The 61,666-nt window shown below is 43.9% G+C and overlaps 2 protein-coding genes across 4 annotated transcripts; both read right to left on the bottom strand.

The window, feature by feature from the left end:
* Positions 1-2,004: 2,004 nt before the first annotated feature.
* On the bottom strand, positions 2,005-12,376 carry ubac1 (UBA domain containing 1). Of its 3 annotated transcripts, XM_030060185.1 has the most exons (10): positions 11,934-12,376; positions 11,305-11,425; positions 11,135-11,208; positions 10,867-10,974; positions 10,607-10,709; positions 10,303-10,411; positions 8,779-9,049; positions 7,111-7,197; positions 5,975-6,113; positions 2,005-4,526 (listed from the first exon to the last, which is right to left on the bottom strand). In XM_030060185.1, the coding sequence occupies exons 1-10, from the start codon at positions 12,069-12,071 to the stop codon at positions 4,411-4,413; spliced, it is 1,266 nt and encodes a 421-aa protein (XP_029916045.1). In that variant the 5' UTR covers positions 12,072-12,376; the 3' UTR covers positions 2,005-4,410. The 3 variants fall into 3 exon arrangements, with proteins under 3 accessions (XP_029916045.1, XP_029916044.1, XP_029916043.1); XM_030060184.1 differs by lacking the exon at positions 2,005-4,526 and having other exon boundaries at positions 5,689-6,113; positions 10,867-10,971; XM_030060183.1 differs by lacking the exon at positions 2,005-4,526 and having other exon boundaries at positions 5,692-6,113.
* Positions 12,377-13,412: 1,036 nt separating this feature from the next.
* On the bottom strand, positions 13,413-60,779 carry notch1b (notch receptor 1b). Its single transcript, XM_030060151.1, is given in 35 exon segments — positions 13,413-16,436; positions 16,568-16,665; positions 16,849-16,996; positions 17,408-17,706; positions 18,981-19,146; positions 19,428-19,518; positions 19,852-20,065; positions 21,350-21,498; positions 21,679-22,113; positions 22,418-22,989; positions 23,363-23,475; positions 23,685-23,858; positions 23,861-23,941; positions 25,055-25,187; positions 25,769-25,953; positions 26,554-26,707; positions 26,954-27,155; positions 27,938-28,166; positions 28,292-28,444; positions 29,013-29,132; positions 29,874-29,987; positions 30,738-30,883; positions 31,355-31,547; positions 33,247-33,357; positions 33,448-33,681; positions 33,851-33,964; positions 37,224-37,337; positions 39,053-39,238; positions 39,794-39,949; positions 40,725-40,958; positions 42,782-42,904; positions 45,250-45,588; positions 45,997-46,259; positions 59,607-59,688; positions 60,553-60,779. Coding segments are annotated over 35 exon segments (7,578 nt in total). The 5' UTR covers positions 60,611-60,779; the 3' UTR covers positions 13,413-15,041.
* Between the last annotated feature and the right edge of the window lie 887 nt (positions 60,780-61,666).

Below are 61,666 nucleotides of genomic sequence, written 5' to 3'. Positions count from 1 at the left end.
GGCTATGGATTTTTAAATATTGTTTTTTTTTGTTGTTGTTGTTGTTTTTCATTGTAACCACTTGTCTATAATATTTTATTATAGACCTATTACACTTTTCCCTCTAAATGATAGATTGGTGTTTCTGAGGGTGTGTCAGTGGTTCACTGTGAGGAGCATGCACCATGTGGTGCTGGGACTGGGCTGTGGCAGCCTGGGTTCAGGTCCAGCCTGGGCCCTCTGGTGTGTGTTGTCCCCTTTTTCTGCCTTTCCTGTCTCTCTCTGCTGTGACTGTAAAAATGCAGATTATGTGTCCCATCCTGAGCTTGGCACATAGTCTGGGGAGGCCTCTCCTACTTTGGACTGAGGTGTTGGGTATATCCAGGGCCGTCTCAAGGAATTTGGGGCCCCATGCAAAATCGACTCCAACCCTGGATATATCCAGGGTTGGACGGGATCTGCAGCACGGTGTGAGACCCTCAGAGGATGACGTGCTTGATCATTGGACTGTCATTGTGTTCCTTAGATTTTTGGTGTTGGACTGGTATCAGTCAGGTCCAACGGAGAGTGCACTCATCCAGTGACATCTAGTGATGGTGGCATTGCTCCCTACATTACCAGTATTTTTTTTTTTTTTTTTTTTTCTTAAACTGTGCAACTTAACTGGAACCGTGTTGTTGCCAATGTGTGAACTGGGCTTATCAAGTCTGACTTACATCAAGAACAAGTACAGGGTGCGACTGAAGGCTGTGGACCAGGACCTCTGTTTCTGCCTCTCATCCCATTAGAACAGGGCAGCTGTTGGCCATCAGAGGGATGCAGTGTGTATGTTTTCAATACATTTTAGACTGAGGTGACTTGAGATTTTGCATACTTTCCACATCTTCACTCCAGAGTCCAGAGCCCTGTGGCTGTAGAGGGAGTCCTGACAACTGGGTGGATGGTGGAGTTGCTAAGGGATGCCAGGTCTCAGTCTTTTGCGATAGGACTGTTTGATAGTAATGGACTGCACTGTTTCTATGATGACGCACCATCAAGCGTCTTTATTAGATTGTTACATGTAATATATGTTTGTTCATTTTGTCAATTTAAATAAACATTTTCAAACTATTTAAGTTAACGGTTTTACTTAGATTGGAGTACATCATGTCATTATACTTTTTTTTTTTTTTTTTTTAAATAAGGCACCTTTTTTTTTTTTTTCAGAATTGACCCTACACATTTTGCATTGACAAGTGCATGATCAGCACATTTTTGTTACTTTTCATAATACAGCTGTAAGCCATATGCCAAGGCCTTTGCATGTGTTAGCCACATTGTGTGCTGAGGGCTTATCAGTAATAAGCGATGAGATTGTGAAATGGCCTCTGAGATAAAAATTCCCCTACTACAATTAAAATGGTGCCTAGATAAGTATTCATAATTATTTCTATTACAAAGATCTTTTAATACTGGTGTCTGGGCAACTGAAAGAGTTCCACAAGTACCATCCCAGGGAACATTATCTCTTGTCATTACAGCCACTTGATATCAGTGCTTCATTTGTCTAATTTCTCCTTTGCACCCTGGATATTTGGTGTGATTGTGATACTCCTTGAGATGCAGATAGCTTGAAATTAGATGCAAAACCGGGGTCTACTGTGATCTCCCCTTTTGCGCTTCATGTCATAGTTTTATTGCGTTAAAATGAGAAGAAACAAGAGAATTCAGTTAAATTTGTTGTGTTCTGTGCTCCACTGATTGTGTTACGATGAACATACATAGACACACAAAGTTGCCACTAAAAATACATCCCTGCCATTTATTGAAATTGACTGACATAAGAGAGACACATAAGGAAGGCTTTATCTATCTGATAATATGAGTGGAACCATTCAAACACTTAAGAAATAGTGAGCACATGATCCCGTGACGATGCCTTCAATAAACCCGGCATCACAGTGCTGTAATGGAAGCTGATGTAAGTGAATTTCTCCTGCCAATTTTTTGCTTCACTCTATTTGAAAGAACACAAAACTCCAAGAATACAGCCACAAAAAATAGTTTAATGTTAATAGTGATTTAGATGCCATGTAGCCATGAGGTGGTTTTATTGAACAGTGAGAGATTATGTTGCATAGGTTGTTGGTGTGGGACAGTCCTGCATGAAACGTGAGTGAAACCAGCACAATAATCTGTGACTCATACAAGTCTCTGTTGTCCCTAAGCAATACGTTTAATGTCAATTTTGCTCATTCTGTTCGTTTTGACAAATGTGATAGATCTACTCAGTAAATATAGATTTCCCAGTGTTGAGATGGCTTTGTATGAATGCCAATGAAAAGACTATGAGTTATAGTTATAGTTTTAAGAGAGTCGGTCAGTGTGGCAATGATTAAAATCCATGCCAGTGCAGTGAAGACAGGTGCAGAGATGTGTTCACATCCTTTATAGAAATAACTCCACAGAAATGCTGCACAGCTGTTCATCAGTCTGAGACCTGCCATTCAGAGTGTACATTTTGTAGTGGTTTGTGAATGGTTTGTTTTTTCACATTATACAATTTTTCAACATCATTCATACAGATCAGCTTTGAGGTTCTCTTAAAATCTGATAAATAAGAGCAAGATATTTATTTTGGCTTTAATATAAATAATGTAATAATACATTGTTCAAGCAAATACTTCTTTTTTTAAAAACATTTAAATATTTTCAAATATTGCATTTACCAAACCATATTTTGTGATGCTCTGTTCTTAACGGACACATTAAAGCCATTTTCAAATGTGAGACTAGAAGAGGGTGAGCAGAGGTTTGTCATGGTGACGGCCCTAGAATAACAATCTCAGCCTCCCTGAGCAGAAAGTTAGATCAATACATTTCAAATATTTAATAAAAACACTCCAAAGCTTGGCAAAAAACACACCACCTTCCATATTGTTTCTTTTCAAATCACAAAACAAATGGGACAGGCTAAGCCCACCATTTTGTTACCAGAGGTTCGAAGTAATCAATGCAAAGTGTAATATGTATTACTATAGTCACACTACCCATTGCTACCATTGTTTCACACATATCTAACACTCAAATCAAATACATTTCTTTACAGGTAAACATAATTCCAACTCATAGCTATTGCACAGAAATAATGTGTTTTTCTGGGGTGCATCTTTGACAAGGCAAATTATATAGTTAAATTTTGGTTTCGTTTGACAGCAAAAATGCTCATCGTTTCAAAAAGAGAATGACTAACTAGAAGACCACCATGGGGTTTGTCTCAAGTTCCTTTTGATAATTTGTGTTGCACAACAATACCTTCACCTTAACTGATTCTGCAGGGTAAAGTAAGGAGGCCTTTGCGTTCATTCAAACTGTAAGCTGAACAGCAAACTCCTTTTGATTAGGCTCAGCTTCCTTTAAACACCTCACACTGCAGCAAATGTGAGGCAAAAAACCAAACCTTTCAACCTTACAGGATACTATTTTGTCAGTGCTGCAGTGAGCGATATTCATAAAGGTGAACAAGTGCTGCACGCGCACAAGATGATAATGTGACATTCAAGGGCACACTGAAAATAAACACACAGGCCTAATATATCTTATTCTTGTAAAAACATGACCAAGACACAAACAGACAGCATAGTGTACAGTTTTCCTCTAAGAGGCAAAAAGTTAAATAAATATTCTTCAAGAAGAACAAAGATAAATGCTCTCCTTTTTAAGTCGAGAGGAGCATGGTTTACAGTGAGCAGACAGGCAGGCTCTCGAGGCTGAACGGAGAGAGGTGTAATGTGTCTGAAGCCTACATTTGCTGACATTAACTTAACAAACACACAACAATTATAGTATCAATTATAAGCTGAGCTGTATGTTGTTGTTTTTTTTGGGGGGGTAGGTAGGGGTGTAATGACACGAGTCCTCCAAACATTCACCATTGATGAAATGAAATGTAGCAATTTAAAAGAGACAGACAAGACTGTAATTGATATTTAAATATTGCTAAACATACAAAAAGAGTTTTCTTTGAAGTGTAAACATTAAATTTATGTTTGATGGTCATTTTTTTGTACATGGAGAAATTATATAAAATAAACCATGTCTGTCGTAACTATAAATTGTTGCTAAAATGTAAAAACAGCCTACTAAATTTCATTTTTTATTCTCATTGCTGTAATAATAATAATAATAATAATAATAATAATAATAATAATAATGTTAACATTTATATGTTAAGTGTTTTTTTCCTGCAATGTTATAAATAGTTGTGTAACATCTCTATACACACTCCTCCAGCTCTGTCTTCACAAGGCAAAAACAATACTGATGTCCTTGCCATATCCAAATGCACACATCGCCGCTCATTTTCACATACATATGTTCACACACACACACACACACACAATCATTCACATACACACAGGCTGCCACAGTCACGCAGGTCATCAGGAGGCTCTACGTGCGATTAAGTGTCTGGAAGATTCTGGAAATTTGGAGCATGACGGGGCCGGTTTCAGGGTCATTCATCCACTGGGTGCTGTTCAGAGGGTTCTCTAGCATGTCTTCAAAAGCTGCGCACAAACACAAAACACTTCGGTTAGAAGCCCGTTTTACCACAGCAGTCTTTCAAAAGTCTTAGGAATTACAAATATATTCCTATCTATTCCATGAAGATAGATTCATTTTTTACACAATACATTTATAATTCTTAGCGGCAAAGCGGATGTATTTTGAAGAAAAAAGTCCACCCCTGAATTAGTTCTAGGTGATATATCAATATTATATCCTCACTGTGATTTGACACTAGATATCCTCTGGGATCTTGGATATCATAATATTATGATAGACTGTTCTAGCTGCTCTTTTATTTGCCTCCACATGTTTGGTCATCATATCCACATCTATAATTTTGTCCTGCCTTGAACGTTCTCACACTGTCAGATATCATCGATTGGTGATGTTGAGTGGACTCTTGGAATTGTTTTTTGATCGAGCCACAAAATTTGAATGGAGTATCACAGTCATGGTATTGTTTGCCATGGTCGTGTGGTTAGTACAAAATACAGTGGCAATTGTGGTTAGTTGCTACGGTGATAACACAGGTGTGGCTGCTTGCTAAAAGCAGTAATTGATGTTAATAGTTAACACCAAGTGGTTCAACAATCCTCAGTTCCCCTCAAGCAGCAAGGTAACAGAGATAGAGCACAAGACCCCTCTCCATGCTCCACACTTATCTGCTTTTTTGGGTTGTTGCTGCAAAACCTCCACCAGTGAGTCAGAGACTTGCCACAAGTTGGTTTATAATTATGTTAGCCCACAACCACCAGACAGATAAAAATCGCCGCTGCTCCAACCATCCTGCTGTGTTGATTTGAATAAGAAAGTCTGTTCTTCAGTCAAGTTCTGAGGATTAAGCGCTATGATTTTTGGTAGTTTCCAAGAATGAATTTTAACTACCCCCTGAGGCTGTCTGAGCTGAAGACATGTAGATGGAGAGAGCAGCAATGATACAGCAAGTTTTTGCATTTTGTCAAAAGTAAAAAAAAAAAAAAAAAAAAAGGTCCACAAAGATGCAAGCTGTAGCTGCAATACAATCTGGTCTACCGAAGCGACTGAAATTAAGAAAATGACAAATCAGTATCTGTGCTTCTTCTACAATGGATTGCTCCCTGTATGACTTGCGAACAGCAGTGCAAAATAATGATTCTATAAACAAACTCCCACTCTTTGATTGTGAGCAACGGATACCAAACACTGACATTTATTGTTGAAGTTTTAGATAGCTGAATAAAACTGTGCACTAAAAACATCCCGAAGACATCACATAACATTACTTATCTATAAAGAACACACTAACAACAACATGGGCCAGAAATGAAAGGCACATGGGCAAGAGTGATGTGTGTTGCAGGGTGGATTTTTTTTTTCAATTGTAATTTGATTAGAATATATGCCTGGTTACAAACAATACTACAACTATAATCCTTGATCTCGTTCTGAATCAGATTAGACTGTGTACCGAGCAGCGTCTTGGGATTGGTTAGGCCCAGCTGTACCACTGGGTTCTCCAGAATTGCTTGGAACAGGGGGCTGTCAGTGTCAATGCCTTTGTCCAGGTCCTCTGGAGACGGTTTCCTGTCTCCCAGCAGCCACTCGCACTGCAGGACAGAGACATATGATGAGAAACTGCAAAAACCTCTCTCTTTTATGTGAGACTCTGCTGAGCCCTACAGGGAGGCAGCAGTGCACAGTCAGCTACAAAACAGCACCCAGCAGAGCTGATGCTTAGTGTCAAAAGGTTTGAAGGCTATCAATGGATATGTCTCCAAATATGACTTTTGATTTGGATTATGAGTCTGAAGAAGGAAACACAAACAATGCAGCATTACTGTTCATAAGACAATTAAACTCCTTGCATGTTGCTATGTAACTGTCATCTGACTTTTTTTTTTAAATCAGTTGGCTCGAGTAGCACTGTAACAGATGCAACGTTGCATGTGGGCTGTAAACAGTCAAGCCCTCAGATTTGTTTATGTTGCTAAACAACAAGTTTTAGTTTGAGGACCTACTTTTTAACAGAGCATTAAAATGGGTAATCACAATTTTTTTTCAGCTTTTTATTAGAGAGAAAAACAATATTGTTCCGACAAAATTGTGAAGGTTGTATAACACCAATAGGACAACCAAGGCCTGTGTCTTAATAAATAAAATCACAGCTGTGTTAATCTACAGCAACCAAATCAGGGCCATGATGTGATTTACTATAACAAACAGCCTATCGTGCTCTGTTGCTTAAATGAAACAAGAAATGATAATTAAAATAATTTACATGCAACAGTTATACAATCAAATGTGTCACAGGGAGGGGAAATTAAACCACTGCAAAAAAGCCTGTTGTCTGCCACAACAGAGGATATGATATACTTAGGCAATCTGGAAAGTGATTTGTTCTGGTAAAAATGTTTGGGAAATTACATGCATAAACAATTACACTGTTACATGATTTATGCTCATGAATTTTATGCATGTAGGCTGTAATATGATGAAGCACCAGTTCTGGAAAATCTTTATTACAGAGTCATTACTCAAATCAGATGAAGTGTTTACCAGTTCTGGGGTTCTTGCAACACTACAACTGTGGACCAGCAGACCTACCGCAGCATCCTGTTGGTTGTTATTCACTCTCAGAGCATCGATCACCTCCTTCTCATCGAAGCCCATCTCCATCAATGCGATAACAGCCTGCAGAAACAAATTGGGAAACAAGTAAGTAAACTAGGAAGGTAAAGTAAAGACAAGGATATTTTATCATGTACAGTAACTTGTTTTTGTCTGAATCAGGGCCATGACATTCATGTGCTGCAATTTTCAATCGGCTTTACAGTATGCTTTATAAGCAAAGACATTAAATCTCATAGGTAAGCCGTAGGGGGTTATTACTGAGGCACACGAACTGCTGAATAATTCTAATGTAATCAGTACAGTTCCTTTAAACCGCTCTCAGAAGTAATGGTCCTAATACCTATACAATCATGTGTGCAAAGATTCCTAAATCCATACTAATGCACAGAATAAAGAGATAGAGGAAAGTTAATATATCTAGACCAGAATGGTTTCATAAAGGCTGTCAAGGAACAAACAATGGTAGAGCAATAACTTCACAATCAGTGGGAAAAGACTTGACTTGATGCAGAGAAAGCGTTTAACAGGGTGGACTGAATATATTTAAATTATGCAATGGAACAAAGAGAATTCAATTCAACCTTTATTAGGCGGGCTAATACATTAAACAAAGATCCTATATCTAGTGATAGGTTGAATGAATATTGTTCTGAAGTCTTCAAGCTTACAAAAGGCATTTGGCTAGAAAATCCATACTTGCCTATTCTGTTTGCTTTTCATATCAAACTGTTAGCTGAAAAGATACTGGATGGGGGGAGGGCATGATGCACAAGACAGCGTTGTTAGCAGATGGCATTCTTCCCTTTATATACATATATATATATTTAAAAAATCCATGACTTTTTATTCCTTCCCTCATGCAACTCCTGTGGAGCTATGGAGAAGTCGCTGGGTATGAGTTTAATAAAGGAATGATGTATGGGGATACCTCAGACAGTGGAAACTCAAATGATCAAAACAGAGCTTTATGGCCCTTTTTCATTAGTATCTACTCGGCTCGACTCGGCTCGACTCTACTCGCCTCGACACGGTTTAGGTGGTTTTCCATTACAATTGAGTAGCACTTCGCCGTGGGTGGAGTCGTCATAGCAAGGCGGCGCAACGTCCAGCTCCCTCTGGATTCTTTGGGCCGCCACCAAGCTCAGAAAAGTCTCCACCTCTTTATTTGACCGCGGTAGCGGTTTGCTTGCCATTTTCCGACTTTGACAACTTCACTGACGATCAATGCGCACGGCCGCTGTTGCCGTTTTTTTTTTTTTTTTTTTTAAATGTCGGGTTTTGTTTTCGTGCGGGAGTCGCTCGCGTCACTCCCTGTCCAATCAGTTGCCTGCAAGGCGTTTACGTCACATTTTCAGCTCGACTGAGCTCGCTTGGAACCCCGGCTGAGTAGGTCCCAAAATGGGACCTGCTAGCAGGTACTACCACCTAATGGAAAAGCTCTTAAACCGAGTAGAGTCGAGCCGAGTCGAGCTGAGTAGGTACTAGTGGAAAAGGGGCATTAGATATTTGGGGCGATACATTGGCTCATGCTTCTCTTAACCAAGCTAATGTGGAACTCTGGGATAAGTGCTATAAAAGATTAGAGGTAGATGAAGATGAGCATGCAAAACCCTGTAGCTCCTAATGGATTGAGCCACTTACTCTCGAGTCAGGCCTGAACTCTCGTTTCCTGCGGATCCTCTTGAAGATCTCTGTCAGCTCGTCCTGCCTGGTGCTCTCCTCTGTGCTGGACTGGGAAAGGCTTCGGCGGAGGTGAGGAGCGCCCGAGGCCGAGGCTGAGACAGAGGGGCCTGGGGTGGCGGCGGCCGTGGCCCCTGCCGCCCCAGAAGTGTCCTGGCCAGGCAGAGGTGAGTCCACGGAGGGGTCGTCTACATGCTCGATCAACCACTCCATGGCCTGGGTCACTGACATGCTGCAGGATGAGAGGAAACGACCGAGTGAGGACTGTGTGTATAAAAATACACCAAAGTCAATTGCTAAGGCTAGTTCTCAAACACCACAGCTAATCTGATCCTAATTTTAGGCTGTGGACATATTCCTATTTTGTTTGAGTCATCCTTGTGCTCAGTTGTGAGTGATTTAGTAGTGTGGACTAGGGCTGCACGATATTGGAAAAAAACTCATATCTCAATCTTTTTTTTCTACAACATATATTGGGATATGAAAAGATACAGGAAGTTTCCCCAGACACAGGCACAATTTTCATCATCTGGGTCCTATAAAAGTCCATCCTCTCCTAAGAAAACAAAAGCAAAAACAAAACAAACAAAAAAAACCCCTCCTATTTCTACCACACTTGGTTCAGCTCTGGCCCCCTTCCGGGAATGAGCTTAGGACTCACTTCTGGTTTCACTTTTGTGACTCTGACACCGACATGGACAAGAGGAGAGGTAATTGCGAAAAGACAGAAAAGATATGTATATTAATAAACTTTATAAATAGACGAGTGTGTCACAGTTGTGTTATATACATGTAATCTGCCGTTTCTAATGTTATTTAAATGTATGCTTAATCTGTGGGCTGGAGGATAAACACATGTTGTGCAAGCCAAATACTGGTGGGTCTCCCAGTGCAACTGAGGACAGTAAAACTCTCAAACACAAGCAGCAAACAGATTTATCTATGCGCAAGCAAGATGTAAAGAGAGATAGATCTGGATACTGCCCGTTTTGTGTGTGTGTGTGTGTTGTTTCTTATATTAGGATACAGACCAGCTCTGTGACAGCATTTTTTTTTTTTACTTTTTAACCAGCACCAGGACAAAGTGCCACCGATACTCTAAATACATGCGCTCAAAAGCCGCCTCACATAACTGAACGCCTGTCTCTTTCATCAAGGCGACGTTATCTTCGAAAGTAGCTACAACACAGCCGCTACATGCAGAGTGATCAATTTTTGCTATGTGCTCCGGTGAAGAGATGAACTTGATCAGTTTATCAAACAATGAAAAAGGGAGTGCTCATTTTCAGGTTGTGGTCAGTAACTAGAGGAGTGGAGTTTTCCTTTTGTATGAAGCAGCCAAAAAGTTGTAGCATGATGTGTTTGAGTTCATTTGCTCGCTTTTCTTACTTAATATTGCCTGTCATGCAGTGTGACTATCATACATGTCCACATCACGGTGTCGATGCTGATACAATATGTTGTGTAGCCCTTGTGTAGACTCACTGGTTCAATCGGAGAGCTTTGATTGCTCTGCTCTCGGGGAAACCCATCTCTGTGAGCTGCTGAAGGGCTGTTTCATCCACCCGGTCCTCTTCATCCTCATCCAACATGGCTACCAAATAAAGCACACACACAGAAAGACATCTGCATTGAAACTGTATCTCTTGATCTCTAATGACTGTATATAGGCACAGTGTGCTGCTGCTCATGTTTCAGAAATGTAGCTGTTGCTTTATTAGGAACATGTCAAAATTGCCTAGCATTTCATAAAGACTTTGACCTAATTTTAAGAGCTCTTCATCTTTACCATTAGCCTTTTTGAAGAGTTCAACAGCATCAGGGTTCAAAGCAAGAAGCTTCTGGGCCACTTCAATGAGAGAGACGAGGATTTTTCTAAGCTCCGTCTGAAACTGGCAGAACATAAACACACATACCACAAACGTTTTCTTCAAATTCATCAAATCTGAATTATATATTAAACTACACACAACACACAAAATTGTGTGGAGCGCCTATAGGACATCTTATACACCATGCCAGCTGAAGCTATCCCTCCAAGAAGCTTACGTCTCTGATGTTGTGCTGCGTGACGGTGCGGTCGATGTGACGGGTGGACAGGCTGGCAGTGGCTTTCAGGATAGCATCTTTGTCCGGAGCCTTGTTTTCTTGCTTCTTCTGTCGCAAAAGGGTTATAGAAACATAAGAAAAATACTGGGAATTAGAACAAAAAAATGCATAAAACGCAGCTTTGATCATACAGGTCATGTAGAGGTAGATTAATCTAATTTGATATCTTCAGTTCTATTTTGAGAGGATCAAAAATTGAGCAAGCTACCTTTTCATCTGTAGATATGTCTGCCATCTTTGGAGGGGTTGGTGGTGGTCTTTTCTTTATCAGCAGCAAAACATCTAAAAACATGGGTGAAATACGGCCAGTTCTAGGCCATCAGTGAGCAACTCTTATTTCAAATAATCCCACAACTTTTGAAATCAGGTGTAACATACCTTTATCTTTGAGGTTCTCATCAGCCACTGTTTTAGTGTCAGTGAGGATTCTCTCTGTAGCAGCGTGGATTAGTTTATGGTGGGTGAGAGTTTTGGGGTCTTCTAGACTTCCGTGCACATACTATAAAACAAGGGATCGGTAACGAAGATAAGCTCAGAAACCACACACAATGAACAAAAAGCCTTTACATGGATTCTGAGTAAAGCGATGACAGACTTATTGTGGCAACAGCTTATTGTGGCAGCTCGCTATGCAGTAATTAAAAATAGGGCAAGGCAGCTTTAAAATGGGTTTAATTATATCACAGAAGGTGATGTGAGATGGGCTGTGTAATAATAGGCATGGCCTGAAAAGCAACATGCCTTCCTATCACCTAATGCAAAGCCACAGGGAGCATAAAAGGGACAGCGTCGGACTGCTAGCTAGCTAGTTTGAGAGGGACAGCCAACTTGCTAAATTATAAATAGCAAAGTCTACCCAGTTACTATAAATACGGAACCAGTGACACTGACACTGACAGTTTACACAGAGGGCCTGACAGGCTGCGAGCACCCCTGGCAAAGGAGTGACAGGCAGAAACTGACAAGGCACACACACACACACACACACACACACACTAACAACCTACATGTTTCAAGCACTTCTCCTTCAGTTTCTCAATGGTGGTGTCTTCCGTGACCTCCTCCAGCCACTCCGTCCCCTCCATGGTACAGATGTGTATTTTCAACACTTTCCCGGCGAATATCTTCTCCTCCTGCACGAACATAGCCGCTGCCTCGTCGCGAGTGCTAGTCCACTAATGTTAGCTGCTGTTGCTATGTGCTCCCCGCAAACCGAAGCTAGCGGGCTAACGTTAGCACCGAGCTAACTGCCGACAACTGTGCAACTGCGGGCCAACGATCAGCCGAGGACCATTTTCGGTTTCCTCGACGGGTTTTCGGCGCGACGCCGAGAGAAGTGTGTTTTCCGTGCCGGTCAGGTTGTTTGTTTTCCCCCGTGAAGACAAGCAGCCTCAGCCAGCGAGCTGAGGTCCCTATTTTGACGGTAATGGTTGAACTTTGACCTTCAACGGGTGCGAGGACCGGTGCATTATGGGTGTTGTGGTTCTTTTGGTTAATTTGGCACATTTCACCCGAGACAAGTCTGAAAAAACGGAGTAAAAGTGAAATAAAATCATAGAAAAGCACAATACTAAAATATTTTGATTGCTTGTTCTAAAAGAGCAACGTACACCACATCCCAATAGTGATGATATACTTTTTAGATTTTTCAAAAATGCAAAAATGTAGTTTAAAAAAAGAAAAAAAGAATAAAACAGCACAATACGATTTTATGCTTTTCCCTAAAGCCCATAGAATAGCCTCGCCAGACATACGCGCTTAACACACACACACACACACACACACACACACACACATTTCCATACTATATAGCCTTAAAGTATGTATCAAAATAATTTCCATCTCCACCCCCAACACACACACCGTCAGCCAACCTAAAATAAAATAAATAAAATAAAAAATAAAATAAAAAAAAAGGAAAATAAATAAGTAAATGAAATAAAAACAACCTCCTCTCAAGGAAATAACAGTCGTATCTGACCATGATGGTGTGGATGAAGAATTATTTTTGAAGAACGCTGCATTTCCAAAATTGCATGGAAAAGCTTAAACACTTGCACCACCAGAGGGAGACATACTAAGCAAAATGATAGACTAGAGTAGCACCAACTGTTCCAGCTCGTGCAGTGTAATGAGGGGAAGTGCAATGCAGTGCATGGCATCTATGTATATGAAGGGAAAGATATTCACGTTTCCTCAACATTTATTGTCAACATTTCACCAACATTTCACCATCCATACTCACCTAGAAATATCAGGGAAATTCATGAGGGGAACCCCAAACCAGAAACTGGGGCTTTCCCTGAATCAGGCACTTGCTCTACAGATCTGAAGTTAAGGCTGAAATTTAGACTCAGTATAAGAAATTGATCTTTGAATTTCATTTACATAATATAGAGACAGAGAGGCAGAGAGAGAGAGAGAGAGAGAGAGAGAGAGAGAGATCTGAATAATAGCATAGAGCAGTCACATCTGTGCAGTTCAATTCATGACACTCAGGTGCCCTTTATTATAACAAGAGACATTTTTTTACAGATTGAAAATTGAGGGAAAAATACATTTCTTGTAAATTATAACTTTATAAGAGGAAGGAAATATATTGTGGATATTACAATTTCACTACAGCCTAAGATTTTTTTTTAATTATAACATTTTGAGAACTATACCATGGAGAGTCTCACTCACAAAGCATTAGAACAGACACAACAGAGAATATGGCCAACAAGTTTTCCATTTTAGTAAAGAATTTTTAAAAAAGAAAAAAAAAAAAACATTTAATCATATGCACCAATGGAGGCCTCGGATTTTTGAGTTGCAGAAGTGTAAATAAATATGAATTCATAAAACCTCAACATTTCTGCATTTTTTTTTTGAAAAAAGTCTTACAATACATTGTATGCATATGAAGGTGTGGATCTCTGCTGCAGGGACACAAACTAAAATAAATGTCCTGTTCTGTGTGTAAAAACCGAGAGGCTGTTGACTGTGGTGAGACGATCTGGCATGCGTAAGACATCAGATTTCTGAAACAATATCCTGCTTACGAAGGAAATGCATAACATATTTACAAAAGAATGAACACAGCCATAGGCTCAAACTAACAGAAGGTAAAGGGAAAGTGAATTTTTCCTTTTTCCCTCTGGACAACAAGATACAACGTGACCACTGGGCCAGTTTTTTTCCAATGCCACAGGACCAACACATACTCAGGCCTGTTTTAAATGCCAATCTCCAAGATGGCTGTATACTGTACAACCCCTCACATCCCCATCCCATCGCTACAAATGCGCGTGCACACACACACACACACACACACACACACACACACAGACACACACACACACACACACAATAAAATCTAGTGGCACAAATGAATGTTATTCCATTGATTGAAAAAACATGAATACAACTCAACTGAGTGTAACTAAAAGAATCACGAGAAATTTAAACTGGCATGATTGTGGAAAAAAAACAGCTCTTCATCATACAGGACCTGTGCATGAAATATAGGACACATTTTTTCTGGCAACACTCACAACTTGCTTTTGTTTTTTTGTTTTTTTTAATAAATTCATGACAACATTTCACACACTTAAACTGAAGTAACACTGTAACATAAAATGTGCTCTATAAAAATGCCCTTTAATCACTGTTTCGTTTATACACAAGATTATACAAAAAGAAAAAAAAAACAGCAAAATATAAACAAAGATTGAGAAATCATATGAAAAAGAGGCAAAGACTAAAAATCCTTGAGAAAATAAATACCCAGTGTGTATGCCGTGAGCCAGTTAACTGCAGAAAAGAAGCACTAGAAGAAAATCGGGAGAGCTTTAGTCTCTCTAAGGCCTTTCTCTCCCGTGTGTATAACCCGACACCATGGATCTCCAAAATTTCTGTAAGCAGGCGATGTAAAGTATAAATAAGACATTAATAAATAAAAAAAGAATGAATGAGACACAGGTCATTCTGGCTGTTAGTATAAAAGCATATAAAAAAGTCCTTCTGTCTGCTCTGATTATAGCTTTGCCTTTTTCCGTTTTTTTTTCCACCAAGAGTGCCTTTTTCATAAAAAAATATTCAGCAGTTCATTTGGGTGTAAAGATACAAGCTTCTTATTTGAACTGTTCGGGTATATGTGCAATCTGAGACTGCATGCTGGTCGGTGGACTTGAGATTCCCTCCGACCAATCTGACATGTTGGAGTGCGGAGAGGAGCTTGACCATTGGTCGGGGGAGCCAGGGGAAGGGGTCAGAAAGGGATGGTCAGGCACCTGGAGTTGATGGTTGGGGGTGTTGTCCATAGGGCCTGAGTAGCTGTGCTGGGAGGGCGGGGTGAGGAATTGGGTGCTGGGCATGGACTGGTTGAGGGAGGAGGGCATGACCTGTGTCTCCTGGGGCAGGATGGTGTGGATGGGCATGGTGGAATTCCCCGTGCCCGTCTGGAGCTCCGGGGAACTGAGCTCGCTGAAGTTCTGGCTGCTGGCAGTGTTTGAGTTCTGGTGCTGCAGCTGGATGCTCTGCTGTTGCTGCTGCTGCTGCTGCTGTTGTTGTTGTTGCTGCTGCTGCAGCTGCTGGAGGTTCTGCATCTGCTGCATCTGCTGAGCCTGCTGCTGCATGATGTGGGGCTGCGAACTCAGTCTGGTGCTCTGGATCCCCTGGTAGGTCATCATCTGAGACAGGCTGGTGGTCGGGTGGCCGTTGTGGAGGGAGGTCATCATGCTGTGCTGTCCTCCCTGGTGCAAACCTCCCTGACTGCCTGCAGCCCCTCTCATGTGGTTGAACTGGCCTGGCTGGCTCATGCTGCTATGCATCCTGGAGAGCCAATCACACTGGCCGTTCATGGCCCCCTGGCTATTGGAGCCAGACACGGGCAGATGGCTGAGACGAGGAGGCAGCGGGTCAAACTGCATTCGGGCCAGCTCCTGCTTGTTGGGTATGACCATGTGGTTGACAGCCAGGTGGGGGTCGGACATGCCCTGCATATGATTGAGGGACACTGATGGTGACTGCTGGAAGGGTGACGTCATCATGGGTGGTGATGCCACATCAGAGATATAACCATGGGGGGACTCTAGCGAGTCAACCGGGGACAGAACAGCTGAGCTGTCCAGAAGGCTGCCCGACTTCCCATCCTGGGAATTCTTCTTCTTCACCTTCATGTCTTTGCCATCCTTGCACCCGATGCCCTTGGTGCTGGGCTTACGTGCCTTTTTGCCCTGGCCTTGGCCCTGAGGCTGGGGCTGCTTCATGCTGCCCAGATAGCTGTTGGGCGAGCAAAGAGGTGGTGACAAGGTGGTGCTGAGTGAGCCTCCGTGCATGGGAGGACTTCGTACCAGGTTGTACTCGTCCATCAGCCGCACAATATCGTGGTGCATTCGCTCTTGAGCAATGTCTCTGGGCAGTCGGTCCATGTGGTCAGTGATCTCTCGGTTGGCAAAGTGCTCCAGTAAGACCTTGGCAGTCTCATAGCTTCCTTCCCTGGCAGCCAGGAATAGTGGGGTTTCCTCCTGTAGCAGAGAGACAAACAGACAGGGACCAAATGTTAAGAAATTCACAGGCACACAATGAATGTTGTCTCGGAAAGGTGTTTCACTATTGTTTTATTAGGTGGCGACAGAAAGGGTTTGTTATTATGAACCTTGTTATTCTGCATGTCCTTATTTGCGCCACTCTTCAGAAGCACAATAGCTGCTTCCACATTGTTGACAGCTGCAGCCCAGTGCAACGCTGATTTACCTGTAGAGACAGGAATTTACATGTGAGATACTAAAATCTGTAACACATTATTTTAATGCATATGAGACATTTTTTATGAAACATTTTTATTTGAGTATTATGTTCAGCATTTTTTTTGTAAAGATCCTATTTACTCCTGTGAGCTGAAGAAAATTAGCTTTGCAGCATGCAGACAATCTTTACCGAAATCATCAATTGCATTGACATCAGCGTGGCAGTTAATGAGCTCCTCGACCATGCCCTCCACTGCCAGCCTGGCAGCCAAGATCAGTGGTGTGGTGCCATCATGCATGCGGGCATCCAGGTCTGTGGCACGGTTCCTTATCAAAATCTGTAGAGATAATCAGCATAAAGTCACTCCTTGTCACATGTACAAGATCACACAGACTCATGACCAGGATCCTATGTCTCACAATGTGACTCAATAGGAAGTCTATACTTTCAATACTGGAGCTGAGCAAAAACTATTGTTACAACTGAGTATCACTTTATTATTTTTTGGAGTGCTATATCAATTCTCTAGTTTCTGGTATCAAAACATATGATTTATTCACGTCATTTTTAAATAATGTTATGACATCTTAATTTTAGCACTATATTAAGTAAGTGAATTGTGCTAATGTTGCTTTAATAAACTTGACTGACCCATGTATCATGATATGTATCATGAGGAGTTTGTCAATAGTCAGCTCTATTCAAGATGCCACCTAAATAAAAGAAAAGTCTGGTATCTGGAACCTACCTGGAAGACCCCCTGGGCATCAGCTGCCACAGCAGCATGCAGAGGCGTTCTGCCCATGTTGTCCTGGATGTTGGCATCAGCACTGGCCTCCAGCAGGCGCTTGGCAGCATCAGAGCGGGCGTAGCGGGCAGCCAGGTGAAGGGCAGTTTCACCTGTGCGGTCAGTCTGGTTGTGAAGGTTAGCGCCCTGGTAGATAAAGTCATTGATAACGTTGGCAGAGGCATCCTCCTCTTCCTCACTGTTGCCTGTTTCTAAACCTCCTCCACTGCACGATGCAATCATCAGGGGCGTGAATCCATCTGGAGAGAAAGGGAAGGGGGCAAATGAAGGGAGGATGTTAATGAGGAGCATTGTTGCAGCACTGGTAGGTAACAGAGTGCATGGTCAGCACAGCGCAGGCCGAGCAACTGTTACAGACAGATAGGAGCCTGCACTTCAAAGCATCAGGGAGATCAAAACAAAGCAACAAACAAATCGAATGTGGATTTGATGCTTTTGCCTGGGTTGAATCATCACAGCTCTCGCCTTTCGATAATGGATTCTGATCAAGCCCCGGTATAGGAGAAGCTTCAGAAGGGAAGCGAAGCTAGGGGGATAGAGGCTGGGGCTTGCTAAAGCTAGGCAGCTGGAAAAACGAAGCATTATCATCTATCTGCAAGAGGCAGCTCAGTCAGTCGACTTGGATGGGTTTTCTCCTCTTCAAAAGGATAGCAAGCCCCAGATCTTGCAGATTTGGTCGATTCAAGCGCATCGATCTGCCACAGGGAAAAAAGTGTGCTCTCGAGTTTTTAACCCTGTTACTTTGATTTTTCTTAGATATTCTTCAGGGGATTTGGCACTTACTACAAAATTGTGTTTTTCTATTTGATGCCTTTATTGGTCTTATTAATATGGCATGGAAAACGGAGGCCCATTACTGGTCAAATGATTAATCTGAGCAGGAATCAGTGTTTTCCCCCAGGCGCCTGGCTTCCAGCTGGCTGCTTTGAAGAAGATCCCCTTACCCTGAGGACATGAGGCTTTAGTAACTCCTACATGCACACACTTAAACACACACACACACACACACTAGAAATGTTCACACAAAAAAGGTATGAATCAATCTGCTAGATGTATTACACTAGATAGAGAAATATCTTCAATTTAATCTCTTGAATCTTGAAAACATTTTGCAGCCAAAGATTTTGACAAGGCAGAATCATTTAAGCAATTCAAAATTCTAAATAATTTCTTGTAGAAGTTCATTCCATACCCGTTTCCCTGCACAATCATACTCCACAAGATATTTAAATAACAGTCACTTAACTTAATATTCTGAACTTGACCTCTAGACCTTAGTAGATTAAACACTTGCACAAGTTTTTTTTTTTTTTTTTTTTTTTTAAATTATTATTATTCCCTACTTTTTTTCTTTTAAACATATGGCAACAAATCTCAGGATATTTATTTTTGTTTATGAAGACTACTCAGCCAAGAGGGACACAAATGACCCTGCATGTTGTGTCCATGGCCACTTATAAAGCATGAAAGCATGAAATTTCCCTAATAAGCAGCTACGCATCCAGTAACCCACCTGGTCCTCGGACGTTGACATCCATGCAGTCACTCTCAATCTCGCCCTGGGGCGGTGTGGGAGCGATGGAGGGTATACGCAGGTCGGCAGCATCCAAGTGCTGCTGGGTCCATTGGCGGTGGTCTGTCTGGTCATCCAGCTCCAGTATAGCCTGCTCGTCAAACTGCTACAGGACACGGGACAGGCAGAGGTTAGACACTAGAAAATATCATGGGAGGCTGGCTGAGTTCAAATTAAAACAGAATGGAAAATCTACCTGAGGTTTTGACAATAAATAATTAACTTTATTCTAAGTAGATAAAATTATGATAAGCAATATTGTGAAAAACAGACAGTCCAAAAATAATTTTAGCTCCAAGTTTAAAAAAAAAAAAAAGTGGAGCCTAAATCAGAAAATTTCTAAATCCGTACATTCTCTGACGGCGTGTTATATTTGTGTTTCCTTACCCTGAAGCGCTTGGCGTCTGAAGGCTCGTCGTCTCCCCATTCGTTCTGGGTGTCATCCATGAGAGATATGTCAGATGTGTTCTTCAGTGGCCTGTGGTCAAGCACAAATCCCATTGAAAATCCTTGTACACTGAGGCTTCCATCTCAGCTGAGCCCCTCACCCTTAATGGTGCAGCGATGCCGAAAAACAAAAGCATTGATTGAATCTCCACCCCACCCCTCTGCTGTGCTCCAACAAGTCAATTAATGCGCACCTAAACCTGCTATATCATTGCCATTAATGACTGGGGCAAACTCTGCCTTCCCAAATTTGTCTGATCGCCGGTTACACCCGTTTGGTCGTCCAGGGCAAACCCGTTCACCTGACCAGCAAAGAAACCAGTACGCAGTGGCAAAGAACGCCACCAGTGATTAAACAACTTACTTTAATCCCACTGAATCCTCTCCGACAGGCTCACGTCTCTTCTTCTTGCTGGTCTCACTGGTCTTGAAGCCTTCGGGGAGCCAAAGGCGCCCGTGCTCGTGGCGGCGTTTTCGGGTAGCCACCATTCCCACCCCGCAGAAGGCCAGCAGCGCCACCCCAGCCAGGACCACGTAGATGGGATAGAGTTCCTTGGGAGGCTGGGGGTCCACCTCACCTGGTAGGAAGAAGGACAAGATGGTCATGACCAACCGATGGACAGATGCGGATCGGCGTGGACCGACAAAGGAGAGACCTGAATACCCAGGATCAGCCTGAGTGTCTGAGCAGAGGCAGTCCGTCTCCTCGTCGCCCAGCGGTTGCCACTCCAAGAACCCCCGGTTCGTCCACAGCCTGCCGGCGCCAGAAACCGACTGACGATCCTCACTGTTTGTAAAGCTAGCTTCTTCTATCTATTCCGTAATAATCAGAATTGCTAACCACTTTTCGTCTCCAAAAAAAAAAAAAAAGAAAAAAAGAAAAAAAGAAAAAACGGATGGGGCGTGATAAAAACAGAAAAGAAAAAGGGAAAAAAAAGAACACCACCTCCTCTCTCCCTTTTCAAACCAGGGTGCCAAGAGACAACTTTACCATTTCTTCTTTAAGGGGAAAAAAAAGAAGGGGGGGATTAATGAACTTCAAATTACTGCACGCGCTTTAAGCTGTAAAGACGAAGGATTTATTAGGATTTTCGAGATAACAAAGACTCCCAACTTCTAGCACACTCCCGATCAATTTTTCCCCTTCTCTTTTTTTCCACTAACGATTTTGAAATGATAAACTCCCCCAACCTAAACCCTTAGAGATGCATTAAGTCCTGGTATTACATTCAGCGAGGTGAAGGTTGCAGCAGCCCCTCGCACTGTGGGATGAGGTGTGTGTGCGCGCATGTCTACGTGAGTGTGTACGTGTGCGTTCTTGAGTGCATTCGTGTCTGTGGATGTATATGTGTGTGTGCCTGAGAAAGAGAGAGAGGGAGAGAGAGAGAGAGAGTGTTATATTGTGTGAGAGGGGGGGGTTGGATGAGTTGATTTGCAGCAATTAACCATTTTGGAGCCCGAAGCCAATGGATTTATACACTGAGGGAAGGATTGATTGTTTAGGCCATGAGATTCACAATTGCATTTGTTCACTACTGCATAACAAATACACAATCAAAGAGTGCTAGGGTTAGGATCCGACTACAGGGCAGGGGATACCTTCAGTTTAGATATGTATGGAGGCACACGTACACGTGTCTTATCCACTTTAGTCTGTGTGTGTGTGTGTGTGTGTGTGTGTGTGTGTGTGGACACCAAGATATGGCCTTGACTCTTAGAGCTTTCCACAATAAGATAACTCACTGTGAAAGAAACAATGTTGAGCAGTTTGTAATGCTCCTTATTCGAGGCGCATGATGATGTGTATGTATGTGTATCGACAGTTGCCTCGGCCTGTGCGGCCTATGGAGAGATGCACTCACTGTGAACAGCCTCGATGATGTAGGGTACGTTCAGTTTGCCGCTGGAGGCCAAAGCACCGAGGAAGGCCGCTACATCGGTGGCACTCTGGAAACACTCGGTGGACTGCTGGAGGCACTGGCGGTTGTCTATCTCCAAATACACTATGGATCTGTGAGGGAGAGAGGCAGCAGATTCATGTGTAACGCAAATCAAAGACTGCAGAGAGGAGGGCACGATCCATATTCAATGAATTTTTTTTTTTTTTTTGCACACAGAACTGTGAAAAGTGCAAGGGAAAATCTATTACTTAGCTATGTTTTAAAACACTTCACATAAAACTAAGTCTCACCCTTTGATCTGCATGTGATCCAGCTCCCTTCGCATCCGTCTGCTCCCGCCCGCCACATCGTACAGGCTCCTCCTCACCAAGTTCAGCACATCACTGGGAATCTCTGCCCAGGTGTCCACCGAGCGCTTGATGTTGTGCTTTTTGAGCTCCTGCTCACTGCCATAGTAGGGGTACACCATCATCTTCCCGTGGGCGTCCTTCCTGAACACCACGTTCGTGTGCAGGACCCGGCTCAGCTCACGGAGGAAGCCGAAGGAGTTGTTCAGGAGCTGCTCGGGCAGGATGTGCACCACCACGACCAGACGGCCCACCGCGAGTTTCTCAGGCACGCTGTTGGCGCAGTCCAGGCCGTCCCACTCGCACTCTGCGTTGTTGCAGCCCTGGTCACAGTGGCCATCGGCATAGTGGTCCTTACAGTACTGGTCATACAGAGGGCTGAGGAGGGGCAGACCAAGTTAGGATAATGGAGATTTGGATGTGCTGTTTATTATGTGGATAAATATTTAAAATGAGTATATTCCAGCAACCGATTCCATACCTTAAAATCTACACTTGTATTATTTTGCCCATACTCAGCTGTGGCACTGATTTTAGCAATGTGCACAAACATGACAAATCTAGAGAATCTATCCTCTGTACCTGACCTGAGTGTCTTTGGACTGTGTGAGGAAACCGGAGCTACATTAATCTATTCAAACAGAGGACCCTGGTTTAATTGAGGAGAGTGATGGATACTCACTTGCACTGTCCCTCCAGGTTCTGGCAGTCGAAGCCGTCATAGAGGCATCCAGCATTGTCACACTGCGAGTCACACTTGCCGTTGTTGAAGTAGCGCCAGCACTGCAGGGAAGCTGAGCAGTTCTTCCACGGGTCGTTGAAGTTGAGCGAGCAGTCGCCGCCGTCCCAGCCGCAGGAGTGGTTGTTGCAGGCCACATCGCAGAACTTGTTGCCCTTGCGCTCCTCACACTGCGGGTTCTCGCACTTGACCTCGACCTCGACCGAGTGTGGGATGTCGTGCCCGGGCCCACCCAGGAAGCTGTAATCCAGGATGTGGCAGCGGATGCCGTTGAAGTGGACGGGGCAGACGCAGTGGTAGTACGGCGCCTCGGAGATGTACTCGCAGGTGCCGCCGTTGTAGCACGGGTTGGAGTTGCAGGGGCTGTCGGTGGGATACTGGCATTCGGGCCCAGTGAATGACGGGGTGCACAGACATTTGGGGTTCTTGTGGCCCGAGATGCAGGTGCCTCCATTACGGCAGTGGAGGCTACCGCAGGCCTGGGCGTCGTATTCACATGTGGAGCCAGTAAATCCCTGAGAGAAGCAGAGACATTTAACTGAGCAAATATATTTTTTAAAAAACACACTGGACTTATTATGATATTATTATGATCTAAGCCAGGACAGTTGTTTCTGCATGTTGAAGTAAGAGTTAAAATGTTTAAGGGTAAAATGATATAACCCCACTGGCAGATGGCATTGCAACTACTCAACTTGATTACAGATTTTTCTTGAATCAAGTGTCATGTTGTTCATATTAGTGTGTTGATCTGCCATATTCCCAGTGGGATTATCTTAACCCACTGGCAGATTTTTTTCACTTTCAAGAAACTTGATTTTAACTTGTTAAAATGGAGACCTCTTGGATTGTGTGTGTGTGTGTGTGAGTGTGTTTGTGTGTACTCACTGGAGGACATTTACAGATGAAGCCATGTGGGGTGTTGCTGGCAACAGCACAGGTCCCTCCATTATGACAGGGTTTGCCCTTACAACCATCAAATACTGTGTCACAGCGCTGGCCTATGAAAGAGTAATACACATGAAGGGTAAGTCACAGTATGTTACCTAAAAAATATTATAAAAGATCATAAAAAAAAGATCTGCTTTGGTGATATCGCCCTCCTAACGTTTTAAAAAAATGGCCTAGACAAACACAATCAACAGATCCAGCATACATCTAAATCATTTCCCACACTCTCTCTGAGCCTCCTCGTTTACAGGCACTTTACCAGTGTATCCAGTGCGGCACTCGCAGCGGTAGTTGTTGGTGAGCTGGATGCAGTTGTGTGTGCCCCTCGGATCACAGGGGTTGGACAGACACTCGTTGACGTCGCCTTCGCAGCGCTCGCCCACGTAGCCCGCCGGGCAGATGCAGTGGTAGCCCCCGACCCGATCCACACACTTCCTTTGTTGAAACACTTGGGCTCGTTGGTGACAGGGTCGGTGAACGGGTTGCAGTCGTCTATGTTGATCTCACAGTGCACACCTGCGGGGGGTGCGGAAGTGGCAGAGGGACAGCTAACATCAGTTTTTGATAGTTAGACACTGATTTGATGGGTATTACACTCAAAATACTTTAATGGAAACTTCTGCTTTTGCACAAGTTCAGTATCATCAATCTGCGATTTTGAGGGCATTTCAGAGTTATTTTGCGATGAAGTGCTACATATCACTTTTTTGGTGTACCCACTTTCCCACAACCTGCCTCCCCTACTTGTACTTCCATTTCCTACATTTCCCAGAATGCCTCAACATGCAGTGTTTCAGCTGTGGGGTTTTTACTTGTAAGTGGAAAGACTGATATAAATAGTGTAAAAGCAAAAAAAAAAAAATTCAGTCAATAAAAAGGCAAAGTTGCAACCTGTATTAAACATATCATGATGCAATGCAGCCACAACATATGCTCTTGTGGCTGCGTTGCCTTGTACTATTTTCTATACATACTGGTACTGTTATTGAGAAATTAGCATTCTCTTCTATAATGATTTCTCCCCATATGATTAACTGTGAGTGCAAACGTCTAGAAAGAAGCTTTTCCTCTTTGTTTCAGAAGCAGACACCAACCTGATGTTTATTATTGATGCAGTAGATATAGCCGATAAGTTTGTCTGCTACTAAACTCCAACTTCGTGTAAATTTCTCATCACGCTTCATGCACATTTCAGCAGTTATCAATAGGAATAATACACCGGCGAAAAACAAGGGGCCCAGGACTGCAAAGCATTTCACCATTTCACCAGTAGTTATATTGAAGTGTTTCAGGCTGGATTTTCCCTTTCTGATTGTAAGATGAAACCTTGAGACTGCTCAATTTCGTGATCACAAATTTCACCAACAACATGTTGGCTTTTCTGGGATACACCCAACTCCACTGGCACTTTGGCTGACCTACAAGACACACTCCCTTCATGTCCGAGAGGAAAAATCGATGGTGTATTTGACAAGTAGGGGAGGGGAATGGAGGCAAGAAGGGAGGAAGAGTTTTCAGACATGCACTGGGTGCTGTTAAGCCCTAATTAATGAAGCGTGGAGAGGAGGAGGAGAGGATGGAGGGGGACTGAGAGAGAGGTGTGGAGGAGTGTGCGTGGGGTCCGCTGACCTTGGGTTCCCCGGGGACAGGAGCATTTGTAGGTATTGATCAGGTCAATGCAGGTGCCCCCATTCTGGCACGGCTGGGAGAAACACTCATTGATCTCGTCAGAGCAGTTCGTCCCCACATACCCTGGCATGCACTGAGAGAGAGGGAGACAGGGGCAAAAAAAAGAACGACAGAAAGAGAGAGGCACAGAGAGAGAGAGAGAAAGGAAAGCTTAATCAATGTCTGACATGAAACAAGCTTCGTTTTTGTTTACCTGGCTGTTTTCTGGCCTCCATCCTGCCAAGGCCAGCAGATCCTTTATTCCAGGGGAGATTAACATAACCGAGTTGTTTGCCTTCTATTTATAAACAAGCCTCTTCATTAGGGCTGCCCACTGATGTTGTAAATAAGAACCAGGAGCTATTGGATGTGGTTGAAAAGATGCCCGCTGTACACCTGGGTATTTTACAGAATCAATTCATGTTCATGATACCAAAAATAATCTACCACGGCATCAAGATATGAGTGTTGGTTAAAGCCATTTTAATGCCATTTGGAATGATATACAAGATCAACTGTAGACCTAAAACAAGAAGCTGTTCCTTTTTTTTTTTTTTTTTTTTTTTTTAGTTTTTCAAGCCTACAACTTAAGAGATTGGAAGTCATTTGGTAGTAAAAATTCATGCCAAATTCAAATTCATGCAGCTCAGTGTGTGTGTTTCTTAGAGGGTTCACCTTGCAGGAGTATCCTCCGAGGAAGTCGGTGCAGGTGGCTCCGTTTTGGCAGGGGTTCGGGGTGCACTCGTCCACCTGCTCCTCACAGTAGCTCCCGGTATATCCAACCTGACAGTGGCAGTAGTGAGTGTTGCCTGCGTCCAGACACTGGCCCGAGTTTCGACACAGATGGGCTACATCGACGCCTACACAGAGCGGGAGAACAAGATTAAAGTGGAGATTAGTATTGTGCCTAAGTACCTAAGTGATGATATTACTACATAAAAGAATACTATAAGAATACTACACATTTTGAATGCAAGCACACAGATACACTCACAAAACGAACGTGATATTTTACCCACACTGATAATGGTATCACAATACAAGTGATTCTGCGATGTGGAGTGTATTGTAACTTATCACATTATCTTTAAATGAAAAAGAAAATAATTGCCCTGGAAAAGGTAAAATCATTTTTCAATAAGCAGGAATCAATCATGTTTTTCAGTGTTTTAACATGCACAGCAACTGCAACATGCACATGACAGAACATTTCCGGTTAAAATACCTAAAAAGCAGGGAACAAGTTCGCCTCCTAGGAATTCAGATGTGCTATTTGTAGAAAGTAAGTTGAAAACTCAAATACTGATACATAGCAGAAATGCATCAGTACTACAAAAAATCACAAAAGGAAGTATCACATTATATTTCATTATTGATTTATTGTTCCACTCCTAACAGACACATACACACTATGGTACCCCATCACCCCCCACACACACATGCACACACACACACACTACCTCTCTGTTTGGCTGCCACTTCACAGGAGACACTTGGTACATCACAGTACAGGCCGGTCCAGCCAGTCTCGCACTCACAGCTGTAGGTGGTACCTGTCTGCCAGCAAGTCCCCCCGTTCTTACACGGTGACGAGTCGCACCAGCGGACTAAGTTCTGAGCAAATGAACACACACACATACAAGACATCATTTGCAAGATGAACACATTTAAATAACCTCATTAGCAATCTTCGTGGTGCTCTATTAATCACAGCACATCCTCAGTTGAACACAACGTTATTACCAGTCAGATGTGCAGAACAAAGATCATGAACATTAAACTTGATAAGTCACATAAAGAAACAAAATCTCCAGTGAGGATCAGTTCACTCCGGTGTAAAGTCTCTCTCCATCGTCTTACCTGACAGTTGAGCCCGGTGTACCCATGTGGGCAGGTACACTTGTAGGTGCCATAGCTGTCCTGGCAGGTGCCGCCGTTCAAGCAGGGTTTGGAGTCACACTCATTGATGTCATGTTGGCAGTAGATGCCAGTGAAGCCCGGCGGGCATAAACATGTGAAGGTGTTGATGCCGTCCACACAGGTGCCGCCATTGAAGCAGGAACTGCAGACAAATAGGATGCAGATGCTTATAAATACATCGAGAAAGACAGAGCCCTACAGGATACTGCACCTTACTGGGAAGAATAAGACTGACATAAACTGTTATGACTTGAGCTGCCGCTGCCAATGCGCTCATGTTTTGTTAACCCTTTATCTGTCCAGGGAAACTTCATCAAGAACAAGAGGTTTTCAGACTCTTTCATGTTCTGGATGGCCAAGATGACTTTCAGGTCATGGGCCTCCATTTGAAGGGACTGTTGTATGAAAAGATATTGTAAATTGTAGTATTGAAGTGTTAAGTATTAAAGTATGAGACTGCATGGACACTGACAAAATAGATTCAAAGTGGTAAAATTAACACATTACATAAAAATAATCACTCATTTTGTACTGTAACAATTCAAGCAAATTAATTGAAATTAATCTTTTCCTCATTTTACCGAGGGCCCCATGGACACATCTCAGGCACCCCTGTGTGTTTGAAAACTTTATGATACAGCATCAGTGTTAGCTGTTGCAGGCAGTTGCTGTTGATCAATACTCCACCATAGGGGGCAGTAGTGGACAAGAAAAGGGGGTTTGAATCAACATGTGCGAGCAAGTGAACCTGTTGATCTGAACAAGTACTAAGCAACCTGTGCACATCTTGTCACCATATCCAAGATTCATGTGGTTGCACACCTGCCAGATGTTAAACTCATGCGGCTCTGTCTTAGCTTTCAAAATAAAGGCTGTGGGGTTTTAATGTGACACAGATCTCAAAGCACTGCTTGGTGTCCCTACCTCTCCGTGCAGTCGGGAGTGTTATTTTCACAGTGGATTCCGCTGAAGCCGGGCGGGCAGGTACAGGTGTAGCTGTTGACGCAGTCGGTGCAGTTGGCCCCGTTCTTGCATGGGTTACTCTCACACTCATTGATGTCCTCCTCGCACTTGGTGCCCCTGAACCCGGGCGGGCAGGTGCACAGGAAGCCGTTCACCTCGTCCTTACAGAAGCCTCCGTTGCTGCAGGGGTCTAGGGGAGCAGGTATAATGGACAGCATTTTGCTTACACTGACTGCGTGTCAAAGAATTCGGCTGTCTTGTGTTTTGAGGTCTTTCCGAGGTGCTGCGTGGAGTGGAGTTTGGGGGAAAACTTACTGGGCTTGCAGTCGTCAACGTCAGTTTCGCAGTTGCGCCCGGTGTAGCCCGGTTTGCAGCCGCAGCGGTAACTGCCCATCGTGTTCTGGCAGGTCGCTCCATTGCGACAGGGGTTCTTCACACACTCGTCGATGTCCACCTCACAGGTTTGGCCTAAGAGGGCAGAAGAGAGGAGGAAAATGAGCGATTCCCTTTACACTGTTACCTAAAATCTCACAACCATCCAGGACAAGCTCAGTATTAACGGGCCACACAACTGGACCATACAACAGAGGTGTGGCAGAGGTGTGAACAGGCCACCTGCTGATTTGATTCAGTGACAGACACAGTGTTCTGTATCTTAGGCAGGCAGTCTGACTCTGGCCTCTAATTTATTGTTCATAGCATAATTGAAATTAAAGAAAATTTCAGTATTTCAGTTGGGTTGGAAAGTTGCAACACCAGTTAACCTGGAGGTGAAATAGGACATCTGAGGCTGCAGAAAATGCAAACAGTCTCTTTATTTTAGTCGGTATTTCTGGCTTTAAAAAAATAACATGTATATCCCACATGAGTGATGTAAACGCAGAATTCACAATTTGGTGTCAGTAGATCTTTTGGCACATGTAGTTTTTTTTATGCTGCTCAATCCACTCAGTCACACTTTTATCTGCCCAGAGCATGCAACAATACAATTAAGACAAATAAGAAAAAGTAGACAGACAAGGATAAAGATGTTTACCTTGCCATCCCTCAGGACAGACACAGGAAAAGCTTTCATAGTCCTTCGACTCCTGGCACACACCTCCATTCTTGCAGGGTTTGGCGCTGCAGGGGGCCAGCAAAGTCTCACAGTTCTCTCCTACAGAACACACACACACACGTACATGAGAACACCCCTCTAATAAATTCTGCTTAACATTATTGTTTTCAGCTGTTGACCATCATATGGAAGGCATTAGCTTGGAGATAACCTGACACACATAGACACTGAATCATCTCTCAATAAGTGCTATCAGACGATTCTAGGCCCGCGGGCTTGTTCAATATTAGTGGACTGCAGAGACGTTTCCCTATCTGTTTCCACAACACGCGGCTTGCACAGGAAGCCGGCTCCAGTTTCCGGCCATTGTCAAGCCATTTGCTGTTCTGTGAGACAGGAAGCAGGCAAACAGGAAATGTGTCAAGCTCCTGTTCCCACCCCGTCACCAGGAGAAGCCTTTTATTATTCAGAGTCTTGTGGATTTTTCCAAAAAGACGATGACTCTGTGTGTAAAAAAGAAAGATTCGCCCTAAGGCGTTCCATCATTATCTGTTTTGTCAAATAATAAGTGTGAAGGGTTGAGGGGAAAATATTTTCCCTGCTTTGTTATCAGGGACACTTGTGCAGGGTCATGGCAGGCCAGAGTCGAGTCTTTGAGCGCTGAGGAAGCCTTGCTGCTGAACTTTACTCGACAGCTGTTTCACCCGTAGCACATTTTTCCTCTATGACCACGAACTTAAAGGATGCGGGGCCTGGAAACTCTTCCCCTCCGAAAGGAAATTCCAGAACATTAGGTGAACGTGATGGGCGTATCACATATTTTCAATAATATTTTCATACCAGTGTAAGGGAGAACGCAGTTGCACTTGTAGCCTGCGACATCGTCAATGCAGGTCCCCTGGTTGAGGCAGGGGTTGGACGCACATTCATTGATGTTGGTCTGGCAGCTCGGCCCTGCAGTTAAGAGGACAATATGTTACACACACATTCTCCTCATGTAGAAAGTGACGATCAAATGGATATGCATGGCTTGATGGGTGAAATATCGATATTAAATCAACATCATGATATGAGCTTTGACATCATCTTGGATTTTTGGATATTGTGACATCCTGATATGGCATACATGTTGTCTTTTCCCGGTTTTAAAGGCTGCCTCACAAATTTTCTGAACTTATTAGACTTTTGTGGCTGATCAGTTATCAAAAATCTCTTGTATATAAATATCATTAAATAGTCATATAGCGCTGGGCAATGTGGACAAATCAAACATCACAATAAAGGCGACAGAACATGTCAATATCAATACTGTGATATCGTTGGGTTGACTGTTGGTGCTTTTATACGATATTCATACGCAAGACGTTTTTGATCAACGCCATGAGTAAAACAGCTATGATGTCTAAGTGGGTATAGGTAAGTAACAAAAACAGTCTAATGAGCTCCGAAAATTGCATCCCTTTACTGTAATTTAGTCTTTAAAACCAGGAAACAACATCGCTTACGCCATATCACCATATCCAAAATTCCCGAGGATGTCTAGTCTTCATATAATATCAACATATTGCCCAGCTCTGGTATTCTGTAAAAGACTAGCTGCATATATGTGCGAACCAGAGCATCCATTGTGCACACACTCAGACCCTCCCTCCCTTCTTTCACTCCACCCACACACCCACACACACATCCAAAACAAACACTGACCTGTGAAGCCCATGCGGCAGGTGCACACATATCCGCTTGTCATGTCCTTGCAGGTGCCTCCATTCATACATGGGTTGGACTCACATTCATTGTTGTTGATGTCACAGTTTTTACCGCTCCAGCCAGAGTCACAAAGGCATTTATAGCTGCAGGGGGGAGGGAAAACGACCGAGTCTGAGTGACAACGTTCAGCAGATTAACTCAGTCTGACAGCCGTTCATTAATTCATTCACTTACACTGAATATTCAATGGTAAAATGTCTTATAGCTGCATTGCATTATGGTCTACTAAAGCTACTTTTGGAGGAGAAGTTGTTCTCCTTGTTCTGCGATGATTTTCTTCCCTGATGACCGCTGGAGATTCCAGAGTGACGCTATTCCGCTTTGATTCAGCAGTATTCACATCAAAACTTGATGTCTACAGTCAAGATTGTAGACGGCTGGATATGTTTTGCTGTGCTGGAAATATCGCACCAGAGCACAAGCTCATATTTTCCAACTTGGCTATTAGAAACACTGATCTCGCTTCTGGTGAGTCTCAGGTTAAGGAAAGTTCCAGGTTCACCGCTGACGGTCCAAAAGGGACGCATTTTAAACCAGCTTTAAAGCTGACTCACCCATTGACCTTGTCCTCGCAGTGGCCATGGATGCAGGGGTTGCTGAGGCACTCATTGACCTGGGAGAAGCAGGTGGCATCGTGGTAACCCTCCGGACACGCGCAGGTGAACCCGTTGATGCCATCAATGCAGGTGCCGCCGTTGTGGCAGGGGTTGATGGCACATTCATCAATGTTGATGTTACACATGGTACCTGTTGAAGGACAGAAATGTAGCTTTCTTTCTTGTAATCAAATCAGGCAGTTGTGTTTTTTTTAAGTCTTAACACAGTGGATTACTGGGATTTGAAAAAACTGTGATTACCTCTGAAATAATCATCAACTAACAAACAACTTTGTCCTCTATTTGAAGTACCATTTTAAAGTAAACACAATGCCAACTCACAAAGCAGCCGACAAAGCCATCACACAATGGGTTCTATATCTTGGTGCAGGGACTGTATCGATTTTCAGAGACATGAGGGGTTTTAAGTCGCCCTTTGTCGTCCACTTGAAGCGTTGACGCCATTCAGGCCAGTGCCACGCATAACATAAAAGCAGCCCATTTAGCTTTAAAGCAGGGACCGGCTTCCAAGCTTTTAAAAGCTCAACTTTCAGGAATCTTTCAGGGAATCTTTTCTCCTGCTCAAATCCCCAGTGACTGTGTCCCTGTGTCTGCCAGTGTGTGTGTGTGTCCCCTCTTTGTGTGGGAGGGCAGCTTGCATGTCCTAACAGCGGCAGGTTGGGGACAGGGAGGGGCTGGAAAGTGACACTGGCTGGGCCTCAGAGGAGTGTGCTCACTCGCTCGCCATCTGTCACCCTCCCCATCAGGCCCGCACTCCTCCATCCATACCTTTATTCTTCCCCTCCACCACCTCCAACTCTCAGTTTGTCTTGCTGTCACCTGAGAGGCCTGAACAGGTCGTGCGTTTACACAGACTTCAATCAGATCTACCGTCGCACAGAGCCTTGGTGCACACTGGACATCTGGAAAGATTTGGAAGACGGACTCTACAGCCAGCCAAAAAGAAAATTTCAACCCAAACCCTATCAAGCCTGACCATGGGCTCAGATTATCTGATTAATCCAACAGGTTTGGGGATTTGTGTGCAGTGGTAGAGACCAAGGAACGTAGCAAGAAGGAAAGACAGCACATCACTGGGCCAAAATGTGGAGCGCCATTGCTCTATTTAAACCATATTTAACAGGTTAAAGCCCGAGCCAGGTGTTATCTATTGCTAACTAGCTCATATTTGATATGTCCAACTGTATAATCAAACTTCCTCCTGATGGTTTTCAGACAACTGGACATGCACTGGAAAAAGAACAATTACTTGCAATATGCAAAGTGTGTTTTGTTCTATGGTTGAATCTGTGTCCTGTCAAAGTTCAATTGGCAGAGGAATAGTGGTATATTGTGGGATTTTCCATGCCTGTCTCATTGACTTCTAGTATTAGTGGCAGCAAAGTCTGGTACAAGTTTGGAGGGCTGTTGCTCTGACATATTGTCACTTCTTTCCTTTTTACACGCTCTTTGGGTAGAAACTCAGGCAGGCGTCTTGTATGACCAGAGACAGTTAGACACAGGGGGTCTTTGGTCAAGCAAGCCTCAGGGAAGTCAGAGGTTTGGAACAACTCCGATGTTTGTTCTCAGTGCCACAAACCTAGATTTGCTAAATGGAAAAAATGTGCACTGTTGATGAAATATGATATCCATAAAACAGGGACATAAACACATCTTTCTGTGGGAACAGTGGCAACTTGAGTCCGTTTCACGATTTAAGAAAAACTACTAAGCATTCTGGATTCTGGCCGGGTAAGGTTCTGATGTTTGGGCCTCTACACAGGGTTAAATGGCATCACAGGCCCAGCAGGCAACTTTAATATAAGCAGTAGTCAGTAGCAGCCACTGACCAGTGTAGCCGGGTTCACAGGCACACTCGTAGCCATCGATCTTGTCGATGCATGTCCCGTAGTCACAGGGGTTGCTCTTGCAGTCATCTATGTTGATTTCACAGTTGATTCCTGGCAGAAAAGAAGGCTTTCAGTAAGCTCAAATTTCAGAAAACGTTTTTTTCGTGTGTGTGTGTCTGTGTGTGTGTGTGTGTTTCCTACCTGTGGTGCCCTTGGGACAGCTGCAGATGTATGAGTTCTCTCGATCCTGGCAGGTGCCTCCGTTCCTGCACGGCTGGCTCAGACACTCGTTGATGTTGGTCTCGCACAGCCGGCCGGTGTAACCAGGGCGGCAGTAGCAGGTGAAGGAGGCCAGGCCGTCCTGGCAGGTGCCATAGTGGCACGGATCCGAGTAACACTCATTGATGTCTGTCTCACAGTGCTTCCCGGTGTAGCCTGGCAAAGGAAGATGATTGTTATTTTCTTTAGATCTCATAGGTATCGGATTGGGAGTGTTTTCCTCTTATTATAATTCAAATCGGGTCCCATTCCTCCTTTTAGAACTATATAATTACATTGCCCTTATAAATTTCAGTGTTGTTACTGTTTCAAAACTTTTGTATACCTTCAGTGCACTCGCAGGTGTATTTGTTGGGGCCGTCTGTACACTTGGCGCCGTTTTTGCAAGGCGTGCTGGCACATTCATCGATATCTATCTGGCAAAGGTTCCCAGTGAAGCCTGGAAAAACAAAAGGAGAGGGTTAGAGGGTGGAGAGAGAGGAAAACAGAGAGAAAGAGAGAGAGTGTGTGTGTGTGTGTGTGTGTGTGTGCGCAGAGGTTGTTACTGTGTTCTCACCATTTCAAACTATTCCCACTCCCTCTCATAATCCTGAGCCTGTATTTTGATGAGGCCTCTCAACGAATCAGAGGGCTGCATGTTAATTAACAACTGCGCAACACTACAAGCTCTCTATTTTCCCTTTCTCTGCCTTTCAGCACGGCTCCGAAAAAGAGAGGGAGAGAGGGGGAACCAATTCGTCTAAAGGGGGGGAGGGAGAGAGGGAAAGAAAGAAGGAAAGAATGAAAGTTGCGAGGCCTCCTGACCAAGGGGTGAGAGACAAAGGGGGGCCTGTCTGCTCAATGCAACGCCAAGCTGAGCCTGTTGCCTCCTTTGTCGCCCCCAAAACTTTTCCATCACAATGTGCATTCTCCTGTCTTGCTTTCGCACCCCCCCCTCCTCTGCCCCTCCAACTCCCTGCGCGCCTCTAAAAAGGGCCAGCTTGACCTCTAACCCTCTACTATTCAAACTCCTTGTCATTCAAAATCAACCAGCAGGCTTTTGCTTTCTTTTCTCCAGTTATTCTCATCTGTTTTTTTTTTTCTTCCGCTTCTTCTCGTCTTCCCTCGGTACAGTCTAAGGGCCGGTAGGATTCTAATCCAGGGGGGATGTTGTTTGATGAAGAGATAAAGCTTCTCTGTACACCCTCCCCAACTCCTCCACCTCCCTCCTCCACCACAGGAACACACAGGTGGTTCAAGCCAAAAAGACAGACTCAGTTGCGACTAATCCGGTGTGGAAGTATCTGCTGGCGGTAAGCTGACTTTTCTCCCAGTGGACCTGGCTAACACTATTCACTGTTTTGTGGCCCGGGCCACAATCGTTCATCTGACGTGAGAACTGAAACAGACACACACGAGCTCACACGTGCATTTCCATTTACACAAAAATCAGGGTCAAAAATTGACGGCGCTTGATGGGGAAAAATGCATTTGGAAGCTCAGAAAAAGTGAAATTAAAAATGAGGAAGTACAAATTGCCGCCAGTAATTAGGACGACCCTTTTTGCACCCTGCTCACCCTGCTCATGTATTTTTTGGTGACTGGGTTTTTCCATTCCCTTTCAGCATAGCTCCAAAGGGGAGGTGAATTCTAATGCAAATGTGACTACTGTACCCTGTGGGCCACCCACCATAGGTGATCAGTAGAAGCCTGTGACTTGGGGATTCATACATTGTGTCCTGAGCCTTTAAAAAGGAGCGATTCTCCAACAGAAAACAGCAGCTTAAAGCAGGAGAAAATGTTAGCACCACAATGCCGGCAGCGGAAGAAAATGCCAAACTTTGTGCCAATCACAGCAACAGCAAAAAAATATGCTAAAAAAAAAAAGTATCTTAAAAAAAAAAAGGCTTTGAACAAGACATGGAAGGTGGACTTTCTGGAAACAGAGATGAGAAAACAACACCACCCTTTTCTGCAAGGACCGCCTACAGTTTCAAGCAGGGAGGAAAAAAAGAAGAAGAAAAAAAAAACTTTATTGGTAAAAGTGTTTATTTGCCAATATGAAATTCAAATGTATTATTCCGTAGCTATAAAAGTGCCCAATAAAAGGACCACAATGCCTCTAAAATTAAGATCTAATGGGCTAAAAAAAAAACCCTGTGGAATTTTTTCCTTTGCCATGATGGCCACATACACACACAGGCAAACATGCACATGCACACGGAAATACATGCAAGCACTGGGACAAACACTCACAAATACACACACACACACACACACACACACACACACACACACCTCAGTGGCCAGAGAGGGATTTAGCCCCAGTCTCCTGGAATGAGACATTTCAATGGCTCTCAGTAGGGTTTCCATGGCTATGCCGTGTACAGAAATGAAAAGGGGGGACCCTAACCTCGGGCCTGGCTCGCAACGGGGACAAATTTACATCTCAAGCAGGGCAATGAGGACCCCCCCCCTCTCTCCTCCCCCCTCCTCCCCCTCCTCCCCCCTCTGTCCCCCCTCCTTTACTCCTTCGGCATAACCGTCTGTGCGTCTCAAACCCACTGAAACCACCCCTCTACCCCTGCCCACCCCCCCAAAAAAAACACTTTCACCACTGTCTCATTCAGGTCCTCTCTCATGCTGCATCTCTCTCTCTCTCTACACACACACACACACACACACAAACAGACACACACACACACACACACACAGGGCTCTTTTAAGGCGCTAAGCTGTTGTGTTCGGTCCTGTACCCTCCTCTCCATTAATTCTACAGCGTCCTCTCTCTCTCTCTCTCTCTCTCTCTCTCTTTCTCTCTCTCTCTCTCTCTCAACAGGGGGAATCCTGCCTTGCTCCACCCAGGCCGCCTTTGATCCACCCGACCCAGAGCTACGCTATTTTCCTCCATGAAAAAAAAAAGAAGAAAAAAAAAAGAAAAAAGAAAAATCACTTCCACCTCAGTGGTCCCGCTGAAAGAACGGAAAAACAAAAACACGTTTGGGGAGTTTGAAGAACCTTCCTTTCCTTTATTCCTCTTCCCCTCTGCCCCTCTCTCCATCCGACGTTGAATAGTTGCATTCCTTCATCCCAGAACAAAGCATCAATACCTCTCACACAAATAGTGTAATTCCAATGGCATCTCTGCGTGAAAGACTGCAGCAAAACAACTCGCTGCTACGCTCAGCCCTCAGAATAGCCCCGACCAATACCTCACTCACCACCACAACACAGAAAATGTCACTTTATGGAGCGCAGTTGTAGCCCGAGCTTCTATTATTAGTTTTGCCTTGTTCTTTCTTGCAATCACCATTCCTGTGGCTCCAGAAAACCACAAGTTTCTGCTACGGTGAACTGCGCACTCATCAGACTTTGGAGGGGATACAAAAACTTGTTTAAAGTTCAAACTTCCTCAAGCCTCTCCCTATAGATTTTTTTTTTTTTCTTCCTCCTCGACTGCTGCGTTTGTTCGCGGCTGCCCTGGCCTGTATAAGCCTGCCTCAGGGCTGGGATTAGCGCTCATCCAGAGGAGTGTTTGTGTGTGTGTGTGTGTGTGTGTGTGTGTGTGTAAGAGAAAGAAAGAGAGAGTGAGAGAGAGAAAGACAGAGAGAGAGAGAGATAGAGATAGAGAGAGATCGACCTCTATGCCCCCACCGGCCCCGCGTCCCCCTCCCTCCACACCCTGCCCCTCCTCCTCGGCGGCGGTGCGCCAGCCTCACCTGTGGGGCACTGGCAGTGGAAGGCGTTGATCTTGTCGATACACTTGCCGTTGTTGAGGCAGGGGCTGTTGGCGCACTCGTCCGTATTGATCTCGCAGAACTCCCCCTCGTAGCCTGGCCAATTAGCAAGGGAGGACCGCGGGGTTATATTCAGAGATGCACACTGAGAAACAGTCTAGAAGTGCCACACACTGCTAGGGTTGAAAATACTATCAAATAACAATAAAAATGGGACCATGTAGACAGAGCCAGAATAAAGGCATGTACAATCCAAAGATGCTTGGAGCAAAAGCTGGGTGATATATTGATACTACAGGGTGTCCATAAAGTCTCTTTACAATTTAACACATTTATTACAAAAGCAAATGGGAATTATTACAAAATGAGGAGTATATATTGATTTTTTTTTTTTTTTTTTGCCTCATTTAATACACCTCTATATGGGCACCATTATTTGCACGAAGCACATCAAGACGGTACTCGATTTCTTGCCATGTTCGCTGTAGCAGAGCCTCATCAATGGTGGCAATGGCATCAGTGATCTTTTGCTTCAGGTCATTGATATCCAGTGTGATTAAAAACTTTGATAACCACTGAGTACATGGAACAAATCTGATTAACATATCTCATCAATTGCTTTTGTAATAGATTTTTTAAATTGTAAAGAGACTTTGTGGACACCCTGTATATTGATATCATAATAAGAAACTACGTATCGTCTGGAATTTTGTATATTGTAATATGATTTGGAATAGGTGTTAACTTTTCATGATTTTCATATTAGACTCTTCTGGGTATTCTTTTATTTGGCTCAAAATGCCTGATCATCTCTTTTGTGCAATCATCTGACAAAAGCACCAATAGTCATCGATACAATATTATCACAATATCAATATCAAGGTTTTTCGTCAAAGATATTGTGGTTTTGACTTTGTCCAGAAGGCGCAGCCCTACTTGGAGCAGTTAATTCAACATCTGGAGGGTTTACTTTTTTAGGTCAGTTCACTTTGGCAGGAGCTGAGAGAACAATGTTATTCAAATTTAGGTGGCACCAAATAACCAAATGTGAATAAAAGAAACTGCTGGACGCAACAGGGCGGTGTTTGAACCTTGTATTACGCACTAAAGTCATGATAACAACAGTTATTATCATTATTTGATTTGGACCAAAGAAAATAAATTGGGTGTTCGATCACATCCTCTGTGAATAAGAATGCCTTTGAAATGTAACTCATTCACATTTTATTAAACTTTCATACTTCTGCGCACATGTGCACAGACTTTGCCCTCTGATTAACGAAGTTGAGGGCACAATCTCACTTAGACTTGATACAGGCAGACTTGATAATGCTGATTCTCACAGAAATGCTGCAGACAATTCATTAACCACAAAGATTAAGCTCTTTTCTGGTCAAGCTGTGACTGTTTGGCACCTACTAATATGCGGTTAAAAGGGATTCTGGATGTATATATTCACTTAACCCTATAAAGCCATTTGTATCATATATGATACACATTTTCAATTCCGTTTTTCGTTTTCAGTTTAATCAATACTTGACCAAAATACTGTTGAACACTTGAACACTTCCCCTGTTCACCCTGGACCATACCATTGGCACTTCAAGTACATATCATATATCATACACCAGAAAGGTCGTGTAATAACATATTTTTTGATTTTTTTTTCTTATATTTTCATATATTTTGTTCTAGGACTAAATAAAGGGTTCAATTTAAAAAAAAAATGGAATTTTCTGCCAATTCTTTCATAGTTCTGGCTTTATAGGGTTAAAACTAAAAAAAAAAAAAAGGTTAATACAGTGGTTTACCTGGCATGCAGATGCAGTGAAAGTCTCCAATTTGGTCGAGGCAGGTGGCTTCGTTCAGGCACGGGTTCGACATGCACTCGTTGATGTCCAGCTCGCAGCGTGGCCCCACGTAACCCCGCTGGCACTTGCACTGGAACGAGCCTTTGGTGTTCAGACACTTCCCTGCATGCTCACACGGGTTTGAGCCTGTTTCAACAGAAATCCAGTGTGACTTGCTCGCAGTTGCACGAGCACAAGACCTAACAAGGAGCAATTTGCATGTAAAGTGAATAAATCTGTAATGACAATAAGATGATTTGGGTGGTTTCATTTCGTTTGACCGAGCCAAAACAAAGCCTAGACTGTATGTGATTATAGCAATAGTGCCCTGGAGGCCGTTACTTACTGTGATTACGGGCACAATTATGGGTAAAAAAAAAAAAAAAAAGGGGCAATTGTGGGAAGCAAAGTATCCATAATCACAGTGAAGAACGTGCCTGGCTTTTCTACAATGGTTGCCAATGCATTTGTATTGATTGAGAAGCTTTCTTCACAGTAGTATGCATACATAAAAACAGGAGAAAACAGGGACAACTGCTCAATATATGTCTGAAATGGCAACCAGCAAATCACGATAAGCTGTGTTTTATGGGAATCCTCGCCCCTGTTGCTGGGCTGAAACCAAACTACACATTGTTTAACATATTATATAGGACAACAGGCAGACAGGTGACAAGTCAGTTTTCATGTTGAGGTTTTTACCCAGCGAGCACTCGTCAACGTCCTGGTCGCAGGAAGCCCCAAAGTAGCCTGGGGGGCAGGTACAGAAATGGTTTCCGCTGACGGGGTTGGTGTCACAGTTTGAGCCCTTCTGACATGGGTTGCTGATGCAGGCGTCGTCCAGCTGGCACAGCAGCCCTGGTGCGCAAAACAGAGACTGAACTTTATTATAATTAACCTTTGCTGAACGTCATCTCACCAGCCGATTTACAGTTTACCAGCAAACAGTCATTTTATTAACTGCAGCGCTCTTAAAACAGCAGCGTAGTACTTAAATGCATCGGTCACTTTGTACCTCCAACATGGACTCTTTTAATACTGAACTGTAATATTCACATCTCATTATCGTCTCCTATGTAGCTCCATCTATAATGCATTGATAAAAAAGAATTTAGTTCCTTTTATACAACTACACTTGAAATCATACTGCTCTTTGTTTTGTTTCCGCTGTTTTGTTTTGTCTATGTTGCTCTTATTTTACGTGTCTGAAATGTAACAAGGTCCCAGAAAAGTCCAAATGAGATGTGAAAATGGTCTACACTGACACATAATCATAGGAGAGGAGCGAAAGTGAAAGCGAAAAACAGAGATGTAAATAATTGTTAGCATTACATCTATAAAAGACATCTTTGCAATGGCAGCTAGAGGTGAGTCTTTGAAAGCTTTGAACCTCAATGCCAACAAATCATGCTGTGTGAGGTCAGTAAACTGCACATAGCACATTCACACTCTTATCATGTAATACTATTATCATGCATACAAAAAAAATTTGTACTTGGGCAAAGGAAGCAAATCTACAAGGTTTCAATTAGTGGAGATTGGGAACTCTTTTCTATTGCAGTCCCACTTAAAGATTTAAGCTGATGAGTCACGTGTATGTCTGCATAAAAAATCTAAAGAGCTAAATCCTGACCTGTGCGGCCGTGCGGGCATTCACAGTAGAAGGACGCCACGCGGTCATGGCAGGTGGCTCCGTGGTGGCAGGCAGCGCTGGCACAGTCATCGATATTCTCACTGCAGTCGTCCCCGGTCCAGCCATTCACACACACACACTGGTAGCTGCCGTAGGTGTTGTGGCACGTGCCACCGTTTTGGCAAGCGTTGGGCATCAGTTGGCACTCGTCAACATCCTCTGTGCACAGTTGGCCTGCGGAGTTCAAGTATTGACAAGGAGTTATTATTAACATCCTGAACACTTTTTTTTCCTTTGCTTGTGGGTTTACTGACAGATGGATATTAAAGTGTGGGTTTGGTATAAGCTGGAGCAAATCTGACCAGCCATATCAGACTGTCATATCATATTTGCTTTGATTTCATCCCTTATGTGATCATTAGTTTGGCTTTCTAACCTAACAGACGAGAACAGAGCTGCAATTCTAAACATCACCATACTATGGAAGCCTAATGGAGCAAAAATCATCAAAACCAGCAAACTACTTACTACATACTACCAGTTATTTCCTCTTAACATGTTTAAAAAAAAAAAAAAAAAAAAAAACACAAGCTGAAGCAGCAATTTGCCCAAGTCATTGTGTTTTCAAGCGTTTCAGCCAATGATGTTCCTTATATTTGCCATTTCTTTATGTAGCCTGTATATGACATAAGGCCTGATACTGATATCATGATATAAGACTTGATATTGTCTGGAATTTTGGATATTGTAGTATTTGTTATATGACATAAAGTTTGTTTTTACCTGCTTTTAAAGGCTGCACTGCTGTAAAGGGATGTACATATTGTATTAGACTGTTGTAGATCTTCTGTCAGTCACCTCTTCCTGCTTGGTTGCAATACCCACATCACTAACTGACTGATATCAAAGTATTTGGTCAAAACTATTGCAATATTTAATTTTGTCCTTATAGCCCAGCTCTACACAGCATTGCAATGCACTCCAAAGTATGCGTGGGTCCTTATATGCCAGGGATGTTCCTTGTCTCCACTTGTTTGTGATTTTCATGAAGAGGATTTCAAGGCACAGTCGGGGTGTGGGGGGGTGTGTCTGTGATAATGACCTCGATGTGGCCCTATTGGCTTCGACGTCAAGTTGTGACCGTCAGTATGCACTGGGGTGGTTTGTAGCTGAGTGTGAGGCGGCTGGGATGAGGACCAGCACCTCCAAGTCGGAAGCCATGGTTCTCTGCCCAAAAAAGGTGGTTTTCCCTCGCCGAGTTGGGAGTGAGTTACTGTCTCAAATGGACCAGATCAAGTATCTTGAGGTCTTGTTCAGAGAGTAAAAAGGGAGACGGATCAGTGGCAGCGCTCACACGGTCGTGGAAAGAGTTGAGTCAGATGGCAAAGCTCCTAATTTACTGGCCGATTATTGTTCACATTGGTCACATTAGTCATTATTGGTCACAAGCTCTGGGTTGGGACCGAAAGAATGAGGCTGCAGGTACAAGCAGCGGAACACAGTTTCCTCCCCAGGGCAGCTGGCCACACCCTCAGGGAGAGGGCGAGGAGCTCAGGCATCCGCGAGGAGCTTGATGTAGAGCCGCTGCTCCTGTGCGTTGAAAGGAGCCAGCGGACCGACAGGCATCAAGTCAGGATGCCTCCTGGGCGGCGAAGTGTTCCGGGCACGACCACCTGGGAAGAGACCTCGGGGCAGACCCAGGACACACTGGGGGGATTATATATCCTGGCTGGCCTGGGAACGCCTGGGGATCCCCCAGGAGGAGCTGCTGAATGTAGCTGGGGAGAGGACCGTCTGGGCTGCCCTCCTCAGCCTGCTACCATGAGCAAGTCCCAGATTAAAAGCAGAAAATGGATGGATGGATGGATGGAGGGATGGATGTCTTATATACCATCTGACCAAGTACATAAAGAAATGCAAATATAAGGAACATATACTAGCTGAAGTGCTTGAGGAAATGATGGCGTGGGAGAAACTGCTGCTTCAAAAACTGTTTTGATACCGTGTTAAGGGGTAATAAATAAGTTGACGAGTATTTTTCAAGTTTTTGTACATACCTGTAAATTCTGGTTTACACTGGCAGTTGTAGGTGTTGACACCATCTACACAGGTGCCTCCGTTCTGGCAGCCGTGGCCTGGACAGTCGTCAATGTTGTGGTCGCAGTTCTTTCCTGAAAAACCTGGTGGCAGAAAGAGACACGAATGTCAGAAATCGCCCCCCTTCGGTTTGCTTCGCTCTGTCATAGCTGCTACTGAGGGCCTCAGATAATGGGGTGCTCATTTCTCCCGGTTTCGTAACAACAGTCTCCCATTCACAACAAAGGTAGTGAAACTTCAACAGTTAAAATGTGGTCAACTGTCTTATTCCTCGGAGGAAAAAAGCCAGCTGTACCCACTTGAGGTCTGTGGCAAGACACACACACTTCGCTCATAAGTAACACCCGCTCTGCTATAGAGTTACACAACAGGCAACCACTGGACTGCACTAAATGGCATGTTGGGTAATGCCAAGGGAAAATCAAAACCAGTACAAATCAACACTGGCACTGCCTGCCATCCATTCATAAAATATCTATTTCTGTTATTCTTCTTACCAAAAGCCAAAAAGTGAATTAAAGACAATCCATACTGCCGTAGCATACATGCATAAGAGTTAGTCAGATGTGGTAAAGGAACTGCACCATGTAAAATATCTTTAGGTTTGGGTTTGCCAGTTTCCCAGACATTTAAATTTTACGCATAGAGCCGGTGCTCTTACGCAGAATGACTCACTGCGCAAACCGCCAGGGAAAAAAAGACATTTAAAACACTACATTACCAACATTACAAGCAACCAAACAGTAAGAAATGAGAGTCAGAGCGACGGTGGCCTGAAGACAGATGTAACCAAATATTCCTGTGACACTACAATGATCATAAATGATAGAGAAGTGCCTGGAAAGCAAATCAGGGCTGAAAAACCCCTTCTAATATTAGTAGCCAAACCTGATATGGCTGGGTCATGTCACCTCATTTGTTCTTACTTTTCTTAATTTTCATTCTAGCATCCGATGTACACTAACAGGGCACAGATGACACTTTGCATGATCTAAGAAACTGAACCTAGTCTACTATTGTGCTCATTAGGAATCACTCTGGACAAGACTGTCACCTCACTGCCTAAAATGTGCGTAATTATGTTTTGCATGAGATGGGATTCAACGGTGTCTTGGAGACTCAAGGCCTGGATTTGTAGTGGAAGGCAGCAGCAGGCAGGCCGAGCTGTGTGGAAGTGAAGAGGCAAGGGGAGGGGTTTTAGTCCCAGCAAGCTTTGCCTCACTCCGCTATGTGAAAAGGATGTTGTCCTTTGACCATTTCCTTACGATAAGGCCGGATGCCTTCCTGCTCAGCCTTGTTCACACAGAGCACATACAGTAGACACTCACACAGCCACACTCACACACAAACACACACACACACACACACATCCATACATGCATTCACACACGACACAACAGGAGCAGGAACAGCCCTGCCTTAAATGACATCATCTTTGAAGCACTGACTAGCACAGGCACTGACATTTACTGTGACTTGAAAGGACTGCAGTAAGACGGTACATTTAGCAATGAATTTCCTTACTCTACTGGCTAAAGTAAAAAGGGGCACACAGTTCCAGTACAGCTCATTTTAGCTGATTTGGAAACTTTGGAAACCATTTTTTTCTAACACCAGCAACTGTGTTTCTTATTTTCAGTCACAAAACGTGAGCAGCATCCAATTCAGCAACTTTCGAACCTGCCAAGTTACTGGGCCGTGATAGTCATAAATAGAAGTAGATGCTCATATACAACTGTAATAGAAGTCCAAATGAAGGGTAAGGAACATGGGAAGAGTGTGTGTGTCCTTTATAAAACAAAAAGGGATTAAAGGACCAAAATGTTCAACCACTGGCACGGCTGCACAATGTATTATAATTTCATTGTCACTGACAAATGAACTTTCATGAAGGACGGCGATATCAAGTTACACAAACTTAGGCCGCGTTGTAAATAAACACATTTGCGACGACGCCTCGTGTCAGACGCAAAAGTCAAACTGCAGCCGAGCATCCGTGAGTTTCCTAAATGAATCGGCCCCGGCGTAAACAGATAGCAAACTGAATGTGGCAGTTTGTTTTTAGTGGGAGCTGTGAATGTGACTGGGCCCCAGACCGTAACCATGGCCATGCCTTTCCTGTCACTTCAGCTCTGAGTGGGGAAGACTGCAGTGCTGTGTACGGAAATGCTGAAAATAGAAGGATGAAATAAATACTCTTGAAGAAGTCTAACTAGTGTAAGCAATCATTTTTGCAAGGAGAAATATTTTGTAAATAGATACCAGACCCTAAGTGACCCGTAATGTTTGCTTGTGTGGTATCCCGTGGGTGCTATACACAGATTCTGGATGGCACTTCAATATCATATCATATCACACATCACATATTTTCCCGATATCGTACAGCCCTCATGAATCTATGGGTAGGGTTAGATTTCTCAGATTTTACCTGGCACACAGGAGCATTCATAGTTGGTCTCTCCCTTCTGGATGCAGGTTCCTCCGTTGTGGCAAGGCGAGGGGCTGCAGGGCATGTAGCGGCTCTCGCAGTGCCTGCCGGTGTACTCCTGTGGGCACTGGCAGCGGTACGTGCCCACCTCGTTGATGCACACGCCGCCATTCTTGCAGGGCGAGGGGTTCTGGGCGCACTCGTTGACGTCCTGTTTGCAGGTCTGACCGTAGAAGAAGGTCGTGCAGGTGCAGATGTAGTGCGACTCGAAAGACGTGCACTGGCCACCGTTGGCACATGGGTTTGAGGCACAGGGGTCAGCTTGTTGGCACAGTTTACCTGCAGCCACAGGGAGATGATATTCATGATGTTTTGAGATGGACTTTGTGGAGACTCGCGCAGGTCCAAAGCTGCTTCAGATGTTCAGCTGTCTCTCTGAATCACAGTAAGTCTCAATTTATTCTTTTTTAACCGTTTTATTTGTGTTTTGAAAAGCACACCGATTTGAACTCTATATTTCGGGGCAATCTTTGATATTGTGAGCTCATTTGACATTACAGTTGAGAAAATCCTTATATGATTATCTTATCTTATCTGCTTTACTTAACAAAATCTAGCTGATTCTTTCAAGACAAATGTCGACAAAACAGAAAAACCTTCACAATGAGAATCAAACATTTCAAAGCTCTTTCATTCCCTTTTTGGCACCAAGCTGTACCCGTATGTCATAATACTGCTGTATGTTACCTGACCATCCAGGAAGACAGCGGCATTTGTACGTCTGCAGGCTTTCCAGCTCGCAGGTGCCTCCGTTGCGACACGGCGAGCTGAGACAGGCGTTGTTGATAGGCGTCAGGCACTGGCGGTCAGTGTAGCCCAGTACACATGTGCAGCTGAAGTCCACTGTGTTTCCCCTGAGCACGGCGCGGCACGTGCCGCCATTCTTGCATGGCGAGGTGGTGCACGGATCACGAAACTGGCACCTGTTCCCTACGTATCCATCCCGACACCTAGAGAGAGACACAAGCAGGGAAAACAGAGAAGACGAAGTCAGCAACATCATTTGTTTCTTTGAGAAGGACACGTCACCTTTATGTCTCAATCAGATACTTTTAATTAAAAACTTAAAATACTAAATTAATCTTACTGACAGGATTTGCCTGTAATGGATTTGCAAAGGCTGATACTGAGATTCTTGCATTGAAGCTGCAGAAGTGCAGATTGCTGATATTTAATCATATCCAGTATTTTATAACACGGAGTCAGTATTTCCCATCAGAAATCTTTTCTTAACAGAGAAGAAAACTTTTCTGAAATAGCATTTAGACACAAAAACTCTCCACTGAACCCACATTAATTAAACTGCTTTACAGTTAACAGCACCTTAAAGCAGACTGAGCCACTCTGAGACACATTACCGCCTTTAAATGCATAATTACTTGACAAAAAAAAAAAAAAAACATCACTGAGCCACTGTATTGTATGGAAAAATAAAATGTGAAAAAAACTCAAATGCAAAAGTTTTACAGACTGTTTTATGTAGCTGTAGCCACTTTGTAACCACTATTATAATGGCGGTGGAACATTTAATAAACAAATCAGCCTAATATACTGGCAAACCAACTAAAATAATGGTCTAACCCTAATATTGGATGTCCATTCCTTATGTCATTTAACTCATCTAGCATTAGCATCACAAAAACCAGGACAGGTGAAAGGGGATTCAACCACACTGCTTTCACCTATCCCATGTCTTTTTTTTTTTTTTTTTTCAGATCAGTGTAGATTAAAGGGTTCACAAGGGCAAGAAAACTCTTTGGACTTGCAGGAGTCATCCCATTGTGTACTACTGTGCTTATAAATCTACTTGATGGGAAACAGCCTTTGACTCCGGGACTAAAAAAGAGAGAAGAGCCCTTCAGGTCCGGTGGCTGTGCTGTTTTTACAACACGGCAACACAGCCATGAGAAACTATGCGGCGAGCGGGACATTCATCTTTCCAGCGTCGCCCCCCTCGCACAATGTGTTTTAGGGCCGTAAAACAGAGTGGCTCGAAGAGATGGAGGGAGGAGAAGAAGAGGGGGAGTAAGACGAGGAGGAGGGGGATAAACTCCTGTGATGTTGCGTAGTGTTGGAGTTATAAACGCTCGACCCCAAGCGAAGAAAAAGTTCCCAGAGAGTTAGAGAGCCAGAGAGAGAGAGAGAGAGAGAGAGAGAGAGAGAGAGAGAGAGAGCGGGCTGCTGCAGATCACAGGATTCACACATTTACAATTACAATGAGAGGAGCTGAAGGGTGTCCCCTGAGGATACACACGGCTCAACAAAGAGGCCACACACACACACATACACATTCATACATAGTGTGTAATCTCTTACACGCACACACACACACACAGGATTCTCACATAGATTATACCCAGGCACTCGTACGTTTACATTCCCATTAGCGGGGTGACATAAAGATGGTCACACCGACTGTCTCATAGCTCAATCAAGCCACCCTCGAGCTTTGAGACCTAAACACCGGCCACCTTGTAAGCGCTGCGCCGGAGCCTCCCCGCTGCCAGATTCTCATATTCATCACCTTCAAAGGTTCAATACTGTTGACAACAATGCTGGGTGGCCGGGGGAGAACTGGTCAATACAAAAACAAAGCATCTACTCAATAGCACCAGGGATAGAGAGACAAAAAAAAAAAAAAATCCCTGGTGTTTGGAATTCTTGCCTGTAATCCTGTCTCTCCAAAAGTTGAGACAGGAAAAGCAGCCATCGCAGCAGCCTTCAGCGGGTCTTAGGAGCGAAATGTGCTGGCTTCAGCCCTTTTGTCAGCACTCATTCATCCAGAGGACAAGGCCGTGTCTATGCCACAGTGTTTGAGCTGCAAGCCAACATTATGGCAACTTCAAAGCACTGTGCCGCCACCTCAATGCTCGTTATTCTTCCCCACCAGAGAGGATTTTCTCCAACATCAGACAAGGGATGGAAAGAGGATGAAAAGGGAAGAGACTGCAGCGCAAAAAAAAAAAAAAAAAAAAAAAAAAACCTTCGTCAAGATTTTTGAAAAGCCTCTGAGCAACATGCAGTGCAGGGAAATTACACAATACATGGGGGAAAAAAATCAACAAATCATTTTTTTTACACTTCTCTGGCTTTGTTTATTTTTTTCCAAAGAAGAGTTGCATTGGAAAATTGCTGTTTTCCTTCATCCTGCACAAACAATTTTTCTGTGTCCCAGTAACATCAAAGCAGCATTCCCACGACATCAAAACCCGCGGCCACACTCAAATACCTGACCAGAGCCAACGAGTCTATTAGCCCTGAGGGCCTGACAGAATCACGTCCCCAAACATTCCCAGGGGGTCCAGTACATGTGTGCGTTATAGAATATGTGTGTGTGTGTGTGTGCCAGAGGGGGCCAAGCCTTGCCCCCCTGTAGGGACAGGCGTGTGTTTGGACAGGGTCTCCCTCTCAGGGGATTAGTCAGCCATAGGACTGTGGCTACCAAAAGAAAACATCACATGCTAGGCCGCCCGCTGCATAAACACTGTGGGAGTCGTGGCATGTCACCGTGTTTAGAGGGGGGGGCAGCGGCACCTTGGCTAACACCGAAACTGTCACCGAAGATGAAAAAATATCATATTGTAGTGCAAGGACGGAGTGAAAAAGTCTTGCTTGCTTGGGATTGATATGAACAAATAGATACTCTCTGGAGAGGCAGTGAGATTCAAACTGACACTAGAAAATGTTGGATCTTTGAACTGAATTTCAAAAATGTGGCAATCCAAACAGAAAGCCAAGGTATTCTGGCCTCGGTTTGCAAAGCAATTACGGATGGCCGACGCAACTTGACCTAATGGCATTCAGCATGCTTGTGAGTGATTTTTAACCACAGAGAGAGAGTATAAAGCTTTTCTGGAATCATTGCCTTCTTTATGTCACTGCAAACTCACCCATATTTTTTGGCCACTGTGCACAAAACTGTAGTGACATGCCTACTTTCATGGTTAATATTTTTGAAATCTTAAAGTTGCACTAAGCAGAGCTCACCTGGTGGAGCATGAGTCACATGTTAGGGCTCAGTCCTGACAACTCTACTAACCCTAACCTGAAATCGAACCCAGACCGGGCCATTTCCAGAGTGTCGCCTCTCCTCTTTCTATTATAGCTATCAAATAAAGTAGAAATGACAAAAAAATAATCCAACAAAAAACAAAAAAACTGCATGATGCGGTTTGGCTCTTTGGCAGTGAAAGGCAGTGGTTTGAAAATTTTGAACTTCAATAACCACCAGCGCGCTCGTGTTCGCCAACTCATTTGGGCTGTGTTACTACAGGATACCAATGAGACAAGAGTAGCAAAAGATATAAGGTTGCTGGGGTCAGCTTTATTCTCACCGCTGTTTAAGAGAAGACTGTTTTCATATTTGGTTATTAAAGCCACAACGAAATAAATAATGACTTTTTCAACTTTTTAGCAAATTTTCTATGCCATAATATTCGTCTGATCCACAACAAATGGCAAAGAAAATAACTTTAATTGTGATTTTTGTTTTGTTTTTACATTTTAACTGTAAAACTCCCAGTATATTTTCAATGGTGATGTCAGGCTGAACCAGAAATATCAACCAGTGAAAAGATCACACCCCTCACATCAAATAAAACCGCTTTCCCTCCCTTACTGATCGCTCATTGGTTTACACTTTTGAAAGATGCCTCGCTGCGTTAAGCCCCGCCCCAACACCGCTCTCAAAATGACATTTCATTGTTGCTTTAAGGTTTGATTTGAGAAGTGACCGTATTCGACACCATAATTTAACTTCTCTATTAAAAGGGAAAGGGCGCGTTTTTATGTAAAATTCAGATTAGCGCCGCTTTAAGGAATTCCACGGCAAAATTCCTCCGCATCGTAGCCAATTCCTTTACAGGACAGTGAGAGTGTGTGTGTTTGTGTGTGTGTGTGTGTGTGGTGCAGGAGGGGGGCAGTGGAGAGCAGCGGCTGCTAGAAGACCAGTCCAGTTAAGACCCAGCGGTGGCGGTGGCGGGTGCTGAGGTCGTGAGGCGCCGCACGAGCTCGCTGGAAAAAGGCCGCAGGGAGCAGGTGCGCATGTTAATGAGGAGACGGCAGCTGCTGCTCCGGGCCATTCAAACCCCCCCGCCCCCACCTCCCACCACCACCACCACCTCTCCCAATGCAACCCCCACCCCACCCCACCCTCATCCTCAACTCCTGAGAGAAAATGGAGACGCATGCGCTGCAAAAAATAAACATAAAAAATCATATGCATCACGTTCTCACTTTATAATCTTGTTATAAAAATGAGGATTCAGGTGAGCTGGAGTGGGATAGATGCGAAAGAAAATGACTTTTTTTTTTTTCCCAGTGGGATTTGACTTGTTTTGAATTGTTTTCTAAAGCAGAAAATACAGCAGACTGCACCACTAGTAAGTAGAAAGTGACAGTGAAAAGGACAGTGAAATGAAATGAGCCGATCATTGCATTGCAAACAAGTGAAATGACCATATTCTTGTTTTTTTGTTTTTTTTTTTTGTTAAGGAAAGTGAGATAGTGAGAGGGATACTTTTTACAGTGTGGGTGTTTTAGCGGCCCCCCTCCTTCCCTACTCCACTGTGTGTGTGTGTGGGGGGGGGGTGGTAGAGAAATGGAGAGCGAGAAAGGGCGAGAGAGGAAGAGAGAGGAGAAGGAGAGAGAGAGAGGGAGAGAAGGATGAGTGGGCCCATTGTTTTTCCTCCCCATTCAGAGTTGACCACAGGCCGGGCGCATTCAGCTGTTAAACCTCCTCTTTCCTCTCCTCCCCTCCTGTCTCCCACTCTCTCTCTCTCTCTCTCTCCAAAAAAAAAAAATATATATATTTTTTCCAAATCTTCATCATTTATGTATGGCTCATCCCTGGATTCTCTTCATTTTTCTTTATTATTGATTCAGCCCTCCTTTAACTTCCTCTGTTCAAAGCCTAATGCGTATGGTCGCTGGCATCCGCTCCCTCCCCTCCCCTCTGTGTACCTTCTTTCACTGTTTCCCTCCAAACCCAAGAACATCCACCCTCCTCCTCCTCCTCCCCCTCCTCCTCCTTCTTCAAACCCCCATTTCTTTTCATAGGGTCGGGTAGATTTGTAAGACACCATATTAGGATTTATAAGTCTCATCTGACTACTGCTCATTCCCCAAAACTTTCCTCCGAGTCTCTCCAAGCTGCCTTTCAGCGTTTTCTAGCGATCAGCCCGTGTTCGACGCAGAAAGAGAAGCTTTAAAACAACAAATCCTAAAAACGCGCAAGCAGCAGGACAAACAAAGGTGTCTGAAAGAAAGGAAATTGGAACTGGTTTGGTTGGGTTTTAGAGAGGAGCTGCCAATGGGTAAAAAAAAAAGAGGAGGAGGGGGGAAAGAGGGCGAGCGGGGTTGCCAGTTTATACGGAATGTTGGTGTTTACTCTAAAAAGCTGCTGGTCGTCTCCTGTCCCCGATTCTTAACCCAAGAAACCTCAATAGAGGTCGAGCTGGCAGCCTCACTTTACAGTTCCCTGAAAAAACTCGCACCAGCTTTGAAACAGCGATGTGGCCTTCCCTGCCCTCGCGAAAAAAGAAAAAAAAAGAAAAAAAAAAGCCCCAGCGTCTCACACCAAGGCCTAAAAGACAAACAGCGAGCGCCCGTGCTCCTTTACCTCGCTCCACGAGGACGCACTATCCAAACACACTCGGGCTGAGGTGCGAGCGGTAAGTCACCCGTAGCACACGCTGGGCAAAGAATGCTAACAGTTTGCTCTTTAAGTTGGCGAGGGCCCGTCAAAAAAACGCTAAGCACAAAAGTAGCTTTTACAGGCATTTGGGTTAACTGCCTCACTAAGAGCTCAAACTTATAAAGAGGGGGATAAGACAAAAGACACTCAACGACTCTTTTATGGAGTCTTGGCCGAGTTCAAAACAAACAGCAAAGCAGCTGCTTCAACAAGAGAAATCTGCTGGGCCAGCGAGCGGGATAATCTCAACAGCAGCAGGTAAACCGGGCTGCTGGAAAGATAAATACAGAAGACATGAAAAGAGGGGCGCAAATCAGACGCTGTGCAAATATCAGGTGTTTGGGAGGTATCGTGTAACTCCAGGACAGCAGCGGAATTATCTCCGCGGTAAGGCCGATACTGTTATTATCTTTTCTGTCATCCCTGCCCAGTAGCCTGCATTGTTCCCACTTCTACAGCTTCTTTTCTTCAATTGCCGCCGCAGTCGCCCGTGGCAACAGGTCCGCGCCGGCGATGGGATGCGCGACGGGGCCGGGCGGCTCGAGCCGGGAGCAGATGTTGTGGTGACATCTGACCCCCGGCCAGGCGGCACTCTGAGGGGCTTTCCTCAGTGTCGGGCCAATCTGCCATCTGCCATCTTTCTGAGGTCACACGCACAGGACGGGGCGGCGGCTTTGAGCAGGCGTTATACGCCGGCTACACATGTGCACTGTATACAAACAAAAACCTAAAGGGAGGGCACACATTTTAGCGGCTGTACGGGCCTCTCGCGCTCTATCCCTGGTAAGAGGCTTAGTGAATTAGGTTGTGCATTTATTCCATTATTGTGCCAATAAGCACAGTAAATCACTGTGGGAGAGTGAGAATCCACTAATATGTTGTTCCAGTGTGTGTTCTTTTTTTTTTTTAATTAATATATATATCAAATAATTAGGAATATTTTAGGATACTTCCTTGTCTATGTATTTTTTAAGACAAATTTCAACACATATATATGTTAGGCTATCGGTTAATAAAGTAATAGTGTCTTTGTGTGTCTCTCAGGTGTGTCCCCTGCTAACAAAGAGCTGCCAGGCAGGAATCAAACTGTGTTAGTGGAACATGTTTTTACCTCTGCCGCCCCCCCCCCTCCCTCCTCTCCCTCCCACCCATTCTCATTTCCTGGCTGTTTGGTGTCTGTGCCTGGGCTAAGTCCCCTTTAGTCTTGTCTGATCTGTTTTAAAAGCATTGCCCAGGGGGCCCTCGCTCCCTTTCTTCCACCTCTCCCTCTCCACACTTCCTCACTCCGTTCCCCTCTCTAGTGTCTCCTGTTTTAATTTAGCAGAGGTGGGACGGCGCGGTCCAAAACTTTGGCACCACTACTCAACACAATCAAACACTTTTCATCAATCTTTATTGTCATTTATCAATTTTCAAATAAAAACTGATCAAGATTACTATAGTTAGATAGCAAAACATTCCATTTTTTTTTTTTTTTTTTTGGCTGCTGATCAGATAAGAAAGTAATTTCAAGACATCATTTCAGGCCCCAGTAACTTCTGATGGGTCATTATTTTTGACACGTCATACACTAAATGATTAAGCAATTGATTAAAAATAATAATAATAATAATAATAATAATAATAATAAACAACAGGAAATAATCATTATTTGCAACCCTGACATATACGCAAATGCATGTTTAAAATAAGCACCTCTGTCATAATAATGGAGCCTATACAAACAAAAATAGCCCCAACTCCTACAACCCAAACTCGTACCAAAATAGGGGCTGTTTGTTGTGGAACCAAGACCAAAGTTACCACCAAATCCCCACGGTAATAAAAATTACAGGGGAAACGCTGCCCCTCGTTCCCACTCCCTCCCTCCATCCCTCCATCCCTCCTTCTTTTTCTTCCTCTCTAATCGCACAGGAGAGATGACCTTGCCAGCCCACATCTGGCAGCCTTCATTAGAGACCCTGTTTATTTGGTACCATTACTGACACAGCCCATGGGAAAGAGCCTGCTCCCCCAGGGACAAACCGCTCTGTGTGTCTGTGTGTGTGTGTGTGCGTGTGTGTGTGTGTGTGTGCTGTGAGTCATAGCGGCTCTAATGACTAGTGCCACTGCCTTCTTTATGAGGCTGGGAACCACTTAAAGGCTTTACGGGTGTCTGAAGGTGTAGCTGACAGTGCAACCGGACACTCAGGTTGTTACTGTACCTGGTTATGTGTGGAGTCTGACTAATAAGCCTTGAGGAAACTTTTTTATTTTTCTTTTCAGATGTGTGCCAGTGATTGGTATCAGCCTTATGATCTGTATAGATGTCAAGATAGCTCACCTGAACAAGCTGCTCCATTGCACTACAAAGGCATCACGCGCCATTCTCTACAAGTACACTTTGAGTGTGCGGCTGGCAGCGAGAGTGACTGAAGCTCTAAAAGCACACCTGGCACAGCAAGGTGGATATATTCTGTGCGCTCTGTGCGGAGCTCAATGGGCAAAGCCACAACTAATCACGGGCATTATGGAGCATGCTGCCATGTGGGCGAGTGTATGTCTCTTTTAGTTGTTGTACTATGAACCACAGACAGGTGGTCTGGCTCAAAAACATGAAATGAGGAAGTGTGGTTTGGATTATGCCCAGTGTCTTTGTCTCACTCTCCCTCTCTCTCTTTCTCACACACACACACACACACACACACACACTTTGACAGTCAGTCATATCAGCCAGTGATCAAAGTCTGTGTGATTTGTCTTGGCATATGCCAACCCGCCAGGCTCAGATATCACTAATCCTCAGTGCTGAAGTTCCCCACCACTGAGTCGCTTCCATCAGCCAGAACACCCGGACGATGAGCCCTCTCACCAGCCGGGCTCTTGCCAAATGCAACCCAACACCGGCGGCAGCGGCCATATAAAAGCCCTGCACTATGTGTTCCTCGTTGTGCGATGATATGATCAGATACGGCACCTTTTCTTCCCCCGGGCCGCTCCGAGGCTGTTTCCTGACTTTGAATGGATAGAGAAGGGGAGGTGGGGAGGGGGGGGGGGCTAAGATGGACTCATCTGACCAGAGCAAACAGAGGTGGCATTGAAGAATCCCCTGAACCAGAGAGACAACGACCCACTTTCATTAATGTGGACATAAACTGCATACACTGTAGCAGTCGCTGCGCATGCCAGCCTGGAATTAATAGGTGTGCTTGTTACCTGGCTGGAGTGTGATGGAAATACACACACACACACACACACACACACACACACTAACACACAACATAAACACTTTCCGGGGAATGTATCAAAATCCTAATGCCACTTCAGCTACTGATTACCAGATTACTTTTGGAGCCCACAAGCTCAGACTGTTTCTCTCTGGTAGCTCGGTGTAAATCTTGTGTCACCGTTCGATTCACAAGAGGCGGCATCCTCTTTAGCTGCTGAGTTGAGACTGCCCTCCAAGTAGGTGAGGTCTGTTACACACTAAAATTGGTTTAAAAGTGTGCCAAAGTGTGTACTAAGCTGTAACCCAAAAGTGGTGAAGAACTGCTGGCAGGGTTTTCAATTACTTTTCCATGACTTCTCCATAAAGTTTAGCTTGATTTCCATGACCAAAAGAAACTATGTTTTGAAAGGCAGTCTGAATTTCATGAGCCTCTCTAAAACGAATGAGTAACAGACACACGCCTAGATAATTTTTTTTTTTTTTCCCCCTTAATTCCAGTCCAAGCTGAAACAACACATTTTGCAACTGATTTGACCTAAAATGAGGGTAGTTTTTACTCACTGTGGTAAAATAGGCTTTTATTTTTTTCAAATTTCTGCACCAGACTGAGAACAACTGATGCATGAACACATGCAACCTAAATCCCACGGTGCCACCACAACAGCGTCATCTCATTTTTAACCGATCAATCAATCAATTAACAGTTGATGCTGCTTAGTCGCATTCCCATGACTTTTCTGAAACATTTATAAAATTAATCTATTACTTTTCCAGGGCCTGAAATTTCATTTTCAAATCTGTTTTTCTGGGTTTTTCATGATCATATGGACCTCGTGCCAGGGTGAGTTTGCAGTGCCACTACCAAGTCTCCGTGTCATGCACGGGGCTAAATCCGTCTCTGATCTATCAGAGGTCACATGACCGGCTGTTATCAACAGGCTGTCAGAAACATGCTTCATCAACTTTGTCAGCTAACTGATGATGATGGTATGCTAGCGCTCAGCACATCCCTCCTCACTCCCTTGCTGTCCCGACATCTCTCATCTCTCTGAGCTCTGCTAACCTCATTTGATTCCAGCCATTGTGCAACTGGAATTTCCTTTTTTTTTTTTTTTTTTTTGGTCCTGGTCTGGATTGGCTCAGCTCAGCTCTGCGAAGCTCCTGCTTACAGTTTCTGCCAGCCCCAATACAGTAAATGAGAGGCCTCCTTCAAGTTCTTTGGAGATAAACCTCAGTCAGTATCTCATTCGGCCAGGCCAGATATGAGGAGCAGGTGGTATGCCTGGTATGGCATGTCGAGTAGGCACCTCTGCCATACTATATAAAACTGAAGCATCCAGTGCCACTTGCTTGACCCCTAAATGACACTTGACTAGAGGAGCGGCTGCTTTTGACTGAGGTGAGAGCAACTTATCATTCTGTCAGTGAATGGAAATGGGGCTCTGGGAAACACCTCTGAGCATGGCGGACTTTCATCACTAAATGATTATCCGCCTGCGGGGCTCGGCGATAAAGACAAAATCAAGTATCATGATATCTTTGACCTAATAGCTCAATTGTGGCAAGATTGGAGGCATGGCTACTGGTTAGCGCTGAGCAATCTTACAGTATGTCATTTTACATTGTGTCACAATGTAATGTCTCTCGGTTAATAAACCCATAAAACCTCTGTCAAGTTTCTTTTTTGACAATTCCTTTTTTTGCCTGTCAAGTGTCAAGTGTCTTATTTGGAAGAGTATATTGTCAATATTGTGATATAAGACTTGATATCATCCAGGATTTTGCATGTTGTAATATGGTGATGCGGCAAAAACGATGTATTTTCCTGGTTTTAAAGGTTGCAGTTCAGTAAAAGGATGCAATTTTCTGAACATATTACACTATTGTAGCATTTCTATTAATTGTCTCCACTTGCTTGGTCACCATATCCACATGACTAATGGCTGGTCATCAAAAATCTCATTGTGTAAATATTTTGTGGAGGCACCAATAGTCATCCCTGCATTACTGTCTCAATATGAATATAGCGGTTTTTGGTTAAAAAATATTGTGGAATTTGATTTCATAAGATATTTACACACAATAAATTTGCTAAACAATGTGGATATGATGACCAAGCAAGTAGAGGCTGATAACAGAACAGGTAGAACAGCCTAATCAGTTCAGAAAATTGCATCCATTTACCATTGTGCAACCATCAAAACCAGGAAACGACAACACTTCTGCCATATCATGATAATACAATATCCATAATCTAGTCTCGTATCATGATTTTGATTTAATGATCAATACACTGCTCAACTCTGTCCAGCTGTACAGTTCGCCAGGCCGAACAGACGTTCTTTGAACATGATCTTGGTGAAAAATTTATGAATTACCCCTTTACTGTCTAAGTATAAGTCAAACAATGTACTTAACACTGACCTTTAGGAGGACCTGTGTCTGATGGGTTAACTGCAACAGGAAAAGGCTTCGTGTCAACTTCAAACAGGATCCACCTGGTTGTGATTATTTCTCACTGTTTTTTCCTGATCCTGTCGACTGCGCTGCTTTACGAGAGTTTTACCACTGAACGCAGAAATGCATTTAATAGACAAGTCATCCATCTTGGAGAACACTTGTGGGAAGTGAAGTTCGTGTTCGAGTGATGACGTTATTAAACCTGGCTGAGGGTTTAGGTGCTGGAGAGGAGGAACTGGCAGTGGCTGACCGGAGACTGAGCTGGTATTCACGCAGCCGAATGTGATAGTGAGGCTCTTAGCTCGCCTCTGCTGCGGTGAAAACTCAAGATCTGTCCTCACAGGTGCAGAAAAACTCTCCAAGTGTCAAAGCGAGCATTAAGCACCCTTACAAGAACCCTTGAGAGAAGTTTTTTTGCCTTAAGTCCACTGTGTGAGTGTGACATTTTGACTTAAACTAGTTGCAGTGCACTCAGTTAAATGAGATGAAATAAGCATTTTCACATCCACAAAATGCATGATCATCAACTGTTGCCACTAAACTTGTCATAAGCAATTTTAAAGAACCTGAACTTTGAACTTTTATTATTTCTTCCTATTTTGTTCTGCTTCTTCTTCTGCTTTTTGTTTTTATGAATTTCGGCACAACTGAAAATGAGAGAAACCTCAGTTTGATCCTGGAATGAAACTGAATGACCTGCGTCTACACTCTGGAGTGCCCAGCCCTCTGGTGGCACAGAGATGACTAACACAACAGCAGAGCCATGTCAAATCACACACACACACACACACACTGACACACACTGACACACTAAGCCTTGTGTGCCCGCTCAAACCTTTTCAAAACTGTGATGCTGGAGGGAGCTGCTCATACCCATCTCCATGTTTAATTGGAGAAGTCTAAGGAGGAGGACAGTACAGGGACACAATGATGGCTTTGTGGCCCAGTGCTGGGTGGGGGGATGGGGTTGGTAATTGAGGGGTGAATAACACAACCAGACTGAATTAAGATGTGGCGGGGGGCCAAGATGGCTGCCTGGACCTTGCAGTCCCTGAAGCTGTGACCCAGCAGGCCCTGATTCTGCGTTCCCCACACTCCAGTAAGATGAAACTGGCTGCCGCTGCTGATGCCAGCTTGCAAAGTGAGCCAGCCAACAGGTAGGCTTTTGTTACAAATGGTAAAAAGGGTTTCTGGGCACAACAGGTATATAATGCGTTACAAGTCATGTCAGTGAACTTTCTGCAATTGCACAACTCTGCAAACTTTATCTGAGGGCCAAAAATGAACTAAAATCTTCATTTTATGCCGGGTTGAAGTTATAAAAACATCTTGTGTAATTACCCTCTGCCATCTGTCCAGGGGAATGAGCAAGAGAGAGAGAGAGAAAGAGAGAGAGCATTGAGGGCCATTGAAAAGGGGACAAAATCCCAGGAGAGGCAAGGAGGGAGGGGGGGTGCAAGAGGACAGGGTCTGAGGGTCTCTCTGGGAAGCCTCACCCAGATTAGTCACACAGAATTAATCGCGGTGGAGAACAATGGTCGCCGAGCTTCTGGCAACCCCAGCTGTTGCTCCGTGAAAGAAAAGAAAAACAAGATTTAGGGCTCCGAAAGCCTGCGAGAGTTTGGCTGGAGAGGGGAGAGAGTGGTGGCAGTAACAGACAGAGACCCAAACACACACATACACACACACACACACGCTAACTCTCCCTCTCTCACACACACATGTTGACCCGTGTCCTCATCAGTGACCACACTTTTCTGCCCTTGGCTGCTAGACTCGGGCCATTTGCCTTCCAGAAATAGCAATACCATGGGAGCTTGCCCTTCAGAGGCTTCACATATCCTCAGTATGCCAAAAAATTTGATGACTGGCAGAATCCAGAAAAGAGCATCATTCTATGATAAAAGAGGGAAAAAATGCAGATGTTAAACTTACTTGCACTCTCCATTGCCATCTGGAGTTGTCTCACACCTCCCCTGGTTCAAACACGACTCCGTGGACAGGAAGCATCTTAAGCCTGCAAATGTAAAGTTTTAATACAGCTGCATTTTGCCTCTGTGGGACTCAACTTTTACGCAAATCTAGTCTAGACTCAGTTTTTATTGGTGCACAAATAAAACAGTTATAGCAATATAACAATGACTCCAGGTGGCAAACTTTAAAAAATGTTTGTTTTCCTCGGATGCATAATATATGACACAGGTATTACTCAGTGAAAGTAAAGTCTAGGTGCGACTCTTGCCACCTATAAGTGCAGTTTGTGGTGAAGGGGACTTGACACCAGATTGGTAGACGCATTCTCCCCCGGTGCAGCTGTCCCGGAGAAGAATGAGCCATTTGGGCAGTAATGGCTTTGCAGCTGAAAAAAAGAGAAAACCTCTGACTCCAAACTGCAAAGGCATGAGTTTTCATACTAGTGAGAAAAACCTGACTGTGTGCTGGACGAGCGCGCAACAGCTGCCTCGCCAGAGTAAAGTCATAAATTCATCCAGTGAGTTATGCAGGAGAGCAACGGGCTGCTCAGTAGATGTGTTTAGGCTTAAGCCAACAGGTGCATGAATTCACGCTGGAATAAATTATTTTTTTAAAATCTGGTGAATGTAAATCAACAGCAAATCACCAGCCTGGGGAAACAGCAGGATTCAAAACAAAGTCAAGGCGAGAGAGCGATCCACTGAGAGTTCCCAGTTGCGCATCACTTTCCAAAACAAAGTGTATGCAACAAGTATTATAAAAAAGAAACGAATGCACTCCTGCGCCAGTGTTCACTAAAGACTGCAAGTACAAACCTGTTGGCTGCATGATATTAACAGGGCAATTTCTGACTTGAGCCAAAACGAGAAGACCTGTGTCATTCCCATCTTTGATCCCCGCCACTCACCTCGTGTTAGTGCGATCAGCGACAACAAGAAAGTTAGTTTCACAAAGAAAATATGCATTCCTTCTGATTTAAAACGGTTGTATAAATCCACGTGAGTTTTTTCATAGATCCGACGCGTGTCTTCCTCTCCGACAGGTGAAAAAAAAGAAATCAACAACTTTCAGTTCATCCTTGAGTAGATCCACAGAAAGTGAGCGCGTCTCTCCGGTCCGTACATGCGATGTTGTCACTTCAGTTCCCGAGTTGAAAATGACTTGAGGGACGCTCTTCTCCATTCCCTGCTCCACATCTAGGGGCGTCATTCTTCCGCGCTGTTTGCCTCCTCACACACACAAACACAGACACGCACCGACGTACCCCCGCACACACACTTAACAATTAACAGTTGATTCCCACAGGCGCAGAGAGATTATTGTGTGATTTTCTTGTGTTTTCTCCGGTGTCTTCCCTTGTGGAGACTGGTCAGTCAGACACTCAAATTAATAAATTCACAAAATAGTCTGGGATAGTCAAACTTTCTCATGTCTTGGCCCAGCAAATAGACACACATTTGACAACATACCATCACAGGAATGGCCATATCTTTAGATTTTTGTTGTTGATTTAGTATTGAGTTGTTTAACTGGCTGCACTTTGCATGACATGGAAGTATCAGTGAAAGTGAAACCTGCACAACAGCCATTCTTAAATGTCAACTGAAATAATTTCTACTGGATTAAATCATAAATTACACCATTTTGAGAGCCATCACATCATGTAAATAAGAAATAATAAGAAACAACTTATGAAAGGACAGGCTCGGCATCTGAAAAGAAGAACAGTCAGCCCTGCTCTCAGTGTTTCTTCTATGCAAAACACATAGAAATATCATGGGTGTCAGTGGAGAGTTTTAAGGGCGCATGATGGTCAAAATGCAGGTTTATGGGCTTTTTCATGATGCAAAAACTTATATTGGTTTCATTTTGACATAGCCACAAACTAAAGGCGACAGAGGAGTCCAGTATAGGTTTAGGTGTCAGCCTTTGAAAACCCATATTGGGTGAGCCATGCGAGATATCCTCCGCTCCTCCATCAGGGCTCTCCAATCTGATAAACCTCAGTCATCATGGGAATG

This window comes from Myripristis murdjan, chromosome 9 (assembly GCF_902150065.1).
Source record: "Myripristis murdjan chromosome 9, fMyrMur1.1, whole genome shotgun sequence".
In the NCBI taxonomy this organism is placed as follows: Eukaryota; Metazoa; Chordata; class Actinopteri; order Holocentriformes; family Holocentridae; genus Myripristis; species Myripristis murdjan.
Note: the sequence above shows the minus strand (reverse complement) of the source record. Positions and strands in the feature narration are given on the sequence as shown.

Bases quoted from the DNA above. Each gene is read 5' to 3' on its own strand.
- ubac1 (XM_030060183.1), bottom strand. From the start codon at position 12,071: ATGTTCGTGCAGGAGGAGAAGATATTCGCCGGGAAAGTGTTGAAAATA. The intron at 11,209-11,304 runs GTATGTTACACC...CCATGTTTTTAG, and splicing joins TGAGAACCTCAAAGATAAAG to ATGTTTTGCTGCTGATAAAG. The intron at 6,114-7,110 runs GTAGGTCTGCTG...TCTGTCCTGCAG, and splicing joins ACAACCAACAGGATGCTGCG to TGCGAGTGGCTGCTGGGAGA.